Raw genomic sequence first — 72,089 nt, 5'->3', positions numbered from 1 at the left:
GTTCTTTAATATTTGCCACTCTCAACCACTCAAGGTATGGAACTGTACCTATCTTGGATAGAGAATTTAGATTTTAGGGGTTGTCTTACCCAGCTAGCAGTGAGCACAATTCAGTATTTAGTGGCTTTTCCTCAACCGGGTACCTAGTTTGGGGACGAAGGACACCACCACTGCACCATGTTGGGTGTGTAAAAGGCCGCTTAATTGGAAATAGGTGCACTTACAAACCGTAATAACCCTTGGTCTAGCGCCTCACAAAACTAAAACCTCTCAATACATCGAGTGAACCTATCCCCTTCCCCTCCCCTACCCTACCTTCCCCCCACCTTTCCCTTAACCATATGGCCTCTCATTACCCTTCACATTGTAAAGCTTCTTTTGTGAAACCAATTATCACGTTAATAATCTCCTGCTGCTCCCTACCCCTTGACGTGTAACTCCCCAAAACCCCTAATGGCCATCTGTACCTGACTGAGTTGTCCTGCTGTCGTCCAGTCCTTTTCTCAATAGATAATGTCTTGTCATCTCTGCCATCCCTCCCTGTTCTCCTAGTTGAGTGAACTGTCTCAGTTCCCGCCCCCACAAAAGGGGGGGAGAAGAGGGGAACCATCTCTCTCCCCCTTTTTCTGCCCCCGCGGACGTAACTTCAATTGTCATACTTACCTCTCGCCCAACAGGGCTTTCAAGAATTCTTTCAGTTGGAGCAGGTACAATTCCATGCCCATGAAGGACAGGTGTACTCAGTCGCCCCTAAAGAATTCCCGGTCCTCATATCTAAGGTCTATGTGCTCCAAAAACATAATCCTGTGTAAACCGCAAAAAACCTTCATCTCCTTATTAATTTTCCGTCACGCCTTCTCGATGGTCCCCGGTTTGCGTGCCCCTCTCCATGATCTACACGGCACAAAAGCTGCCCCTACTAAGTGGCAACCATACAATTGCCGAAGAATGTCCATCAAATCCACCTTCATGTCTTTTAGCACATCTAAACTCGTCCGCCTAACCAAATCGTTCTCACCTAAATGTATCAACAGTACGTCAGGGCAGGGCCCCCGTCCTCTTTGCCTCTGCAAAGTCCTCAACAGCTCATCCCAATGCATGACCCCTTTCCCGAACCAGAGCACTTTATATCTTTCCCTGTCCAATACCAGGTTATCGCCAATTGCAGTCTATCTCGCTTGCTTGTATGCCCACTTGACAAAGGAGTGTCCGACGACCCATATGGAGCAGAACTGCGTCTCAGGGCTGGGCACCGATCCTGCAGCAGGAGAAAAACATGTCAATATCTTATTCCACGGCTCCTAAACCCCCTCTCCTGACTTCCACCTCCCCAAATGCATTATCCTCTTGACCCCCTAACCCTGCGAACTTACCTCTGTTGCCATGCCATACGAAATGAATGAGTACCGAAATGAGCCGGGTTCTGTCCCACTGACCCGAGACCTGCTCGGAGCACCGCCAAGAACTGATGTAACGATACCCTTGATCAACCACTATGCTGAAAAACTGCCTCCTCGGGCCCTGAACCTTCCCCTTGCAGAGCCCAGCCCAAACATACAGGGAAGGTGTCCTCTACCTGATATGTCTTCATAACTACTTGTACCCCCAAACCTTTTTGATCTGTCTTGGAACTACTAATCCTCAATATCACTGCCCCGTCCCTGAACTGTAGGTCACCCCACTTCATTCCTGCTCTCGTCCCTGACCCCAATAATTCCGATACCCTGAAAGCCCCGAAGAACATCCACGACATCTACACCTTGAAAAGGCGGCATCCGCTGCGTCATAGCAAACGCTTCCCATGGCATGCATAAGCTCCTTCAGCAACGACACAAGCTGTCTCAATAAGACTCTCTTCCCTTCTTCCTTCACTCACCCCTATAGCAAACCGCTGGCCCAGCTCCCCGGCTAACGGTGCGTAACCCCAGAAATATTTTCCCCAAAAGGCAATGCCCGCCAATTTGCCCGCGATGGTGCTACAAGACTGCTTCTTCTGCACCAACGCCATAATGAAACACACGATGTCCTCTACCCTCCCTCGTGCATCAGGACGCCAACGAGCACCTGAATGTGCAAACTCCCATCAAGCCCGAACATACGTTTTATGTGTAGATGGGGTCAGGGAATTCATCATCAAGTGGAGCATCCTTTTTCTCCCACCATGCACAGGGTGACAGGCATCCGCGTCCTGGATAATGGCTCTCCCGCAATTAGCCCATGGAATCTCTCCCACTGCGAACGAGACAACGCATCCACAATGTCATTGTCCGCCCCGGGCACATGCCTGGCCCTAAATAAAATGTCACGCGCAAACATTGAAGCACAAACACTTGCAGCAACTTCAGCACCTGCTTGTCCTGCGCCGACTGTCTATTGATCACCTGAACCACCGCTAAGTTGTCAACCCTAAAGAGGATTTTTTTTGTGTTCCAACCGATGTGCCGAAATAAACACTGCAACCACTATGGGGAACAACTCCAAAAACGCAATACTCCTGCCCCCCCGGTCCACGATGCCAGCCAAGTTTCAGCACAATATATGCCTTGCCCCTATATTCCAAACCCTGACCCATCAGCTGCGTCCGAGAAGATCTGCACGTCACATTCATATACCTGCCATGACCATATGGGAATCCCATTAAATTGTTCCAGAAACATGCACCACATCTGCAAGTCCTCACGGACTCCAACTCTCAGCCGTATATGATGGTGTGGCAAACCCCGTCCCACCAGCACGAGTCCTAACCATCGGCAGAAGGTGTGTCCCACCCGAACTACCCTACAAACAAAATTGAGATGTCCAAGAAGCACCTGAACATCCCACACTATGACTTTAGGTCTCTGCACCATGTCTGTAATCTTGTCAATCATAGTCCTCTTTTTGTCCTGTGGCAGTCGTGCCACCATCCTTACTGTGTCTAGCTCAATACCCAAAAAAGTCAAAGACGTGGAGGGCCCTACCATCTTTTCAGGGGTCAGGGGCACACCCAGGTCCCCCACGATACACTGAAACCGCCGCAGGATTACCGCACAATGGTCAGATCCAGCCGGCGCCACAAAGATAAAGTCATCCAAGTAATGCGTCACCGTTTTGTGTCCCGTCTGACAGGTAAAGTTCCACTGCAAAATAGTGCTGAATTGCTCAAATAGAGAGCAAGAAATGGAGCAGTCCATGGGCAAAGCCTTGTCCACATACCATATTCCTTGGAATTGGATACTCAGTAACTCAAAGTCATCAGGGGACACCGGAAGGAGGCAAAATGCCGACTTTATGTCCGTCTTTGCCATCAGCGCTCCTGCCCTGAACGCGTCAACCATGCCAAATGCGATGTCCACAGACGCATATGACACCTTGGTCAATGCTTCTGGTATAAAGTCATTAACCGATGATCCAGCCGGCCATGACAGATGGTGGATAAGGCGAAACTCCCCCGGTTCTTTTTTTGGTACAGCCCCAATGGGGGACATGATGAGGTTATCCAAAGGCCAGTCTGTAAAGGGGCCCTCCATCCTGCCCTCCGCCACTTCCTTATCAAGCTTCTGTTGTACTACTGTCTCCCGTCCTCTCACAGATTTCAAGTTGTGAGCCCACCGACGTACCCGCGGGCCCCGGTACTCAAGCCAGAAATCCTCAGAGAACCCCTGCAGTAAGGTCCGCACTGCCATCCTGTCGATGTACTTGTAAAGCCAGAAATGCAACTTATCCAGCCTAACAGGAGTATGAGCCTTTTCCCAAAGAACTCTGCCCAGTCCTATATTTTGTGACACCCTGGTTCCCTGAATTATTTCCACTGGAAGCCTGAGTCTGTCAAGGTCCTGCGCTACCCTGTAGTTGCTGATGCATAGCAGTGTATAACTGTCTGTCTCCCCGCACAGCGGGAGCACTCATGCCGGAACTTGCAATATTCTCAGGTGCACAAACCCTTGTTGTAATCCCAGCATGCTCCTGACTTAACTGTCCCTGTCCCACCTGCCCCGGCGGAACCCTTTGTGTTTGCTCCCGCCCTACCCGCGGTGGGGCAGTCTCGAATAGGCCGATACGTAATCGAGAGCCCACTGGCTGTGAATACAGTTTTGCCAAATTTAGCAGGGCCCATGGGGTGCTGCCATAAATTAGCATCGATTTCACCCCATAGGACCGATTCGTCCGCTTCGAATCGTGCCCGTAACTCTTCATCGTATTGAACCCAGGCATACCCACCGTAGTTCAACTGCGCTTTCCTTATTACATCCATGTATTTTAGGAGCGTCACCACCCTCTCTGGGAAGCGCTCACAATATACACTGGCGTAAATCGAAAAGCCCGCTGTCCAGTTTTCAATAGTAACAGGCACCTTAGGCCTCTTGGCCAACTCATACTCCTCCTCTTTAGAGCCCTCTTTTGACCGCACCTCTCTATGCAACAATTTCAGCATTTCACATATTCACCTTTCCATATCTTTTCTTTGGTGCTCAACATCACGTGTGACCCCAGTGGTTTTGCCATACCCATGTAGGGAAGTTTTTTACCTTTTTCCCCTTGCAGCGCACCTGTTTCCGCCTTCTTCTCCTCCTGCTCGCGTGTCCCCATGCCCTGCACCCCCCTATCCGGTTGATCCCTACATCCGTCACATATACCCCTTTGTGCAGGCACTCGGTCACCGCATCCTTCGCTTCCACAGCCACTGACACTGCTGAGTGTGCCCTCTTACCTGGCGTCAAGGACCAGGGCCACTCCTGAGCCACTCGCCTTGGAACTCCGCCAGACATCCTTTCCGTCTGTAATGACTTAAAGACATCATTAGAATCCCCCCCTTGATGCCCCACCACTCCTCCTCTGCCCCAACCTGAAGCTCCCCTTCCTCCATGCTATCCTCCTCATAGTCCATAGTCAAGCCATAGTCAAGCCATCTGGTGCTCCATACCCCCAGACAGGGCGCTCCCCCTATCCCTGTCCTGCGCGTCCCATATCATACCTCTGGGGTGCTCTGTCCTCCAACCCCTTGAGGGCCCAGCTCCTTCCATTCTCACCAGGGTAGGTCACCTCTCCCGGTTTGCCTCCACAGGGGCGCAACACCCACTCCACTGCGCAAACCCTGCAGCCAAACCCTGGCCTCACCCTCCTCCTACTCTGAGTCCGTCCTCGCTGCCATCCAGCTGGCCGCACGGGGTTCCCTCCTTCTCTTCTTCCCGGGGTACACGAGCCACCTGTGCCCGTCCTGAGTCTCGCTGTCCCGACATCACACTCTGCCACGACATGGCCGGAGCACTGATTAGACTGCACCTGTTCTCCCCAGCCCTCGCTGGTCCCTTCTCTCCCCACACCCCCCTTCCCTCTCCTCCCGTCGCAATCTCTTACCTGCCAGCCTGACCTTACTCCTTTTTCATAGGTCCTGCATGGGGGGCGAACCTTCAAAGTTATCCCATCCTCCTCCACCCCGCCCCCCTGCATCCCCCTCATCGCTCCAATCCCACAGAAAATGTGGATGAGGGTCTGTCCCTTCCAAAGTGGCATCTGCCTCCGTGGAGCTAACCCAGAGCCCTTCATCCTGTTCCTCCTCCCAAAAAAGCCCCCCCGCCCTCCCATTCCTTCTTGGAATAGCGCAGGCCCAGCTGCTTGGGCCGCTCTGTCGCTTTTCTCCTCGCCGCTGCTGCTTTTAAACCGGTGACCCCGGGGCTTTCCTGTCTTTTGAGCTCCGACTCCCAAGAGGGGCGGAGTCCCTGGATGCCCCCTTCCCTCTACTCCCTCCCTCCCTGTCAGCGTGTTGCTGGAAGGCCCTGGGCCTTCCACTTTGGCCCAGAGGCCCGCCCCACGCGATGTCCTCCTCACCCACCCCGCCTTTCCCGGGAGCGACGAGATGCCAGGCCCGAGCCGTTCCCTTTGGCGCTGGGGCCCACCCTCAGGACAATCTCCGGCGCTTTCTGCACATGGCGGGAAGGGATTCCCCTTCCCCGCCCCCCACCCAGGCCCATTTCACCACAACCCCTCTCCCAGCGCCGCACACTCACCGCCAGCTCATTCGAGGACACGCGGCGTGGGGGAGAACAGGCCAATACGGCCGCTGCTACTCCGCTCGCCGCTCTCCCCGTTGGACGCGGCGCATGAAGCGCCTCCTCCCTCACCATGTCCTTCGCCTCGGCCGACATGGTGCCCAAATCAACCTGCTATGCAGTCTTTGGTAAGTGAATTCAGCCGGACACTGTTTATTACTTATGCCTAACTCCACCCACTCTACTTAACTAACTCCCCTGCAACCACTACCAACCCTCCAACCCGGTTTTTTAGAACTACACGACGCTGCCAAAAGCCGACAAACTTTACACGACCCGACCGGTCACCGTGTGCTTCCAAAATGGTGACTGGTACCTAAAATGGATGGGTTAAATACCCGACTACATAGCCCAAAGAGCGCCCAAGCGACACCCGTGGGCTGCACCACTTCCCCAAACTCCCCAGGGGGGAGACCTCAAGGCTCGGCTATCCCCCCTCGGACCTCTTTGTCTCACTTCCTTGTTGCTTTTGTGATGGAGTCTTTATTCAAGCCACAAAGCACTTCATGCTTTTTTGTACACTGTTTCATCTACTATTCTATTTGACATTAATTTAAATACACATGAAAAGGGTTGCCTTATTTGCAATGCCTTAATTCTCCCTTATTTTGTTTTTGGTATTGAATTTTATCTCCTCTTGTTTAAAATTGAGAAGGAAATATGCCACGTGATCCTGCTTTTTAATTGGCTCACACTTGGATGTAACGCTTGTTTCTTAATATTGGTACCTTTCAACCGTTATGTCATAAATTGTCTATTTATAATGAAGTATTTTGTATTTTAAACATTCTCCCTCAATGTCACCAGATTTAATGTTCCGTTAATTAATTGACATATTGATCTTGGTATGTTAAAGCAAGAATGATGTTTGTTTTTCTTTTTATGTGCTTCTATGGTCATATTGTGACCGAATAAAGATTTACCTGACATGAATAGGGTTTGTGAGAACACAAAGATAACAGTAAGAGGCAACCTTATTTCATAACTTCTTCTCTTGCAAAAAAATGACTATTTGTTGCTCTGTACAAACACAACTACAATATTTTTTTAATTAACTCAAAAAAGCCTTGGGGCAAAACATAGAGAAGAAAATGATGGAAGAACAAAGCAGAGTATAATCTTAACTGGCAGAACACAATTTAGGCTGAAGCCAAAGTGTTCAGGGAGCACTTGAACAACTGGGATGCTAGTGAAGGATGGGACAAGCTGGAATTTCTAACAAGAAAACATCTTCATGTACAGTGGTTCCTGTTTGGACAAAATATTGATAAAAAATATTGGGCCAGATGTACCAAAACGGCAATTTGCGACTTGCAAATTGCGAGTCCCTGCGACTCGCAATTTGCAAGTCGCAAATTGCTATGCAGTACGGTGTCTCAGACACCGACTGCGACTCGCAATGGGGTCGCAATGACCCACCTCATGAATATTCATGAGGTGGGTCGCAAATTGCGGCCCCATTGCGGGTATAGGCACTCGCTAACATGGAGGCCTGCTGACGTCAGCAGACCTCCATGTTCGCGACCTGCTTTTAAATAACGCAGTTTTTTTTTTTTTAAGTGTAGCCCGTTTTCCTGACAGGAAAACGAACTGCACTTCAAAAAAAAAAAAAACCTTTTGTTTCGGTTTTTTTTCAGGGCAGGGAGTGGTCCCTTGGACCACTCCCTGCCCTGAAAAAATATTTTGGGGTCCAGTCACAAACTGGAAGGGGTCCCATGGGGACCCCTTCCAATTTGCGAGTGGGTTACCATCCACTTGAAGTGGATGGTAACTGCGATGCCATTTGCGACCCCGTACGCGGTCGCAAATTGTATTGCATCCCACAGCGACTCGCAAATAGGAAGGGCACACCCCTTCCTATTTGCGAGTCGGAAATGCATATTGCGAGTCGGTAACGACTCGCAATATGCATTTCTGCATTGGCAAACGCGTTTAGCGAGTCGCAAATGGCAAATTTTGCCGTTTGCGACTCGCTAAACGTTTGCTACATCTGGCCCATTGTGTGGACAAAATATTGTGGGAAGGGTATTGATGGCAAAAATATCTAGAAGGTAAGTTTCTATGGGTAAGAAGAATTTTACTATGTATAACTCCACTGATATGTACCTTGATCATTTGTATACTTTCAAGGCAAATTTATGTGGGGTTAGGAATAGTAAATCTATACTTACGTATTTGCACTTACTTTCTCCATATTTTGGTCTTCAGTCTTTTTCATACAATATTGTGTCTACACAATATTTTTAGCTTCAACATTCTTACAGATGACCACAGAGATTAATGGGATGCTAAAAAAGCTTTGAATAATATTGAGTGATCACATTTATTAATCTTTTGCTTTTCAGTAATAAAGCCCTATTTTGTGAATGTATAGATGAAAAGCAAAAGGGAATGTACAGTGGACTAAAAATAAAAACATGGCTACCTGGCTACCTTCTCACCATCTATGTTCGATTAAAGTGAATCCACCAAATTAGCAGAAGGAATCAGCAAATTTTGTGAGTGATTCTTCATCAGGGCAAGAGAGGCCCGTGCCTCTGCTGACCTCAAGGGGTGGTGACTACTGCCACACTAAACATTACTCCCTCAATGCTGCTTGTTTTGGATCCAGTCTGGTAGAGCATTTGTGGAACTCAATGAAACGTTTGGCTCAGTTTTAAGGTATCAGATCAACTGGAATAAGTTAAGCATAAAACAGATATCAAAAGGCGCGTTTGAAAAGGACTAAGGGCCAGATGTAGCAAACAGTTTGCAAGTCGCAAACCTGAGTTTGCTATGCAGAAATGCATTTTGCGAGTCGCAACCGACTCGCAAAATGCATTTCAGAGTCGCAAATAGTGTTCCCTTCCTATTTGCGAGTCGCAGTGGTATGCAACTCCATTTGCGACCGCGTACGCGGTCGCAAATGGAGTCGCAGTTACCATCCACTTGAAGTGGATGGTAACCCACTCGCAAACTGGAAGGGGTCCCCATTGGACCCCTTCCCCTTTGTGACTGGACCCCAAATTATTCCAAGGGACCACTACCTGCCCTGAAAAAATCCGAAACAAAAGGTTTAGTTTTTTTTCCTTTAAGGAAAACTGGCTACACTTGAAAAAAAAAAAACTGCTTTATTTAAAAGCAGTCACGGACATGGAGGTCTGCTGACTACAGCAGGCCTCCATACCCGTGAGTGCCCATAGTCACTATGGGGCCACAATTTGCGATCCACCTCATTAATATTAATGAGGTGGGTCTTTGCGACTCCATAGCGACTCGCAGACGGTGTCTGAGACACCGTTCTGCATTACAAATTGCGAGTTGCAATTTGCGAGTCGCTCGGACTCGCAAATTGCAAGTCGCAATTTGCAAAGTTGCTACATCTGGCCCTAAATCGCAAAACAACTTCCCCCTACACTTCACTTGTTTCCCTCATTACTAGCCTCGGGATTCTCTCACTTCTCACGGGTTATGACGGCACTCGGACACTGGGTGTCTCTCAGCTCATATTTTACTGCAGAACCTCGGTGCATGGTCATTTATAGGGTAATTTCACTATTATCTTTTCTTGCATAGATTAGAGTCATGTAAACACCGAACTCTCTTCTAGTGATCCAATCAAGTTCTGACCCCTATCAATCCAGTTTCCGGGCTTCTCTTACAACTGATTCCGTCCTGTCTTCTATTCCAAAGACAAATAAATGATTCAGGATACGAGCAGAAAGGCAGGCCTGATCTTATTGCTCCTTCCACGTTTTTGACATGGGTTTTCATTCTGTTTTACTGGAGTGTCTTGCCTTGCTTGGCATTTGTAATTTGGTCTTAAATTGTTTTACTCGGTATTTTGCTGACACTTCTTAGTGTCCTTTTTGTAATTTTTAATAGATATCCCGAGAAGTTCCACGTGGATCTGCCCTTCGCCCTACATTTTTCACTATTTATGTGTCACTATTGTTTTCTTTCTCTGGTCCAAGGGCACGGGGTCAGCCTGTTCGCGTATATGGATGACGCTCAACTAATTCGGCGGCTGGATGGTAACTCCAAATGTACAGTTTTCAGGGTTCCATGCATGCAGTCTGGAAAAATGAAAATTCCTTCGTCTTAATGCAGAAAAAAACCAGATACTCATATTTTGCAAACTTTCTATCTGAAATTCGACTTTGTGGCACAGACATTGAAACTGCTCTGTTACCCTCACATCAAGCAAACAAATGATTCTTAATACTTATAATTTTAAGGATATTTCCCCCTCTACCACCTCTTACTCCTGTAAATTGTGGTCCATTCTCTTGGTATGTCTTAATTGAACTGTTGTAATATAAACCCCAAGGATAGATCTTAAATAGATTCCAGTATTTCCAAAACGTTGCTTAGTTGGCACTAGGCCTTAATAATTATCCTCACATCGCCTCTCGTCTTGTGTCCCTGCAACAGCTTCGCGGCCGCAAACGATGCCTAGTTGAAACACTCTGAATTTGCCATAGTCATTTGTTGCCCTTTGCCATCATGTATGACCAATATTTTTCCTACATATAAGCCTACCTGTACTTTACATTTTAATAAGGTCCAACTTCTGCCAGTCCCTGTAATTGGAGCAGTTGCTATTGACTAAAAAGGGGTGTTATTCACTAAGATAGAAGGCCTCGCTCCTTTACACATATGATAGGACAAAGACGAGAGTATTTTACTGATACATTACAATCAGCCCTCCCCTGTAGGCATAATGGTGCAGTCTATTTTAGGGGGGGAGACTTAATCAAGTCTAAATATAAAACAGTTTTTGAATTTAGGTTAACAGAAATGTGTTTATAATATTGAAGGACATTGTTTACATACTAATGCTTCGTGAATGTGATTTTCACCGAATTACTTGCAACAGACAGAGAATGTACTCCTCGGATACACCCCACCGGAGCCTCACCTTTTACAATTACCAAAAGGTGTGGCAGCTTTTGAGGTGGGGCTGAGGTCAACGGGCTAAGGTTTTTACAGCTGGTCGATGCAAAGTTCTAGTGAAGCACTTGGCGGACAGGTTATGTCACTGTGTCCCTCACAGCGTCGCAGTGATATTAATGATCACAAATAATGGGAGCTGTCACCGCTCTGCTTATTTCAGCCTAAAGGGCAGACTGCGCTGAAGGCCTTTTCGATACAGCGGTCTCGTGCTTGACACTGAACACCAGTGAGAGTCTCCACTGTACGGGGGTCTCTAGCTCTGCATGGTTCAGCCATAGGAGAAAAACGTTATTTCGAGCCTTCCCCATATAAGTGTGTCTAGCTGTTCCTACTGCGCCCTGAGGGATAAACTGGAACGTGAGCCTAGCCAATACAGTAGTCTCCAGTTTATATATTGTGCAGGCGTCGCTATTCTGAACGGTACGGACCCTAGGGTAATCCTTGTGAAATGCAGTGCCAGTCTCTCTGCATATTACAGCATGAAGGGACAAGAAGCCGTGCGAGCCTTCCCCTAGCAGGAGTCCTAAGCTATGCACAGTACAGGATCAAACTGGGGGTCTCCAGCCCTATAAAGCATAGTGTCCAGTCACCTCTGGTCTTCTCTTCTGTACTACGCAACTCATGCAAATGCAGCATTAGCCTCACCTGGAGGGTTCTGCTGTGCGTAAAGCATGATGCGGGGTCACCTTGGGCTTGCTGCTCTGCTTACTGCAGCCTGCAGTGTGAGTAATCCACATGCTTGGGTCTTCTGCTCTGCAAAGTACCACTTTCAAGAGCAGTGACAACTGGTGGTACCTCAAGAGCATATTTCTAGGGGACCTAACCGAAGCACCACTCACAAAGTTAACAGTTTTAAGAATATTGGCAGGTGGTGTGGTATGGACAAAGGCGACCTGACAGCCCAAGCTAAAGAGGCTCCCAAGGAACATAATTATCATATCAACGTGTCGGTATTAAAGCAGATGCATTCTGCCTTGAAAGCCTTTCTTCCAGCTATAAAATGCCATGGCCCCTCCTCTTCAAGTTAATTGAAAAATAAGAAGAGAAAATGACCACTGTGCTTTCAAAGAAGCCAAGGTGATTTAGCAATAGCTGCTAGTGAGCACCATCACCATCGCCATTGCCAATCCAGGGCTTCGGAACGCCAAACCTGAACAAGATAGGCAGATTATTTGAGAACAGTGTGAGTGAGAGTGAAAGAAAAAGTATGCAGAAAAAAATCTTAGAAAGACTAGATATTTCCTGAATTTTCAAATCTTCGTTCCTAAAGGGATGCCATTTTCATGGAGTAGAGTAGGACATTTCCCTACGCATTTCCTCCAGTCCCACCAATGCAGAAATGGATCTCTGATTTGAAACAACACAAGACAAATTGATTCTCTTCACGTCAGACTGGTTTTCGTAATGGTCTACATCGATCTTCTGGGATTATCTACCCAACCACATGATAGACCTGCTCCATAAAGATGGAAGGTTTACATATGCATGTCCGTGTTTATTGTCAGATCTTTCTTCGACATCCCATGCTTGTGTGCAGTTGCCAGGTCATCACATCACATTTAGAGCACACCTCCGATTCTCACACACATCACCCAATCAAACATGAAACTCAAAACAGAGACCCAGGAACCACAGGCAAAGAAGAGTGCTTTGTGATGTTATCAAGGGTAGGAAGTGCTATGCATAGGTCTACAATACTCAACTTCCTCTCACTTGCTTTCTCCCTACTCCATGAGAGCGCATCTACAAGTTCTCATTCATCAGCCTCTACCAGGCTTTACATTAGGCCTTTACACAGTCATACTGTAGTGTCAATATTATTTTTCGGTCTCTGGCACTGTATAATGTAACCTAAAGGCTCAAAAGTCAGTGCCAGAGTCACTCTTGCACACATTTGCATGGCAACAGTTTTCTGTGTTCAAGTTCCAGTCCCACCCTTTCATTTGCCCATGGCAGAGGGCCACATTCTAAATTAATCCCCATGTCACACTCAGTACAAGACATACTGTAGTGCCAGTCTTAGCAGGTTGGTCTTCCATATAGGTAATAAAGTGATTGTGATCAGGGATTATAATTTATTGGTAGCCTCTTCCATGAGTTTCTGACCCATACTTTACACCCTTATACTCCAGTAGGCATACTCCGGTATCATCTCTCCTGGGAGTGCTTTGCCTTTTATTCATTGTAACATTCATGGATGCATCTAGTGGCATTCTCAACAAGGCATCTCCTACCCATGCTTTATTGTGCTTTATGGTAATTTGGACTGAGCGATAAACTCAGCTCCGTCGGCGGCGTTCTGGCCAAATTACCCTGACCGCTGTGTGGCAGAGTTCTTTCTTCAACGAGGCTCATCAATGGTAAGTTGGTCAGCGTGGGCTAGAATTGGCATCCCCTAGTGCGATTGTTGGGGCTCGGAAGGCACCCAGAAAGATTTTCCCAATGTGGGCAGTCGCAGGAAGTACTGACCATTTGCACTGAGAAAGCTTCTGCGTAGAAAATCTACTCGAGTGGCATTAAAATCAAATTAAGCAGCTGTGCCCTTTTGCGCACTATGCGGTGCCAATCATGCTGATTTCTCAGCATGGAACAAGCTCTTGGTGCTAAAAATCAGTGTGACATACCAATTCTTGTCTGCTCGCAGAACTCTGTGAAATCTCACTGAATTTTAATGGAACTCCAAGGAATTCTGCAGAGTAAATCTCCATGAGTTCTGCCCACCCCTAATGGTGAAACCCTTTTAAAGGTGCACCTTGCCCTTTCGTCCTATAGACTGACTAGTCCTAACTAGTACTGTCCCTATTGATGATATTCAAAAAGTGCACTTCACCACCAGGTCAGCTAACAGTGTACTGGGGCGACGTCTTGGATACAACGGCTCGTGAGCATTTGTGAGCTCACAGCCTCTGAAAGAACCCTTGGATGGCTTAAGCCTAAGTGCCATGACCAAACCAGATCACCATGGAGCTGTGAAAAGCTCTCCAGGAACACTTCTGTCTTGATTTACCCCCACACTACTGAAAGAATATTCAATGCTAATGATGAACAAGTTTCAATTTAAACCATATCAGTAATACATTTATTAGCAAATATTCTCTACAGAGTTGCAGACAAACACATATGAATGCTTAATAACCTTTATAAAGGCACCCAACTCATCTAGAGCCAACCTGTAGAAGAAGGTTTTCCCAGTCCTCAAGTATTTGTGTTTATGGAATGTACTGAACACTAAGGTCATGGTTTGTCCGAGGTCCAGAAGGAAGAAGACGAGGATATTGGTAAACTCATATCAATTTAAAGTAAAAAACTATGTCAGGCAGAATTAATATGTAACAATGGAAGACCATAATGCAGCACCAGGTCCTTAGAGTTCTGGTGGGGCAGTAAGAGATGCACCAGAGCTACCCAGTTGATCAGGTATTGCCTTCAAGAACCCATTCTATACAGAGATGGCAAATGCAAACCCATTTCCATAAAAGCTCCTCAAAGACATGCATACATTTATCCATGTACCTCTTAGAGGTCACTAGTGGAGGACACATGATTTACAAATGTAATTACTAAGAAAATGTAGTGGTGGAGGCATAGACGTCATATTAGGGGTCGCCAGGGGTCGCAGGTGTGACTCTCAGCTTGCCCTTTGCGACCCCTGGCTTCAGAGGTTGCAAAATCAGTGCCAGGAACAAAGGTGCAGCTCATCCTTATAGACGTTGTGTGGGGCTCCACTTTCATGTTTTCAAAGAGTTTTTTTACTTTACTTTATCAATGAAAAATAATATATTATTCACTATTAGTGCAATAAAAAAGTAGTACAGTTATCTGGAATATAACCCTCCTTGGTAGGTGAGGTAAGTAAAAACACATTTAAATGTATGTTGTGTGCATGTATGCGAGTGAGACTGTGCTCATGTAAAACACAGTGTGAAAGAATGTGTGTGTATGTGTAACTCATTTCGAGATTGAAAGTAAAGATGAAATGGTGTGTGATGTCACTTCTGCTACCCCTGTCATTTTGGTGAATTGACGTTTGTGGATATTGACTGCTTCATTTCCACCACAATCTCACTGAACTAGAAAACATAATTATATGCTTTAGAACTTGGGAATGACCATCATAGGCAAAGATTGCTGGATGAACCTTTGTCATTCCCATAGTGGGAATGCAAATGATGGAGAAATGTAGCCAAAGCAATCCAGCATTATTTCTTTGTTTATTTATGTAGCTTTATTTATTAACTTATTTATTTATGTTATATATATTTCTTCTTTAAGTATCTATATTTTCTTGTGTACCACATGCTGCCTTGAGGCTTCTACAGGGTACTTGTCCATTTAACAGACACAGTGAAGTTGCTGGGATCACTTTTTGACATGAAAATGTGTCTGATTGGTTGGTACTTAGATCATAAGACAGAGCAATATTTGTCTTCTTATAAGATGTGCAGCAATGTGAGGAGTTTCTTCTAGAAGGCATGCAGGTTTGAAGGGTTTCAAGTTAGGACAGAAAGGAGTCGAAACAAGGGACAATCTTGCCTGAAGTTTTTACCACAGTGTTTTCCCTCCTTCATCCTGGCCTGATGATTTTCCATCTTAAGTTAACCACGGGATGTCATTATGAAGGTGAACACATTTTTGATGAAATTCGGTGCTTGTGTCCTAATAAGCCTTGTGGGGGAAAAACAAATGTAACCCTTTAATTGATAGTCAGTGAAGTAAGTTCTGGAAAGGAGGAGATAAATATTTTATTTTCTTAATTAGTCCTGATGCTCAGTTCTTGACTCTCCGATGACAAATCTCTATACATTTGAAGAACTGCATTGAGTGCAATTTTCATGAAGATGACTGCTCAGTTTTTTAAGCAGGTATCTGCATTCACTTTTCTAGGCAAGGACAAACAAATAAGTATCCAGGGCTCAATCACAAAATACACATAGGGCCTGATTTAGATCCTGGCGGAGGGGGTTGCTCCATCACAAATGTGTCACATAATACACATAGGGCTTGATTTGGATCCTGTCGGAGGGGGTTACTCCATCACAAATGTGACAGACATTCTTGCACACTGAAAATCTGATTGACGATTAGGGATAAGATTTGAGTCTTCGTTCCAGCCTAGAAGATGGTGATTGAAATGTTCACTTTGTTCCAGACAGGACATCTTGGATGTCCAGATAGTCCCTGCCCATTTTCTGCTCCTGAGGTCCCTGTATATAATTCTGTTGGTATCAAATGTCTAAAACTTAAGAAATATGTACATTTCAAGCCACCACTGAATTTGAGGGTCAGTCCAAATGGATGGCTGGCCCTGGCAGTCAGTGCTTAATTTGCGCTGGTGGTTGCAGGTGGAACTCAATAGCACTCGTTTGTGGGTACCAGCACTTGCTTTCCCTCAAAATAATTTGACTCAGAGCAAGAAAGAGCAGCATAAAAAATAGAAGAAAAAGAGGAAGGAAACAAACATTGGAAAATGGAGGAAGCAGGGATGAAAAGGAACATGCAAGATTGAGTTGAAAGGTGAGAGGTGTAGGGTAATGACTCTGTTCGAAGGGATTGTGCACAGCCTAGTTTTGGAGAGAGGCATTTAGCAGTCTGCTGTCTTTTTGGGGAACTTACAGTGATGATATGTTCCATTGCATTAAAGTCAATTTTTAGAATAAAGACAACGTGATCCAGAGAGGTCATGTGATACAAAGGAAGAGAGAGACTTCTAATAACGATTTATATATGTACTGACAAAGACTGTAACATTATTTGTCTGATGTCATGAAGATTTCTGCTCACTGGTTCCCACGTCTGTCCCTGATGGTCCGGCCTTATAGGAAAAACTGGAACATTTTGAGGAAACTATGAAAAGAATTCAGGACTGGCAGGTTTTAATTGAAATTAGAGACTGCTGTGGTACCCTTTTCATGCGTCACAAAAATAGTAGTGCTGAGTTTGCTGTTTTTCATTTGGGATCCAAAGACTCCAAAGGACATTACGGCATACATGGCCCTCAAACTCCCAACCTCAACAACAAGACAAAAGCAGACAAACATTCAGGCAGAAAACAGACAGTAATAGTCAGCAGTGAGGCAGCAACCAGTTAGCAATCAGCCAGAAATGAGGCATCTATCAGACAGTAATCAAGCAACAATTGTCACATAATATGTAACAACCATCTGGTAATCTGGCAGCAGTCAGCCAACAGTCTGGCACCACCAGCCAGTAATCAGTCAACAACCTGCTAGCAATTTGGCAGCAACCACACAGTGATCAGACAGCAATCAGGTAACAATCAGCTAGCAGTTAGTCAACAAAAATCCAACAATCAATCAACAACTAGCTATCAGTTAGTCAACAACTGGCTCGCAATCAGGCAACAACCAGCTAGCAGTGAGTCATCAACCAGCCAACAATCAGGCCTACTTCTCCTGATTAGGGGAGGCTACAGGGATCAGGGTCAGACTGGGAACCTAAAGCAGCCCTGGCAATTTTGTCAGACCAGCCCGCTGGGGGGGAACTTGGGGGCTTCAAGTATTGAAGCACTGTTGCTTTTGTTACTGGAGGCCAATATTGCATCATGTAGCAAAACTGGCCCCCAATAATAAAACCAGCCCCCAGAATTGCAAACCTGGCCCCCACTCTTTCATCCTCCCGGGGAAGTGCCCTGTGCCCGTCACAGCCAGTATGGCCCTGACAGGATAGGATACCAATCCTTTTGGGTTACGTAACCTTGAAGAGGTGGGAGGGCAAAATAGATTATGCCTACTCCTGCATCTGCTGAGTCAGAGGTGCAGAGATGTTCAGGACACAACATCTTCATCTGATGGAAGTTAGTATAAAGGATTGGCCATAAACCTCTTCAGGTGAAGGAAGGATCAGGGAACATAATCCTGTGAGATTTTTATAATTTGCCTTAGCATTACTGTGGAAGCCGTTGCCATTTTCTTCCTAACGTAACCCTGATCTGCTGTGCCTGGAGTGTAATTCCAAAGTCTCATGTTTGACATTTAAGCAAGAAATTCTTATATAGCTTGCCCAGCTTTGACAGTTTCTATATTTATAACGGTTTGAAAGTGGAATGTGTACTCTCTCATATCAAATTTCTACACCTGCAAAGCCTCCTATGTTTCAGTTTCGTTATGTCATCTCAGTTGGAGCCCTGTTTATGAAACTGTATACATTTGTCTTCTGTAATATTTATTTGAGCTTTTAAGATCACTGAATGATGAGTAAACTTCTTGTGACCTATTTCTATGATTCATAGATTATTTTTTCTGTTGCTAATAAACATTTTGAAACTTCTAGTAGGCGTGTGATAAAGTTCTTTGATATTCTTTTAAATGCAAGAAGGGAGACTCAGACCTCTGCAAGTTAATGATTTAACCGCATGGAAAATTCACAGAAACTATTGTAGATGAGCCAGCTGAAGAGGAAAGAATACGTGTCAAAAGAAACTTCGGGGGGACAACCCATTGACCACTGTGCTACAAAGAACTGGCTTGGGAAGGGAGAGTGCAAACATTCTATATCGTGAAGGTGGAGTCTACAGAACAAAAGGTACATATTTATGAGTGGTGTGAGTCGTACTTGCACCCTCAATGTGGAACATGAGTGGCACAAACCACTAAGTCATATTTTTGAAGCCACCCAAAACCACTTTGCGTGGCTTTGAATGGCTTCAAAAATTTGGAGTAGGGCAAGCCAGGCCTTAGTCTGTGCAAGGGAGGCACTCCATGGGAGTTGCATTGGTGTGCCTACGCAATTCCAATGGTTTCGACACATTTCCAGATCTACCAAACCTGGGAAACCTGGGTATGTGCCAAAAAGATAGGATTTCCCAGGAGAGGTATAACAAGGAGAAATATCTTTATTTCTCCTTGTTTGTCCTCTTTTTATGTGTGCTGCATTCTTCAGCACACATAGGGCCTCATTACGACTTTGGCTGTCTTTTCGGAAGACCGCCATGTTGGTGGTCATCTGACCGCCATATTAAGAGTCACACACTGAAGACCACCACTAAACAGCCACAAAGCCGACACTGCCAGGATACAGGTGGGCGGGCAAGAGGCAGTTCCACCACCAACATCGCCAGCCCCACAATTTACCACCCACCAGATTACGAGCCACAGATCAGCACAGGGGTACTATCGTGGCGGGAAGCCATTGGCGGTGTGAACTGCCGTACACTAAAGCTCACCTCAGAGAGAATACAACAGCACATTGGCTAGTTGTAAAACCCCACACCTGACACATATACACACAGTGGACACACCTATCAACTGAAATATATAACACACCCCCCACACAACCCACAATCGTTTGCTACCTAAATGACAATCGCATACACTGAAAGCAGGCAAAAATCGAAAGACACCACTTTTACACTTTAGGCACATATACACATCTCACTCAGCACACACCATACAAATGCACAAACAACACAATACACACATAACAAATACACACAATTACCACAACTGACCCTCACATACAACTAAACACCCCCACCCCACAAAGCACCCTGCATTGCACCTTTGCTTACACAACACCCCCCACACACAACGCAACCACCACCATGTCCTGACAACAGAACCCATGCTTCATAGACGATGAGTTGAGGGTCATGATTGATTAAATTGTCAGAGTAGAGCCACAACGGTTTGGAGCATAGGTCCACCAAACATCTATTGCCAGGAAATTGGAGCTATGGCAGAGAATTGTAAACAGGGTCAACTCATTAGGCAAACATCCACGCACAAGGGAGGACATCAGAAAGAGGTGGAAGGATCTATGGGGGAAGGTGCGTTCCATGACATCACACCACTATATTACCGTGCAGAAGACTGGTGGTGTGCCCCACCCTCTTCCCCCAGAGTTCACATTGTGAGAAGAGAAGCTCTTGGACATCCTGAACTTAGAGGATTGGAATACCTAAAGGACTGGACTCTGGTAAGTAACTATCACTCCCCTGGCACACATTTGTCCTGTCCAGCATGTTTCCACACTACCCAAACACTCCCCAATTCACTCTGTCTGCCACCAGACCTCCCACCTAATCACATAATGCCCCTCTCCTGCATGCCACCCCACCACCCCACCCCAAATGCCCACACAGTCCCTGGCACATGCACAGTAAGCAATGGCATTAACAATCACTACGATTCCCCAATGCACTAGCCCATCTACATCAAAACCTGCTATGTCCAAACCACAGCACATCTCTTGCAAGTATGACTATTGCACTAGCTACACCAGCTGGATGCTTCGACTGAGGACCACTACGTGGAAATGACATCAATGCAGCTGCACTACACAACGTCAAACAAGGCCAAACACAGCCACAGCACTGTCACCAAAGCTAATGGCCATGTATCCAGATCTACAACCCTGAAATGGACTGAGCAATGGCTAGAAAGTAAGAAGGTAAACCCCATGCACCAAATGCACAGTCAGGACAAGTTACCATGCATACACACATACCCTCCTCCCACTTGGACACCATGCTGCAATGTACAGCCATCCTCACTCACATTTAGCAAGCCTGATTTACCACGAGCAAACAGGGCACACCTGTGAAACATCACACAGGACTTGAATGCACTCAACCACCCTCCCACCTAAAATTACCTAGCCTGATTGACACCAATCCTCAATGGAGCATGGTACACATGTCACAATCCACTATCCACAAACAATGTTTGCAGTGCTGCATCTGTCATTTCCATTGCTGGGAATCACGTCAAGCCACTGTATGCATCAGACAAAGAGATAACCAATCACACATCCACCATGTAACTCTCTCCCACTTCATCCACAGGTACCCCTACCACTGCTACCATGGAGAGAATGCTAGAGACAACCAGCCCTCCTCAGGGTGAAGGCACCAGTGAAAACAAAGCCTCTAGATGTCTGGAGATTGACAACTTACCTGGCCCATCTGGGACACCTGGTCAGTCCACCACTCCATGCCTTACCTTGCACACATCAAACCCAGCCCCCCGCCACCCTGTGGCATCAACAGCACAGCCAACCCTTCATCCCCAAACCTGTGTCTAAAGGACAGTTCAATCAATAGTGTGCCCCACAATACAGGGACCTGAGTCGATCCCTCACACCCAAGCAAATCATCTCCCAAGTCCTGGGAGCATACCAACAATCCCAGGACAGGATGGGCCAGTTCATTACCATGTTGGGGGAAAACCAAAGGCTGCAGAGGGAATACCACCAGGAGGTCATGCAACAGTGGTGGGCCCACAATGCCATCATGGCCTCCATTGCAAGGGTGCTCAGGGACCTCAACACCACCCTTTGTCTATCCAGACATCCGGCTGGAGCAGATGCAAAGACCAAACCCACTGCCAGGAAGTGAAACTCTCCTAATTGTTTCCCCTTGTGTGTCACTGAGACACCCTGTTGACAGTTCAATGACATGACTTAATTTCCCATGCCACTTGGACACTGGACCTGTGCTACCTACAGCTGTGCAACCTACTCTGATGATTACAACTACCATTACCCCACTCATCACCTGTTTGTCACTGTATGCAACATCGTTGTTTGTTCATATTGCTCCTGTATGCCCAATAAACACAATTGATCACAACAACATCATATGTGTCTTTATGTGAACTTGTACAAATGTTATATCAGCAAAACTGATGTGGGTATGCCCCCCTAAATCAACCGGCAGTGTAATGGACAGCAGAGGGAAGCATTCTCTGCAGGACACACAGTACAACAGATATGTCCCAGGGAAGATGTAAAATCACTCATCCAACCTGCAAAGTGACCATGACACAGAGTTACATCAGGATAGAAGGCATGGTTCCACACAAAGCACATATTCAGTACATAGTTGTTAAGACCTGTGTAGATTGCCTCCGAAGTAGGGCAAAACATATGATATTTCTACATCCCCAGACACAGTAAATACATGGTAATTCACTGCAAATGCAATCTGTTGTGCTAAACACTATTCTGCATACAGTTACCAATGGCTAATGAGCATGAATGCCTCAAGCCATAGGTAGCAGGGGCATTGTTATAAATAGCAAAGTCAGTAGGTCTAATAACATGAGGACCGGAGAATGCAGAACACATAGTTCAACACAAGTCTGTCCATAGGAGATGTGAATCTAGCTACCTGCAGCGAGTACACATGTAAGATAATATAGATGTAAACTCTACACCTTACATTCAAGCACTCAACTCCCCCAACATAGGGACAGGAATGCATTACAACACCACTGATGAAACTAAACAGGAGGACCATTGTCACCAATCAATGTGAATACACATCACTTGCAAATACACAGTCAGCATACCTGTATGTCACTGAAGGTACAGATTGATAAGCTCAGCCCCGGAGCCAGCTGCACCATCCTCCCCTGCCTTTTCATCACTTTCCATGTCTGCATCATCAGCCCCTGGTCTAGCTGCCTCCTCATCATCAGCTGTCAATAGTATCTGACATCTCAGGGCAAGATTTTGGAGCATGCAGCAGGCTACTATGAGCTCTCACACCTTTTGGGGAGTGTAGAGGAGGGCACCTCCAGAGATGTCCAGGCACCTGAACCTGGCTTTCAGAAGACCAAATGTCCTCTCGATTACATGCCTCGTCCTGCCGTGGGCCCCATTCAAATGGATTTCCCCTTCCGTGGCAGGGTACTTAAATAGTGTCAACAGCCAGGGAAAGTTAGGATATCCAGAGTCACCTGTGTGCATAAAGGAAGGACCTGTTACAATACAGGTACAGCCACAGGGAAGATTGTGTTGACAGGTGCCATAGCAGAGACACACATACAAACGTATGCATACCAATGAGCCAAGCTCTCTCTTTGTGTAGTTGTGCCATCATGTGTGGGACATTGCTGTTCCTCAGAATGGAGGAGCCATGCACAGATCCTGGCAACTTGGCTGTCCCTGTGCAATGTACTGGTTTGCCAGACACACCAACCGAACATTGATCGAGTGGTAGTTCTTCCTGTACACCTGTTCATTGGCACTGGGAGGGACCAAGGCCATATGGGTGCCATCTATGGCCCCTATCACATGAGGGATGTGTCCCACATCATAGAAGTCTGCCTTCATGTAGGCCAAATCTCCACGATGGGGTAACCTGATATAGCTGCCCAGCTATTTCAATAAAGAACACAGTACACTCTTCAACACAAGACTGAGCATGGGCTGTCACATCCCTCCTATCAAACCCACTGTATTCTAAAAGGACCCAGTGGCAAGAAAGTGCAGCACTGACAGGACTTGTACTGTGGGAGGGATGGCATAGGGATTGCCAATGGTAGGCAATAGATCAGGCTCCAACTGGGCACATAGATCCATGATGGTCTGACAATTCAGATGATAAGTCTGGATGATATGCCTGTCCTCCATGGTTGCAAGATCAACTAGTGGTTGGTACACTGGTGCATGTCTCAATCTCCTCATGGCAGGGAATCTAGGATAGAGAGTCGAAAATGTACTAAGTGATAAGTACTTCAGACATGTAAGCAGAACATGTCATCATCGCACGCACCTAACACTGTACACATGAGTTGCACTGCTGACACATACCATTATGGGCAAGCTGAAGCATCACAGTGGCATGCATGTCACAGGTATTGGCTAAACTATGATGGCACAACATAGGCCTACTCCGCAGTTTGCATATAAATGTGTATGACACACTTATTTACGGTCTGCAAAGCGATATATGTTCACAAAATGCTGCACAGGACAGTTGGAAGGGACCTAAGTCTGCAGGCGTATGTCGTCATGGCAGTAGGCGGTCACAACCGCTGTGCATCTTCTCATTAAATGCCGTTGCTGCTTATTGGGGATTGGGGCCAATGGCGATCACCACCAGCAGTGACGGTCCTATATGCGGCAGCCATAATCGCCATTTTCTGCCGCCTTGCTCACTTGACGCCTGACACTCTTTCAAGCAAGACCTCCACAACTTGAGCTGCTGTGTCCTGTCTCTGGGAGCCATCATGCCATGTCCTGCATATGAAAGGGCCCCAGCTTTCCCCCCAGAAGAGCTGGTCAAGTCTTGTGGATGGGGTCCTACCCCTGTAGGAACAGCTGTATGGAGCACCAGAGGAACAGGTGAGCCCAATGCCATAGTCATGTGTGATAGAGGTGTGTGTGATTGTGTAAGGAGTAAGTGTACTAGGGAGGAAATACATGCATGTAAGAGGCATGGAGTTGAGGCATATGAGCCAAGAGGATGTACATGTGTGGGCACTTGGTGAGTCAGATGTGTATTGTCCACTGCTGTTGGTATGGGGTACATGTACCTGACTTTCTCCTTCTGTCTGTGTCACCCATGCAGGTGAACGCCCCTCAGAAGACAGAGATCTGGCATGTCATCGCCAAGCAAGTGCAGACCCCAGGAGTCTACAGCCAGTGGAGCACCCACTATAGTAAGCGATGGGAGGACCTGAGACGCTGGGCCTGGAAGACCATGGAGACCCAGCTGGGGATGTCCTCCAAATGAGGAAGGGGTGCCTGTCAGACCCTGACCCCCTTATGGCCTGCATTTTGGCGGTGGCCTACCCCGAGGTGGATGGGCACTTGAGGGCAGAACAGCAGCCACAAGGGAGTGAGTACTGACTGAGTCCTGCCACTTGGCTGGCCTTAATAGGGATAATGTGCTTCACTTTAGCAAAGTGACATTGTTGTAATGACATCCTGTGTATCCTCCATTGGAAATGGGTATTATGCACCCTGGCTGAGTATAGATAATAGATGTGTTAGCATGCTTTACTGTCTGTGAATGTATGTCTCTCATTACTAAACATCTCCATGTTTGGAATGTGGAGATGGTCAAATGACATAGCCACATGTGTGAGACTATCCTGCCTATGCAATGCATGTGAGTATTAGTATCACCCTAAGCATTGACTATGACCAGCTCCATCCATCTGCATTTGTGGCTCTGAGGTGTCAGTCCACTCCCATCTGTGTAGCACAATTGTATATGCTACTGCGTGACTCTAGGTTAATCACATGGACTGCATACATCATGTATTGGTCATTTATTGACTGACTTTGAGGCTGCCATTACAGTTCCACTACAGATATGGCCTTCATGGGACTAGATCATTGATTTGATAGCTGTATTGTCATATATAGGTGATCTGCTGACTGTAGGCTATGTGAAGTTAGGCTAAATGGGATACTATTATGTACAACTGATTAGGTCTGGTTGTAGACATTGTGCATTCCTAGGTGCAATACTTGCAGGTTGTTACCGTTAAACCAATGGAATGGTACTAAAGGTGGTAAGTGCCTTGACAGGTCTCATGTATGTCACCTTGGTATGTGTATGGGATGTATGACAATGGCCTAGCTACATTGCAAAGTAAATGCCTTTATCACATCCTAATGGTACATTGGGGGCACATCTGATGGGCTGTAAGTGGCAGATTAGGAGAGGTTGGCCTGTTGCATTTCACATTGCATGTAGTTGTGAATCTAATATTGCATTTAATCTCCCCTGGCTGGCTCATGTATTAGTGGGATGTGTAAGTGGTGTACAGGAAGTGGTGTTGGCCAATTTGTGCCTAATACATCATGACATTTACAGTCTGAGATGTGTGTTGTCTGGCCGCTGTGACAGGTCTTGTCATTTCTGGAAAGGTGTTTGAGGATGGAGTAGTCATGTTGCGCAGTCTGACAGTTGTGGCTGCATGTGTGGTTGCATTGTAAGTGGACCATGATGTAATATGTGTGGTCCTGATGTACATTTGGTGTGACAGCGCACTCAATGATTGAGGATGGATGTGTCCTATGTGAAATATAGGACTTTGTAGATGCACTTACCAGTATGATTAGTTGTGATATAATTGTGATTGTTGTCTGCTGATATGGCTCTATGATTGGGTCAGACTATTTAAATACCTATACCACAGACTCTTATTATACACATCAGATGTCAACTGTTTGGGTGTCTGACTTGTAATGTCCAAATCAGTGTTGATTTCCATATTGGCATCACTGTTTAGAGTGTTTGGTGTGGCATGTAATGTGACAGGCAGATACTGTGTGGTATGTGAGTGGAGTTGTCTTAAATGTTATTAGTATGTTACAGAGGGCATGGTCTGATCATGTTTTGTCACTGTAGTGGCCATAAGTGATTTGTTCAGTCAGCTGCACATCCAATGGATGATAGGGGCATGGAGAGGTATGATGTGTATTCAGGCAAACAATTCATACTGCTTCCAGGGCATGTTGCGCCAGCAGAAATAGCTTTTGTAGTCATCATGTGGTTGACTCCAGTTGTGCTGTCCAACTTTGATATTGATGTAGGTGTGAAGGTTGGTTAATGGGGTGGGTAGTAGGGACATGTTGTAACATGATGTAGGTAATGTATATTGGCACCTCCGTTGGCCTAGCCAGGAGAAGTATTGTCACAGATGTGCTTGTTAAACAGTGTGTCTGAGAGCTATATGGTAACCCATTTTCGCCCATCTCCCTCTGTCTCTCCCTCCCTCTCTCTCTATTTTTGTGCATCAGCATCGTTAGGCGAAGGAGAAGGGGCACAGGTGAGTGGGAAAGCAGCAGCCCTCGGGACCTAGGAAGCTGGACCCAGCGAGAACGAGGGAACCAGTGGGAGGGAAGGTGAGGAGAGTGCCATGGGGGAGATCAGATCTACCACCTCTTCTTCTGAATCCTCCCCAGTGGATACTCCCTGACGGTGGCGGACCCTTCTGGGACCACCCCAGCACCATACTTGTCCGCCAACCCCCTTACTAGCATCACCCTCCCTGTAGCTCCCCACCTAATTGCTCATGCCCGCTCACCCAGGAGGGTGGGCATCTCCTTCTCTGCAGGCACCTCTGCCCCTGCCCCAGTCAGCCCTGCTGGCCTCAGTGAGGAACCCATCTCTGTGGGTCAGTCCACCATTGTGAATGCCATCCAGGGACTGGCAGCTCAAGTCCAACAGAGCAATGTGTTCCTATGAGGCATTCACGATGCCCTGGCCGGCCTCTAGAGATCCTTTCAGGCTCTGGCCTACTCACTGTCTGCAGCCAGTCTTCCTCTGTGTATCATTCCCCCTCCACCTACCGCTTCCCAATCCCAAATCCCTCTCCCTGAACACATCCAAAGCACACATACACACAGGCATTGATCCACCTTAATAGACAACGGTACCACTGACAAGCACAAGCGCCACAAGACCCACCACCGGCATGGACACAAACAACACCCACCTGCAGACACAACAACATCCGCTACCTACACAGACTCCCCAACCACCCCCTCCCTCACAGACACTACACCTGACACACCTGCAGCCACCACACCATCATTCACGGATCCAACCACAAGCCTGTCTTACCTACAGTCACCACAATAACAGACCTGCAGACATTCATCCCTGTCACCACATCCACACCCACCACATCCAACGACACACCCACATGCAGGATATCTACCATGCCACAGATACCACCCCAACAGACAGTCACCCATCCAGCTCGGCATCTCCCTGCACCTCTTCCCCCCTCCCAAGACACCCAAATGCCCCCACTCACCCACCCAACAGACACCCATCACCCACAAGCATTCCACGCACGACCTTGCACCCAAGACACCCAAACTGACACATCTTTCAATCACTCCCTCTCCCTCCACTACCAACGCTTTTGCCATGATTGCCCTTGTGTGTCAAAAAAACATTTCCTCGCAGAGTTTTCCTTGTTCCCTACTTCTCTCCCACCTAGTGATACCCCCAAGCATTCTTCTTCCCTCCCCAAGTCCAGCCCTTCTACCTCCAGGTCCTCCCATGTCCCCCCTGTAAGTGCCCAGGCCCCTCCCCCTGCCAAGAAATCTACCCCTCCCAAGGCCAAACCCATTAGGCCCTCTCCCAAACCCAAGCCAAAACCCCACTCCACCCTGCAAATCCCTAAGGTGCCTCCCTGCCCCTTGATGCCCTTAGCATGTGGAGGTCATTTTGCAGTCAGGAGTCAAATTGGGGCACTGTAAGGTGCCATTTGTGCCTTTGACATTTTGGACTGGCCATTGTCTTTTTATTTCTACATAGTTTATTTTTTTATGTTCTATTTATCAATACATCTGGACTAACATGTTGTTGGATTCGATGTTTACATACTTGTCCTGCCTTTCTTTCTACATGGCAGTTTGGTGTTTGTGGGCATTGGTTTGTGCATGTGTGATGTGTGTGTTGGTTGTGCCAACTGTTGTGCCTCGGCTGCATGTGTGGGTGTGGCCCTGCTATTTGTCCGGCTTTTATTTTTGTGTAATGTGTGTAAGATATGATTTTGTTTGTTACATGCATATATGTAGCAAAATTGTGTATTGTGTTTGTAGAGATGTGTAATGGTGGTGTTGTGTGCCCTTGTGTGGTTATAGTGTGTGTGTGTGTGTGTGTGCGTGTGTGTGTGATGATTGCTATATCATATGTGTTGTGTGTGGTGCTGGCATGTTGTGACGTATGCTTCATTGTATGGCAGTGTGATTGTGTTGATTGGTTGTCTGGTGTTGTTGTTAGTATGTGTTGTCATGTGGAGGTATGCTGTGATATTGCTTGGCGAAGCGTCTGTATAGTTGCGGTTGTTTTGTCATTGTGTGTGTCAGTGCTGTTGTGGATGGTTGGGTTAGACAATACCGGTGCTGTATCTGTGGGTTGGTGTGTGTATAGCATGTGCGTGATGGCCGTGGTGTGTGTAGTATGAGTGTGTGTATATGTAGTATGGGTGTGTGTTTGTGTATATCGGTGTGTGTGTATGTGTGTACAGGTGTGTGGTTATATGTGTGTCACCGTCACCAGCTGTCACAGGTGTGTATTTTGTGTGTGTGTGTAGAGTGGGTTTTCTCTCCAGTGTGAGGTAGGTGTGTTTACTCACAGTTGTTGTCTTCGTTGCCATCTCTGGCTCTGGAGTCGTTGCGCGGACAGGAGCAGTGGAAGGACTTCCAGTTCATGTTCCATGGCGGCTCTAGTCAGGTATGTGTTCCAGAAGGTGAGTGTCTCCTTTTATAGAGTTGGCTTCCGCCAGGGTTTTCATGGTGGTGTGACTGCAGCAGAAACCTTGGTGGTGTGCAGCCTCATAACAATTCCGGCAGGAACGTGGTCCCCACTGGTCTAAAGGTGCCTACCGCCGTACGTGGCTGCATGTCCTCACTGGCGGTACTGGCGTTGTTTGACTGTGTCCTGTTGGGATGTCCGCCATGGTCATAATTTGGCAGTCTTCACCACCGGCCCATTGGCGGTACGACCACCGCTGCCAGCATTGCGGTCCTGAGACCACCAAACTCATAATGACCCCTATAGTATTTGAAGGTGGAATATTAGTGCATGCAGGTAGATACCTACAGCTAGTAATAAGGCCAGAATAACATATCAGGTCCAATCAAGGTGTCAATAAATGAATCCTTGCTCCGCCCTTGGCAGCTTGGCTGTGAGCAGCCTTAATTAGGAGACAGGTGTGTAAAGCATTAAAAAACACCAATACATTAAATAAGTAAATCACAACACACAATAAAAACCCCACACCAATTTATAATAATAGCTTATATTTTTATGATTATAATGACAACACAATGACAAAAATCCAATGTAGGAAACCAGAGATATGAATTTTTAAAGATTAAAAATAAAACTAAAGCTTATGAGCAAATAGTGCTTAAAGAGTTTATAAAAAAGATCATGCTGGATCGGGACAAGTCAAGAGTTCAGGCCGCCTTGATGTAACACTTTTACACTTACTTCCAGAAGTGTTTCCTGATGCAGGAAAGTGGTCCACAACCCCAATCCAAGCTTCCAGAAACTCTGAGCTACTCACTTGGACATTCGTACTACAATTCCCACAATGCAACTGGCCAAATCCTTAAAAGTCTACTGAATGCTGTCCAGCTGGTCTCTTCTGTCAGGAGTAGATGCAGGTGACTCATGGTAGTTTTCTTTTACCTGTTGCTTACAGAGACTCCATTCCTGAATACTTTAGAAGCAAGGCAAACTCCTTTCTGGGCTTAAGATCAAAGTGTACAGCAGGTGCAGTGCTTAAGGATGCAATACTCTCTTGTGCAGTCCATGGGTCCAGCAGACCAGCCCTTTTTCTCCATTTGTTTCTTTTAGGTCTTTGGGGGGCCACAACATCAATCCAAGGCTCCAGAATCTCCAAGTCGGCCTTTGGGATGCTGGGACTACGGTTCCCAGAATACACCTGACCAATTCCTTCAAAGGCCACTGGAGGCTGTCCAAAAGGGTCCTTCTTGATGGAGATGATGCAGGTGGAGCTTTGCTAACCTGTTGCTGTCAGAGAGTCCACACCTTCACTTCTTGAAGCCAGGCAAAGTCCTCAGGGCTGTAGTTCACAGTGTGCAGCAGATGCAGTCAATCAGAGTGTAATCCTTGGGAGTGCAGGCTAGGGTTCCAGCAGGACAGTCCTTCTACTCCTTGTAGTTTCAGGCAGGGATCAGAGCACTATTCTTTCATACCCTAAAATGGAGAAACACTCTCCTGGAGGCTAAGATCTGGCTAAGCCATCCCACTGTTTTGGCTGAATTTCCTTAACATTCCCCCTCCAGCCTCTCTTCTAATCTAATTACTGGGGCTCCCGTGTGGCAGAAAGTGAGGGTGACTCTGTATCCTGTCCTATCATTCCCTCTTTGAAGACCAGTTTGGCTACCCAGCTCCCTTCCTGTCTTTCGCTCTGCAGCTCACCGATCTCTACCCACCAGATGTCCCATTGTCTCAATGCAGGCCACGTCACACTTCATTAAGGCAGCTTGGCTCAGCCTGGCAGAGGCTGGCCAATCAGAGAAGAGCTGCTGGAAGGTTGGATTTTGGCGCATTTGAAAAGCAAGTTCTATAACTTATTTTCTGTGGTAGTTATAATAATTCTAATGGTGGCAAGTTGTTGGATTTATTCTATCACTTGAAGTCCAAGAATGACATTTTTAGCTATTTCCTAGCAATAGTTATACTTTAATAAAGTATTCCCATGTTAGCCTATGGAGCTAATGCACTACAATGGGGAAAACGAAAATGACAGTCTTTCCCTCACCAAGGCATATGAAACATTTTCTATAATGTCCCTCCTTATAGCTACAAGGCACCCTACACCTGGGGCACCTAGGTGAGACCTTTGGGGTGACATATGTAAAAATAAGGTAGTTTAAGTCTTTGAAAGTACCTTTCATTCCAAAGTCAAATGTTCATATGCATTTAATTCAAAAGCGGCCTGCAAAGCAGGGCTGGCCTTTAAAGTGACAGCAGGTCCACAGCAGTCCGCACTTAAGCACATTTAATCTGCTGGGCCTCTAACCCTACATGCCCTACCCTATACTAGGGACTTAATGGTAGGTTGTCATGCCAATTATAACCATATACCTTTAAAAGAGAGCACTGGCCCTGGGTCCAGTTAGCAGTGTCCAGGGTACCCTCAAAGTCAGAAAACCTCCACTAGTCAAAATGGGGGCAAAAAGAGGGGTGAAACTGAAAACATTCCGGTTTCTCACACATAGAACGAGGAAAAAGCCTCTCAGGATTGTTTTATGCAGGAAGGTGTCCATTCCTGCATGAAAACAATCCTGAATCCAATGCAGGCACCCTTGTACCATGGTGTATGGGTGCCTACGCTGGTGCCAGGCTGCAAAAAATGTGACAGCATAGAAGGACAGGAATGTGTCATATTAGATAAATACAACACATTCCTGCCCTTTCTCTGTCATGCAGAGAAGTGGAGAAAAGTGACTTGCGCCACTACCCTGTACCACAACACCCATAAATAGAGGCCCAAGTTTTCTTCTTTTGAGATGAGTTGTTTTGCCCAAATAATGTAATTAGACTAAAGCACTGGCAAGGAAGCTCGCAAAAGGAAAACTGATGCCTGCACTCTAGTATGTCTTAGCAGACACCTTTTGATGGAGAGGAATTCTGCAGGAGGCAGGAAACATACTCCTGTAAGCGTGGCACTACTGCAGAAAAAGGCAGTGAAGATATTTGACAGATAAGTAAAGAAGGTGCATATCCTGATGGATAATTTCTGTGATCTGTAGATGTCAGGGGTCAAAATCTTTTGCTAGTACATACTTGAATGTGAGGGCTGAAGCAGGGAATTAGCTATCTTTAGTGGATTAGGTGCAGTGGCACCAGAGGCCCCATTTATGAGTGTCTTTTACTATCTAACTTCGGGGTGGAAGGGACCATTTTGCTAATTGAACTTGGACCCATACCGCCCCCTGCTACCCAACTGCTCAGTTCCCAGAAGTTCTAAGCTCCCAATTTCCAATTACAGACATGAATGGCTCAGCCAGTCCAGGTTTTATTTCCCATTCTCGTTCATGTAGTTTTGAAAAATTCAAGGATGCACTTTAAAAACCTGCACTAGTAGAGCAGTTCACTCATGGTACTGGATGAATTAAGAGCTGTGGACATTACAGGTGTATGATTGGCCTGGATCTAGCTCTAGGAACAGCCTGTGGGAAAAAAAATTAAGTTTTCAGTCCTGGTGGCCCTGAGCTAGTCACGTTTGTTTGGGATATTAACTTGAAGTATATGTGTTAGACCTGACAGCCTTAGGGTGGTCACCCCTAACTTTTTGCCTGCCTCCCTCGACTTTTTGGGCACTGTTTTTGCTGGTTTTTAGACTCTGCGCACTTTACTACTTCTAACAAGTGCTTAAGTGCATATGCTCTCTCCCTTTAAACATGGTAACCTTGGATCACACCAAATTGGACTATTTGATTTACTTACAAGTCCCTAGTAGAGTGCACTATATGTGCCCAGGGCCTGTAGATTAAATGCTACTAGTGGGCCTGCAGCACTGGTTGTGCCACCCACTTACGTAGCCCCTCAACCGTCGTCTCAGGCCTGCCATTGCAAGGCCTGTGTGTGCATTTTCACTGTCACTTCGACTTGGCATTTAAAAGTACTTGCCAAGCCTAAAACTCCCCTTTTTCTACATGTAAGTCACCCTTAAGGTGTGCCCTAGGTAACCCCTAGAGCAGGGTGCTGTGTGGGTAAAAGGCAGGACATGTACCCGTGTAGTTTACATGTCCTGGTAGCGTAAAACTCCTAAATAAGCTTTTACACTACTGTGAGGCCTGCTCCCTTCATATGCTAGCATTGGGGCTGCCCTCATACATTATTGAAGTGGTAGCTGCTGATCTGACAGGAGTAGGAAGGTCATATTTAATATGGCCAGAATGGTAATACAAAATCCTGCTGACTGGTGAAGTTGGATTTGATATTACTATTTTAGAAATGCCACTTTTAGAAAGTGAGCATTTCTCTGCACTTAAATGTTTCTGTGCCTTACAATCCAGGTCTGGCTGGGTTTAGTTGACAGATCCTTGTGCATTCACTCAGACACACCCCAAACACAGGGTACTCAGCCTCACTTGCATACATCTGCATTTTGAATGGGTCTTCCTGGGCTGGGAGGGTGGAGGGCCTGCTCTCACACAAAGGACTGCCACACCCCCTACTGGGACCCTGGCAGACAGTATTGAACTGAAAGGGGACCTGGTGCACTTCTAAGCCACACTTTGAAGTCTCCCCCACTTCAAAGGCACATTTAGGTATAAAAATAGGGCCTCTGCCCTAACAACTCAGACACTTCCTGGAGAAGAAACCTGAACCAGAACCTGCACCCTGACAAGAAGAACTGCCTGGCTGCCTAAAGGACTCACCTGACTGCTTTCTACAGAGGACTGCTGCCTTGCTGTTGCCCTGCTGTCTTGCTGCTCTCTTGCTTTGCTGCAGAAGTGCTCTCCAAGGGCTTGGATAGAGCTTGCCTCCTGTTCCCTGAAGTCTCAGGACCAAAAAGACTTCTCTCTTGCAGCTGGACTCCTTGTGCAGCGAAAATTCGACACACTGCTTGCTAAAAACGACGCACAGGCTGTTCTGCGGTGAAAAATTCACTGCACACCTCACCGGGACTACGCGGCTCGACTTCGCAAGGAAAAGATCGACGCGGTGTCTGCGGTGCGACCGGAACTTCAACGCACGGCCCACCGGATCGACGCACAGCCGACCTGGGTCGACGCCACCCGACTTCCATAGGGGAAATCGACACAGCGCCTGCCGTGAGGGAGAAATTTCCCTGCATCGTCCAGCGGAACGAAGCAGAGCTGGTCAACAAGCCCAGGATTCCACACACAGACCCAGGGGCGTCTGAAAACCCCGCAACCCAAAGAGGAGACCCGTCCGCGCGCCAAAAAACAACACAACGTCTTCCCCGCGTGGAAAATAACAAACCAAGTCCGTGGGCGAAGGGCCGAAACCGACGCACACTCCCCGTTTTCCACACTTCTCCTCCTCTGCGGCCCTTTAGCAGAGATTTTTCACTCAAACCAGGTACTTTGTGCTTGAAAGAGACTTTGGGGGTCATTCTGACCCTGGCGGTCGGTGATAAAGCAGCGCCCAACCCGCCAACAGGCCGGCGGTCAAAAAAATGCAATTCTGACCCTGGCGGGAACCGCCAACACAGCCCGCCGCATTAACACTCTGACCGCCACGGCGGAACAAACAAACAGCGCGGCGGTCACCGCCAACAGCCAGGCGGCAGACAATGTACCGCCCACCAAATCACGACCCACCAATCCGCCACCTTTTCCGGGGCGGGAGCACCGCCGATAAAAACACGGCGGAAACAGACATTTCCAATGGAAAACGCTCACCTCGAGACACTCCACGCGGAATCCGGACAGCATGGAACCCGAATTGAACATCATACCTGCTCTCGTCTACCTGCTCATCTACCACGAGTACGAACTCCGGCGCAGACGTCAACGGTGAGTACTGCACCTACGACACACGGGAGGGGGGAGGAAGAAAGGTTACGGGCATACACATATGCGACCCCCCCAATATGTACACACCAATGCAGAGCAGGAAGTCACAGTGACACCACACAAAGATCCTTTAAAAATACAATGACACAACCAAATTTGGAATACATTTTCATTTACAAAAAAAGCACCTGGAAATAATTGAGCAACCGTGAAAAATATTTACAAAAACCAAAAAGATATACACATCAGTGTATCACTGAAGTAACAAGTCCTGCACATCCTACAAATCTAACATGTACGTGGGCCAAGGTTCTGCGAAACAAGGGCAAAGCCCACACACGAGACCTGAGTCCTTTGGAGAGAACACTGCAGGGGCATCTGATGTCAAAACTACAGGCACCTCAGGGGGAAGGGAAGGGGGGGCCACCACAGCCACATGAGTCCACGACGCCAGATCCACGAGGAGCCACCATGCCCACTGTACCATCCTGAGGAGTGCAAAGCCACAGTCTCTCAATGTCTCTACAATGGGTGGGTTGCCCACTGTACCATCCTGGGGAGTGCAAAGCCACAGTCTCTCAATGTCTCTACAGTGGGTGGGTTGCCCACTGTACCATCCTGGGGAGTGCAAAGCCACAGTCTCTCAGGTGGATTACAGAGTCCACTGGTCAAGGAGGAGGCATGGTGGGCACAGTGAACCATAAACAGTGCCTGAGACGGCGGGACCCAGCGGAGTGGTGCCTGACAGGAAGGGCCCAGCGGAGCGGTGCTTGAGACGGTGGGGCCCAGCGGAGCGGTGCTTGACAGGAAGGGCCCAGCGGAGCGGTGCTTGACAGGAAGGGCCCAGCGGAGCGGTGCTTGAGACGGCGGGGCCCAGCGGAGCGGTGCTTGACAGGAAGGGCCCAGCGGAGCGGTGCTTGAGACGGCGGGGCCCAGCGGAGCGGTGCTTGAGACGGCGGGGCCCAGCGGAGCGGTGCTTGACAGGAAGGGCCCAGCGGAGCGGTGCTTGAGACGGCGGGGCCCAGCGGAGCGGTGCTTGACAGGAAGGGCCCAGCGGAGCGGTGCTTGAGACGGCGGGGCCCAGCGGACCGGTGCTTGAGACGGCGGGGCCCTCTTCAGCGGTACCTGTCTTCACGGCGGGGCCCTCTTCAGCGGTGCTCTTCTGCACGGCGGGGCCCTCTTCAGCGGTGCTCTTCTGCACGGCGGGGCCCTCTTCAGCGGTGCTCTTCTGCACGGCGGGGCCCTCTTCAGCGGTACCTTTCTTCACGGCGGGGCCCTCTTCAGCGGTACCTGTCTTCACGGCGGGGCCCTCTTCAGCGGTGCTTTTCTGCACGGCGGGGCCCTCTTCAGCGGTGCTCTTCTGCACGGCGGGGCCCTCTTCAGCGGTGCTCTTCTGCACAGCGGGGCCCTCTTCAGCGGTACCTGTCTTCACGGCGGGGCCCTGTTCAGCGGTACCTGTCTTCACGGCGGGGCCCTCTTCAGCGGTACCTGTCTTCACGGCGGGGCCCTCTTCAGCGGTGCTCTTCTGCACGGCGGGGCCCTCTTCAGCGGTGCTCTTCTGCACGGCGGGGCCCTCTTCAGCGGTGCTCTTCTGCACGGCGGGGCCCTCTTCAGCGGTGCTCTTCTGCACGGCGGGGCCCTCTTCAGCGGTACCTGTCTTCACGGCGGGGCCCTCTTCAGCGGTACCTGTCTTCACGGCGGGGCCCTCTTCAGCGGTACCTGTCTTCACGGCGGGGCCCTCTTCAGCGGTGCTCTTCTGCACGGCGGGGCCCTCTTCAGCGGTACCTGTCTTCACGGCGGGGCCCTGTTCAGCGGTGCTCTTGCAGTATGTCAAGGGAGTCATACCTGGCCTGGACACCCTGCTCACTCGCCCTCCGACCGTGCTGTGTCAGGCCCCTTCGGGGAGTGAGTCCTGGGCCCTTTGGTGTCGTCCCTTGCAGCCGGGATGGGGCTTGTGGGGCCCTCCTGCTCCGCGCTCCTGGTGGTTGTCCTCTCCGCCCTGCTGTCCTTCCGCTCCTTAGATGGGGCTCTCGGGCCCTTGCCTCCCCTGGCTGCTGTGGCCGGTGAAGTGGCTGGAGTCACCTCCTTGGGGGCAGCCGTCTCTGTCCGCTCACGGCGGCCCTTCAATTTCCGTGTCCTCTTGCCTGGGGGGGGGCTGGCTGTCCCCTTGCTGCTCACCGAAGTGTTACTGCCGCCAAAGGGTGGACTCCACATGCCATGCACCACTTGCACTGTAGTAGTTGGGCTGGTGGTGGATGAGGTGGCCTTGGGACTTTTCCCAGTTGGAGGGGGTGGGTCGGGGGAGGGAAAGAGGTCAAAACTGGAGAGGTAATTTTTCTTGGGACCAACGTAAGGGGTAGGAGTAGTGGTGAGAGAAGTGGAGGAAGAGGATGTGGTTGTATGAGAGCCAGGTGTGCTGTCCTTGGGTGCAGGTGACTGGGACGTAGGCTGTGGTGAGGTGGTTGGCTGTTGTTTGGGTGTCTGCCTGCGTTTATGTGTCTTGGAAGAGGGGGTGACAGACACAGTGGGAGAGGACACAGGGGACGTGTAAATGCCAGTGGGGGTGGTGACTGCAGGTGTGCGGACTGTAGTGGAGGGTTTGCTGGTGGTGGAAGAACTGGCTGATGTTGGGGTGCATGCAGGTGTGAGTGTAGACGTCACAGGGAGGGAGGAGGGAGACGAGGAGGACGGGGACACAGAGGTGGTAGTGACTGTTGATATGTCTGCATCTGTGTGTTGCTTGGGTGAATGCTTGTGTTTTCTGTGGTGCTTATGTTTGGATGAGCTGGCCTTGGGTGTTGAGGTGTGTGCAGGCTGGTCTGATGGTGTGGATGGGATAGGTTGAGGTACAGGAGACAGAGAAAGGGTGGAGGCAGATAGAAGAGGGAGACTGGAGACAGGGACAATGGCTGCCGTCAGTGCTGAGGCCAGAGCAGTGAACGCTCGTTGATGGGCAGCCTGACCCGAATGAATGCCCTCCAGGTAGGCATTGCTCCGATGCACCTCCCTTTCCACCCCCTGGATGGCATTCAGAAGGGTAGTCTGCCCAACAATGAGCGTCCTCACCAGGTCAATGAGCTCCGCACTGAGGGCAGCAGGGGTAACAGAGGCAGGGGCTGAGGTGCCTGGGGCGAAGGAGACGCCCGCCTTCCTGGCCGAGCGGCCACGGAGCGAAGACTGAGGGCCTGCTGGGAGGGCGGTGCTGGTGCGCTGGGTGGCGGCTGTACCTGTTGTTGCGGGGGGCACAGATGGTGCCGCCCCCGCTAGGGAGCTCCCAAACGAGGACGTGTCCGTGTCGCTGGTGTCTCCACCGGCCCCCATTGTGGTGCTCCCCTCGCCCTCCGGATCACTGGTGCCCTCGGTGTCTGTGTCAGTGCCCACCGGGGCCTGGTGACCTGCAGCTCCCTCCTGCTCCGACGCCAAATCTCCTCCGCCTGATGATGCTAAAACACAAGAAGACAAAGATTTAGGGTGTGGGGAGAAATTAAACTAAGTTGAGTGCATGCCATAGCAATACCCTTTGCGGAGAGGACAGACACAGGTGCCTCATGCACTAAGTCGCGAACTTGGGGTACACTACTCAGTACTTCTGACTAGGCAAACAGGTCTAGGGACAACACACGCGCACATGGGTGATGCTGGAGCATGGGTAGCTGCACTTCGCACCCTACAGAGGTGGGGGGCGGGGTTGCACAGGGCCATGCCTAAGGGAGCGGACTACACTACAGAGAGCGCCCGGGCCTAATGTCACCCACAGCCCTCCTCCCCCACCCAGATGCCTCCAATGCGCATACAGATAGGAGAATGTGCGGATACTCACCCCCTTGTGTCTGCTGTGCTGTCCTCAAGCGCCCATCCAAATTAGGGTAGGCCACCGCCAGGATCCGGGACATCAGGGGGGTCATGGTGCGACTGGCACCCCTCCTAGGTCGGGAGGCCATCCCCAGCAGTGTTTCTGCGGTCTTCCTCGTTCCGCGGCGGATGTCCTCCCACCTCTTGCGGCAGTGGGTGCCCCGTCTGTTGTGGACCCCCAAGTTCCGGACTTCCTCGGCGATGGCACGCCAAATATCGATTTTCTGGTGGGCGCTCACCTGTTTGACATGTACAGGGTGGGAAAGAGAAACCGTCACATATCTGCATGTTTGGAGTACATGCCCCCCCCTCCCCAACCTTGTCATGGTTCCCATTCTCTCATCTGTCGTGCGTTGCACTTCCTATTCCCTCCACACCCCACCAACTTACATCCCCCCCCTCCACACAGGCATAACCCATTCAATGTGCACTGAGTGTACTCACCTGTTGGTCTGGAGGACCGTAGAGTTGCGCATACTGGGGGAGGACCCCGTCCACGATCTTCTCCAACTCTTCTGAACTGAAGGCGGGGCCCTTTCACCAGTAGCAGCAGCCATTGTCACTTCCAGACCGAGTTCACAGCAGCACTTGCAGTATAGGTCCTCTCCTGTGGATGATCAGGTCTCGAATGACTGAGCTGATAGAAAATGGCGGTCACACCCGCGGCGGTGCGTACCGCGGCGGTGCGTCCCGCGACCGCCGGCGCACATCGTCATTGGCTCCTGAAACCCATAGGCTTCAATGTTAACCAATGCGTCTTCGCACAGCGGTCTTCGACCGCCTACCGTCACGGTGTGCCCTGCCAGCGCAGTGACCTCACATCCCATTGTCCCACTTCACAGGTCAGGCATCGGCCATTTCAAGGGCCCACATGGCTTAATTTCTAATGCGTCACACAGGCCTAGGCCTTGCAATGGCACACATACAAACATATCAAACCATAAATTTACCTGTACTGTGCAAGCTGTGTTGTACGTACCTGTGAGTGGATTGACTCTGTACTCCATATTCTCCTTCATAGGCACCGTCCGCTGGGACTAGCGATGAGAAGGAGGAATCCTCGCGTGTACCGGCCGCTGGTGGACCTGTCGACAATGGAAGAACGCCATATAATACTACGATACCGACTTGACCGTGCCTCCATCCATGAACTGTGTGCCCAGCTGGAGCCAGCCCTGATGTCCCCCATCCGCCAACCCACAGGAATTCCCCCTCTGGTGCAGGTTCTGTCAGTCCTCCATTTCTTTGCAACTGGCTCATTCCAGACAACAGTGGCCATGTCATCTGGGATGTCTCAGCCTATGTTTTCCAAGATCTTATCCAGAGTGTTGTCTGCCCTGATGAAACTCAAGCGGAGCTACATCATTTTCCCAGAGGAGGGTGATTTGCCTACAGTGAAAGCTGATTTCTATGCCCTTGGACACATCCCCAACATCATTGGTGCAATTGATGGGACCCATGTGGCTTTAGTCCGCCCAAATGACGATGAACAGGTGTACAGGAACAGGAAGAATTACCATTCAATGAATATCCAGGTGGTCTGTTTGGCTGACCAGTACATCTCCCATGTAAATGCCAAGTTCCCAGGGTCAGTGCATGACGCGTATGTTATGCGAAATAGCAGCATTCCCTATGTGATGGACCAGCTACAGAGACAGCGTGTGTGGCTAATAGGTGACTCTGGTTACCCCAACCTGCCGTGGCTATTGACCCCAGTGAGGAATCCCAGGACCAGGGCAGAGGAACGGTACAATGAGGCCCATGGGCGTACTAGGAGGGTGATTGAGCGAACCTTTGGGCTCCTGAAGGCCAGGTTTAGGTGCCTGCATATGACAGGTGGATCCCTAATGTACTCACCAAAGAAGGTGTGCCATATCATCGTGGCGTGCTGTATGCTCCACAACCTGGCTTTGCGACGCCAGGTGCCTTTCCTGCAGGAGGATGGTCCAGATGGTGGTGTTGTAGAAGCCGTGGAGCCTGTGGAGAATGAAGAAGAGGAAGACTCTGAGGACGACACAGACAATAGGGACAGAGTGATACAACAGTATTTCCAGTAACACCCAGGTAAGAATCACCCACGCCATTTCACAATTGCTAATAGCCTCCTGCATCTGTACTTTCTGTAGTTCCCCACAGATGTTTTTCATTAATTTTTGCCTTTCCCTTCCCTTCTCAGTGCTGTCTGACTCAGTACCTGACTTCTGCTTGGTTCGCTCATGAAATACAGCATATTGACATTGGTATGTTGTCATGACTAATTGACAGAACAGAAATTGAACAGTAATATGTAATACATTTGTTAATAATACAGCATGACTCAAAACAGATTTGTGTGCAAAATGTGATTTATTTACAGTGCTAGATATCGGTACATGTGATTCTAAGGGTGATGGGTGGGGGTGGAGGAATATCCATGGCAGAGTCCAGTTCTCAGTCTCACAGGTGCATTGTTCTTTTGCCTGTGGAAGGATGGAGCATAGGCAGTTCATGGTTGGACAGGGTGGCAATGTGGGACAGTGGGAAGACTTGAGGGGGTATGTCCTGCTGGCGGTGGTCTTGACATCCTACTCTGTCTTTTTTTTTGGTCTCAGGCTCCTCTTACGGGGTGGTTGTTCTCCAGCAGGAGGTGGGGTTCTGGGGGGCTGTCGAGGTGTTGGGACCTCCTGTCCACTAGCGCCGGCGGAGGTGGTAGGCTGTTCCTGGTCCGGCCTAGTGACAGGGGCCCTGTGTGGTGCACCATGGTCCCGCAACGCGTCCTCTATCCTGTGGAGGGCCAGGACGATGGTCCCCATTGCGGTCCCGATGATTCTCAGCTCCTCCCTGAACCCCATGTAGCGTTCTTCCTGCTGTGCCTGGATCTCAGTGAACCTGGCCAGTACCGTCGCCATCGTTTCTTAGGAGTGGTGGTATGCCCCCATGATGGTGGTGAGGGCCTCTTGGAGAGTGGGTTCCCTGGGCCTCTCCTCCCCCCCCTGTCGCACAGCAGCCCTCCGAGCTGCCCGGTTTCCCCCGGCCTCTGTCCCCTGGACGGTGTGCCCGCTACCACTGCCCCCAGGTCCCTGTTGTTGTTGGGGTGTTGGGTTAGCCTGGGTGCCCTGTAGTGGCGGACACACCGCTGATTGAGCTGTCCTAGAGACAGAGGCATGGGCCCGCTGGGTGGGAGCTGTGCTGGTGTTGGCAGAGGGGGTCGGGTCTGGTGTGGCCTGTGGCTGCCTGAGGGGAACCAACTGCCCAGAGGTCCCCGATGGTCCGGGCTGGTCATCAGGTTCACTGTCGACAGAGCTGCTATCCTCAGTGTGGGCCTGTTCCGGTGGTGGGATGGACACTTCTGGACCCTCCTGGCTGGTGTGTTGTCGTTCGGGTCCTGCATGGGGTAAGAGAGTTTGGTTATTGTTTCTGTGTGTGCAATAGCGTGCGTGTTATGGGTGCCCTTGTCCCCCAGTGCAGGCATTCCCTTGAGGGAGGTGTTGTGAGGGTAGTTAGGGGGGGGGGGTTAGTGCAGTGGTCATGCTTAGGTGATGGGTGCCCATGATTTGTGTTGGCATGCAGGAGTTGGTGTTGGGATGGGTTGGTTGTGCTGGTGAGACATTGTCAGGGAGGATGTGTGCTGGGGGGTTGGGGATGAGGGTGGGGGTGTGGGTTGGCATGCTGGTGGGGTGGGGGGGATCTAGTAGTTGAGATTGGACTTACCAGAGTCCATTCCTCCGGCTACTCCTGCGAGGCCCTGAGGATGCAGGATGTTCAAGACGTCTTGCTCCCACGATGTGAATTCGGGAGGGGTGGGTGGGGGTCCGCCGCCAGTCTTCTGGACCGCGATGTTGTGCCTGGAGACCATCGATCGGACCTTCCCCCGTAGGTCGTTCCATCTTTTGCGTATGTCCTCCCTATTCCTGGGATGCTGTCCCACCGCGTTGACCCTGTCCACGATCCGCTGCCATAGCTCCGCCTTCCTAGCTATACTGGTGTGCTGCACCTGCGAGCCGAAGAGCTGGGGTTCCACTCTTAGGATTTCCTCCACCATGACCCGGAGTTCTTGGTCCGAAAAGCTTGGGTGCCTTTGGGGTGCCATGGGGTGGTGTGGGTGTGGTGTGGGGTGGTGTATGTGATGATAAGTATGTTGGTGAGTGGTGCTTTGTGCTACTATGTGGTGTGTGTGATGGTGTAGTGTGCCTCAGTGTGTCTTGCTTTGGATTGTCTGCTGTGTCTCTCTCTCCTTCTCTCAGTAATTATGGTCGCAGGGGTTTGTGGGTGATGTGGGTGTGTGTTTTATAGTTGGTTGATTGTGTGGGAGTGGTGTGTGTATGTGTATCAGGTGTGTGTATTTCAAATTGTCCAATGTGGCTGTTTTTTGGTGCTGTGTGTGTATTCTGACCGCGGCGGTGTGTACCGCCAATGGAATACCGCGTTTGAATGACCGCCGTGTGGATTCGTGGGTCGTAATGGCATGGGCGTATTTCTGTTGGCGTGACGGTGGAGGTTTGGTCATCTCCAGTTTATCGCTGCCCGCTGATGTGGCGGCCTGCAGTGGAAGACGGAATTTTGGAGGTTTGGCCGTTGTGGGTCAGAATGACCGTGGCGGTTGACCGCGGCCGCGGCGGTGTTATGGCGGTCTTCTGACCGGCGGTAAGGGCCTTTTACCGCCGAGGTCAGAATGACCCCCTTTGTTTGCTTTTAAAAGACTTAAGACACTTTAAATCACTTTCCAGTGATATCTTTACATTTTCTTATTGCATCTTTTATCGTTTTGACCTGCAAATATCCAGATAAATATTATATATTTTCCTAAACACTGTGTGGTGTATTTTTTTGGTGCTATATTGTGTTATTGTATGATTTATTGCACAAATACTTTACACATTGCCTTCTAAATTAAGCTACCAGAGGGTGGGCACAGGATAATTTGGATTGTGTGTGACTTACCCTGACAAGAGTGAAGGTCCTTGCTTGGACAGGGGGTAACCTGACTGCCAACCAAAGACCCCATTTCTAACAATATGAATTTGTTGAACCAACTTATTTAACGTGCAGGTTTACTATACTTTCAATAATTCTTATGCCTGTGTTAGCAATAATTTGTAACTAGTCACCTGGTATTTCCATTTGGGCGACTGTGAGAGCAGACATAAGACATAAGCTTGTGCACCAAGATAAACTATTAAAGCCCTATGTGATGTGAGAGTGGGGTGAGTTGAGGTAGAGGAGGTGCAGATAGGGACTCGTGGGTGCTACAGGCCTCAGTCAACCTCAGTCAACCATAGTCCCTATAGCCGGACTGGTGTTTCCATAATGCTACGTCAGCAAGCAAAAGGCTTTAAAGTGGCCTCTCTATAAGTGTACCAGGAGCACTCCAGCAGACAAAGTGCTATTTTGTCCCAAGCACTGAAAATACTCAAATCATCCTGCCTCTTGGGGGGCTGTCTGGCAAATAGCCCCATAACAGGCATCATCACTGCCAATGTATTAAACTGGGCATTCCTATCTCTGAAATTGGTGCGCTGAAATTGAAGAGTAAATTGCTGTTTCAAATTTGCTTGACATTGTCTAATCACTGAGTATATCTTCTAAATGGATACAAGAAACCCTGCAGTTCGGGCACTACTGAAATCGATAGCTTACACCGAACGTCCTCTAAAGTTCCACATTTTGCAAATTCGGCAGCATGATCCTATTCGATGTTCTCTGTTGCATTCTAGAATGAACATAAAATGTCTCATCTCACTGAACTCTTTGAAGACCGAGATTTTTCGATTCACTTTGACATTCCGAGATTTTCGTTGGGCGGGCAACACTGTTCATTGGCTCGTTAAAGATTGGGGTTCTAGGTAATTGGCCGGACAGGAAGCCCAAAGCAGCAGTGGAATATTTGGTCGGATCAGGCCCCTTGGGGTAGATAGTGAGAAAGCCTGACCACTAAAATGGGGCTTGCAGAGTTTCCCCCCCCCCCCAGAAAAATTGGGGAAAAATGGCAAAAACACTGCATGTTACAACTTTACAACACATTTTCATTATGTATTCAATTGTATTAGTTTTGAAAACATAGTAAATGGTGACCTTACAGTGCACCAGAATACAGCAATCTTTATTGATACTCTGAAATGATTCACTCACAATAACCCTCTAACAGTGCCTCTCTTCTCTCCATAGCCCCTCTCTCAGATGTATTTCATTTGTTTTATTGCACCCACCTTACCGGCAATGGCTGTTGGAGCATTTTACATCACATACAGAGGCAAACGTGTAAATCATTGCATAGAAAATATCACATAAGACAAAGGGGACTATAAGGTGTGGGATTCACATGTCATCCATACTGGTAGGCATTTTTTGAAGGGTACTTGGTCTAGGGAAGCATAAACTAAGGATTCAGAATGTAACACATTAGTTAGTGTTGCCTTTATTAATAACAATTTATATCTACCGATAAACAAACACATTGTAGCAGAATTGGGATAATCAAAGACTGGGAAAAACATAACTTTCTAACCTGTACCATGCAGATTGCATGCAGCTCTGAAATGAAAGTTCATAGCTCTCTGTGTTAGGTTAGGATTGTCATTGATACACTGCATAGTGACAAAATGATCTCTGTAAAACAACAGTATCCTTGTGAGCATTGCACATAAAATCCTGTTCACTTATCTGCATAATATACATTCTTTACAGAAGGCATAATAACCCTCCCACTACTTTAGATGAGTCAAAACTGCCAGTAGAGAAAAACACAGATCTCTCTCCTGTAGGTACATTAATCACCAGAGTTATCTTGGCAATATAATAGTTGCCTAAAAACTGTTAGTTGTACAAGGAACTTTGCAGTGCTTTTAAAACCGGCCTCCCAGTAATAAAAGGGGCCCCCATCTGTCCAGCCTCCCAGGAAAACGCTCAATGCTTGACTGCCAGTCTGATCTTGTAATTGGCCCTCTGGGACAGACCCTAATAGGAGGTCTTGACATGGTTGTTTTCAATTCCCCAATTTGTGTATCACAGGAGCAACTTGTCTAGTCCTGTATGCCACTCTACAGAGAGATGCTGGCACCCCCCACCTGTGGTATAACAGGAAATGAAGGGGGGCTGCCTACAGAATGTGCTAAAGGGTATTTGAGTCATCCACCATAACTGGGCAGAAGCTAACAAGTCTCCAAAAAACAGAACATGAGAAATTGAGTTATTGGTTGAGCCGTGTGTGAGCCATTCTCAAGCAAGAGTCCCAATTTCTTTCAGGGTGAACCACAAATAGTCACTAAATTAACATGTGCTTAATCCTCTTGGTACAAAAAAGTCAGGCTTAAGTTAGAGGTAATGTGTAAAGTATTTATACAGCACGCAGATTGTCATAAAGTGAAAACACAACACAAGGAAAATCCTGCACCAATTATAAAGATAGAGTACATTTTATACAATTATTTGACACCAAAACAACAATAATCAAATCAGTAGATTCATTAGCAATTTTATAGATTTCAGGTAAGTATAGTTCCTGAAATCAGAAAGACCCATGTGCGGTTATCTGTCGTGCAAGAGTGCGTGAAAGTCACAAGTTCAGTTTGGATGGTGGTTGCTGTAGATTGAAGATCAGACTGGGCTTCGAAGACGATTGTCTCTGTAGAGTCGACAGTTGTTGCTGGAGCTTTGCATTGGCAGTCACCAGGGACTGTCGATGCTGTAGTGTGAAGTGGAGATCTTGCATTGCCAGAAGTCAGTGGCGGTCACTGTAGCATGAGGAATCGGTTGCACCAGAACCTTGCATTGGTGGGCAGGGTGGAGTGCACTATCTTGGTGTGAACTGGCCCACTTGTGGTCACAAAGTGCATAAAATGTCAGGATTTCTTCCTTTCTTTAGGGAGAAGCTCAACTAATGTCACACCAATACCCAGAACCGGGGGGCCACCTCTTGGAGATCAGAAACTCACTGCAGCAGAGACCAGCAGGGCTCAGACTGGTCTAGTTGAGGGCCAGGCAGCAAGTAAGGGAGCCCTCAAGAACTTAGCAGGTTAGCTGTACAGATGCAGGGATGCCTCTGGAGCTTGCTATGTCCATGTAGCTCAGAACATAAGATCAGTCATCTGACCCATGGAGTCATTTCAGCCTGGGAAGAAGGGCGCAGGTCCATTATTACTTCCCAGCAAGCAGGGGAGGCGTCAAGCAGCAGAGCAGCAGGGCATCCTTCTTTTGAAGTATTCAGGGGTCCAGGAGTATACTGAAGAGTTGGATCGTAGGGTTCAATATTTATACCTGGCATCCACTTTGAAGTGAGAGAAGCTTCTGAAGGTTCCCCTGCAGAGGTGTGTGAAATTTCATGGCTCCAGCCTTGCCACAGGCACAAAAGGCTACTGTGAAGTTCTTTGTGTGTGAGCAGGGCCCAGTATATTGATGAGTAAGTGGGCCAGTGCACAGCTCCGCCCCCCACTCCCGTTCTGCCAGTGATGGCTCATTTATGGACACATAGGTGGTCATTCTGACCTCGGCGGTAAAAGGCGCCTACCGCCGGTCAGAAATCCTCCATAATCCCGCCGCGGTCGCGGAAACCCGCCACGGTCATTCTGACCCGCAGAAGGCAAACCTCCGAAAATCCGACCGCCACAACAGACCGCCAGACCAGCGGTCGGCGGAAAGGTGGAGGTGACCAAACCTCCACCGCCACGCCAACAGAAATACGCCCATCCCATTACGACCCACAAATCCACGCGGCGGTCATTCAAACGCGGTATTCCATTGGCGGGACACACCGGCGCGGTCAGAATACACACAAACGAACAAAACTCAGCCACATTGGACGATTTGAATCCCACACACCTGATACACATACACACACCACTCCCACACACACAATACAATATAAAACACACACCCACATCACCCACAAACCCCTACGCTAAAAAATTCGTCAAGAAGGCAAGAGCGAGACACCAGCATCCAAAAAATAACAGCCACAGCCACTCAACACCATCACCCACACACTATCCACACACAAAACAACACACACCACCACACTCAACTCACTTAAATACACATACTCCACCCCACACATCATACACACCACCCCATGGCACCCCAAAGACAACCCCGCTTCACAGACGAAGAACTCAGGGTCATGGTGGAGGAAATCGTTCGGGTAGAGCCCCAGCTGTTCGGCACACAGATACAATACACCAGCATTGCCCGGAGGACGGAGCTATGGCAGAGGATTGTCGACAGGGTGAACGCAGTGGGACAGCACCCCAGAAATCGGGAAGACATCAGGAAGCGATGGAACGACCTACGGGGGAAGGTGCGTTCCATGGTATCCAGGCACAACATCGCCGTGCAGAAGACTGGCGGAGGACCCCCACCTCAACCCCCACAATTCACATCATGGGAGGAGGAAGTCTTGAACATCCTGCATCCTGACGGCCTCGCAGGAGTCGGCGGAGGAATGGATACTGGTAAGTTGAAGCTTCAATACTGCTTCCCCCCCACCTGCATGCCAAATCAGACCCCAACCCTCACCCCCATCCTCGAACCCCACCCTCACCCCCACCCCCATCCTCACCCCCACCCTCACCCCCACCCCCATCCTCACCCCCACCCTCACCCCCACCACCATCCTCACCCCCACCACCATCCTCACCCCCACCCCCAGCACACCTATTCCCCGCCAATGTCTCACCATCACAACCCACACATCCCAAAACCTAGGCCTGCATGCGTCCACTAAGCATGGACACCCATCACCAAAGCATGCCCAATGCATATACACATCCCCCCCACAAGCCACCCTCACCAAAGCCCCCACACACGAATGCCAGCACTTGGGGACACGAGAACCCACAGATACACCCATATGCGACACATTGAAACTATAACCATACCTCTATACCCCTGCAGGACCCGACCGTCAACACACCGCGGCGGAGGGGCCAGAATTCTCCACACCCCCCACCCAAGAGGCCGTCAGCGATGACAGCAGCTCTGTCGACCTGGACACCGATGACCAGCCCGGACCATCGGGGACCTCTGGACAGTCGGTTCCCCTCACACAGGCCCAGGCCACTACAGACCCAAACCCCTCTGGGAACAGCAGCACAGCTCCCACCCAGCGGGCCCATGCCTCTGTCTCCAGGGCGCGTCAATCTGCGGTGTGTCTACCACTACAGGGCACCCAGGATAACCCACCACCCCAACAACAACAGGGACCTGGGGGCAGTGGTAGTGGGCACACCGGCCAGGGGGCAGAGGCCCAGGGAAACAGGGCAACTCGGAGGGCAGCTGTGCGACAGGGGGGGGAGGAGAGGCCCAGGGAACCCACTCTCCACGAGGTCCTCACCACCATCATGGGAGCATACAACCGCTCCCAGGAGACGATGGCGACGGTACTGGCCCGGTTCCAGGAGATCCAGGTGCTGCAGGAGGAACACTATCGGGGGTACAGGGAGGACATCAGAGCCATCAACACCACCCTGGTTACCATGGTAGGGCTGCTGCAGGACCTCGTCAACAACAGGGCGGACACTGAACAACACCCAAGGGCCCCTGCCACTAGCCTGGACCAAGAACAGCCAACCACCTCCGCCGGCGCTAGTGGACAGGAGGCCCCCGCACAGCAGCAGCCCACCAGACCCCCACCTCCTGCAGGAGAAGAACCACCCCGCAAGAGGGCCCTGAGATCTCGCAAGAAGACAGAGTAGGATGTCAAGACCCCCGCCAGCAATGGATACCACCTGATGTCATCCCACTGTCCCACATTGTCACCCTGTCCATCCTTGAACTGCCCATGCTCCATCTCTCCACAGGCCTCTGGACAATGCACCTGTGTGACTGTTACTCTGGACTCTGCCATGGACATTCCTTCACCATAGCCCCCACCCACTTGAAACCACCCATCCCATTTTGAGCACTTAAATAAACACCTATTTTGCACCAAAATATCAGGAGTCTGGCTGTGATTTCAATAGATTGTAATTGACATGACAGTGCAAATATGTCCTTGTACATGGTGAAGTCAACAAACAGCTGCCACAAAGCTGTAGTCCATGGGGAAACGAAGCACAGGACTCGTAGTGGGGACCCCAGATCTGAAATAGGGAGGGAAAAGCCAAAACTCAGTCATCATACACTGGGGCAAATAGACAGGCAGCAGAGATGCTGGAGAGTAGTTAGCATTTACTAAATTATCTTTGAAATGTTACCTGTGTCCTATTGGAAGTACTGTTCAATGATTCTGTCCCTGTTGTCTGTTTCAGCCCCGTCGTCTTCCTCCTCGTCACTCTCCTCAGGTTCCACCGCTGCCACAACACCACCGTCTCGACCATCCTCCTGCAGGAAAGGCACCTGGAGGCGCAAAGCCAGGTTGTGAAGCATGCAGCAGGCCACGATGATGTGACACACCTTCTTAGGTGAGTACATTAGGGATCCACCTGTCATATGCAGGCAGCGAAACCTGGCCTTTAGGAGGCCAAAGGTGCGTTCGATCACCCTCCTAGTACGCCCATGGGCCTCATTGTACCGTTCCTCTGCCCTGGTCCGGGGATTCCTTACTGGGGTCAGTAGCCACGACAGGTTGGGGTACCCAGAGTCCCCCACTAGCCATACACGGTGTCTCTGTAGCTGTTCCATCACGTAAGGGATGCTGCTATTCCTGAGGATGTAGGCGTCATGCACTGACCCTGGGAATTTGGCATTTACATGCGAGATGTACTGGTCAGCCAAACACACCACCTGGATGTTCATTGAATGGTAATTTTTTCTGTTCCTGTACACCTGCTCCCTGTCTCTTGGGGGAACCAAAGCCACATGGATCCCATCAATGGCACCAATTACGTTGGGAATATGTCCAAGGGCGTAGAAATCACCCTTCACTGTAGCCAATTCGCCCACCTCAGGGAAAATGATGTAGTTCCTCACGGATTTCATCAGGGCAGACAACACTCTGGATAACACCTTCGAAAACATGGGCTGAGACATCCCGGAAGCAATTCCCACGGTTGTCTGAAATGACCCACTTGCCAAGAAATGGAGTACTGACATGACCTGCACCAGAGGGGGAATCCCTGTGGGTTGGCAGATGGGGGACATCAGGTCGGGCTCCAGCTGGGCACACAGTTCATGGATAGTGGCACGATTAAGACGGTAGGTCAGGATAATGTGGCGTTCTTCCATTGTCGACAGGTCCACCAGCGGTCGGTACACGGGAGGATTCATCCGTCTCCTCGCCCAACCCAGCGGACGGTGCCTAGGAAGGACAACATGGAGCACACAGTCAAGCAACCCACAGGTACGTACTCACAGCTAGCACAGTATACGATTCTCTATGCAGTGAATGGCGTGTCTGAGTGGCTATGCAAGGCCTAGGCCTGTGTGACGCAGTTGAAATTGAGCCATGTGGGCCCTGGAAATGGCGGCTGCCTGACCTGTGAAGTGTGACAATGGGATGTGAGGTCAATGCGCTGGCGTGGCACACCGCGGCGGGCGGCGGGCGGCGGGCGAAGACCGCGGCGCGAAGCCGCATTGGTTAACATTGAAGCCTATGGGTTTCAGGAGCCAATGGCGAAGGGCGCCGGCGGTGGCGGGACGCACCGCCGCGGTACGCACCGCCGCGGACGTGACCGCCATTTTCTATTTACTTATCCACTTGCGACTTGAACTTTCACAGGAGAGGACCTATACTGCAAGTGTTGCTGTGACCTCGGTCTGGAAGGGACAATGGCTGCTGCGCCTGGGGAAAGGGCCCCTGCCTTCACTGGAGAGGAGTTCGAGAAACTTGTGGATGGGGTCCTCCCCCAGTATGCGCTACTCTACGGTCCTCCAGACCAACAAGTGAGTTTAATTCAATATGGATTTGGGGCCACTGGCTGGCTTGGGGGCCTGGCGGGGGGCCTGGCGGGGATGGGGGGCATGTTGGGCCTGGCGGGGGGCATGGCGGGGGGCCTGGCGGGGATGGGGGGCATGTTGGGCCTGGCGGGGGGCCTGGCGGGGATGGGGGGCATGTTGGGCATGGCGGGGGGCATGGCGGGGGGCCTGGCGGGGATGGGGGGCATGTTGGGCCTGGCGGGGGGCATGGCGGGGGCCTGGCGGGGATGGGGGGCATGTTGGGCCTGGCGGGGGGCATGGCGGGGATGGGGGGCATGTTGGGCATGGCTGGGGGCATGGCGGGGGTCCTGGCGGGGATGGGGGGCATGTTGGGCCTGGCGGGGGGCCTGGCGGGGATGGGGGGCATGTTGGGCATGGCGGGGGGCATGGCGGGGGGCCTGGCGGGGATGGGGGGCATGTTGGGCCTGGCGGGGGCATGGCGGGGGGCCTGGCGGGGATGGGGGGCATGTTGGGCCTGGCGGGGGGCCTGGCGGGGATGGGGGGCATGTTGGGCATGGCGGGGGGCATGGCGGGGGGCCTGGCGGGGATGGGGGGCATGTTGGGCCTGGCGGGGGGCATGGCGGGGGGCCTGGCGGGGATGGGGGGCATGTTGGGCCTGGCGGGGGGCCTGGCGGGGATGGGGGGCATGTTGGGCATGGCGGGGGGCATGGCGGGGGGCCTGGCGGGGATGGGGGGCATGTTGGGCCTGGCGGGGGGCCTGGCGGGGATGGGGGGCATGTTGGGCCTGGCGGGGGGCCTGGCGGGGATGGGGGGCATGTTGGGGATGGGGGGCATGTTGGGCCTGGCGGGGGGCCTGGCGGGGATGGGGGGCATGTTGGGCATGGCGGGGGCATGGCGGGGGGCCTGGCGGGGATGGGGGGCATGTTGGGCATGGCGGGGGGCATGGCGGGGGGCCTGGCGGGGATGGGGGGCGTTGGGCCACTGGAAAGGAAAATGCTGAGAAACTTGAACGTGGTATTTCTCCCTCCCTGTACGTGTCACATAGGTCCGCGCCCATGAGAAGATCGGGATTTGGCGTGCCATCGCCAAGGAAGTCCGGGCCCTGGGGGTCCACCATCGACGGGGCACCCACTGCCGCAAGAGGTGGGAGGACATCCGCCGCGGGACCAAGAAGACCGCCGAGTCTCTGCTGGGGATGGCCTCCCAACGTAGGCGGGGTGCCTGCCGTCAACTGAGCCCCCTGATGTTCCGGATCCTGGCGGTGGCCTACCCTGAATTGGATGGGCGCGTGAGGGCAGCACAGCAGACACAAGGGGGTGAGTACAAGCATTATCTACTCTGTTGTCGCGCAGTGGAGGTGTCTGGGTGGGGGAGGAGGGCTGGGGGTCCCCCTAGGCCAGGGCGATATCTGTAGGCTGGGCACCCCCGTAAGCCCCTGTGTCCCCAGCCACCACCCTCAGTAGTTTGTCAGTACAGCCATCCCTGGGCCGTGTCATCCATGGGTGCAGTTGTCAACTCTAGGCGTGTAGGGCATGTTCCACGGAATGCGTAGCGGACCCCAAGTGCGCAACTTAGTGCAGGGGGCATCTGTGTCTGTCATGTCCGCTAACTGTACCGGAGATCCATGTACTCAATATCCCTTTATTTCTCTCTCCCCCCCCCCTTTTTGTTTGTCTTTCTGTGCTTGTGTGCATCAGCATCATCAGGCGGAGGAGAAGTGGCATCGGGGCAGGAGGGAGCTGCATCTCACATGGCCCAGGAGGGCCATGCCACAGAGTCAGACTGGACCAGTGAGACGGAGTGCGAGGGGAGCTCCACGACGGGGACGACTGGACCCTGCAGCGACACGGACACGTCCTCGGAAGGGGGCTCCCTTGCGGGGGTGGCACCATCCGTGCCCCCCGCCATTACAGGTACAGCCGCCACCCAGCGCACCATCTCCGCCCTCCCAGCAGCCCCTCAGCGTTCGCCCCGTGCCCGCTCTGCCAGGAAGCCGGGCATCTCCTTCGCCCCAGGCACCTCAGGCCCTCCCCCTGTTACCCCCGCTGCCCTCAGTGAGGAGGTCATTGACCTCCTCCGAACGCTCATTGTTGGGCAGACTACCCTTTTGAATGCCATCCAGGGGGTGGAGAGGGAGGTTCATCGCAGCAATGCGTACCTGGAGGGCATTCATTCGGGTCAGGCTGCCCATCAGCGATCGTTCCAGGCTCTGGCCTCAGCACTGACGGCAGCCATTGTCCCTGTCTCCTGCCTGCCTCTACTAACTCCCTCCTCCCAGTCTCCTGTTCCTCTGCCTGTCCCACCCACACCATCAGACCAGCCTGCACACACCTCAACACACAAGAGAAGCTCATTCAAACATAAGCACCACAGATCACGCAGACATTCACACACGCAACATTCCGATGCAGACATGCCAACAGTCACTACCACCTCTGTAACCCCCACCTCCTCGTCTCCCTCCTCCCTCCCTGTGACGTCTACACTCACACCTCCATTCACCTCACCATCAGCCAGTGTTTCCATCACCAGCACACCCTCCACTCCAGTCCGCACACGTGCAGTCACCACCCCCACTGCCATTTACACGTCCCCTGTGTCCTCTCCCACTGTGTCTGTCACCCCCTCTTCCACACCACACAAACGCAGCCACCCACCCACCCAACAGCCATCCACCTCACGACAGCCTATCCCTCCTGCACCTGCACCCAAAGACAGCAAACGTGACTCACCTACAACCACATCCTCTCCCTCCACTCCCATTCCCACTGTACCTACCACTCTCCATTGTCCCAAGAAGCTCTTCCTCGCCACTACTAACTTCTTTCCTGACCCTGAGCCCCCCCTCCTTCTCGTCGGGGTAAGAAGAGCACCTCAGCCACCACCAGCCCTGCAGCCCCCTTGACAAGGGTGCAGGGGTATTGGAGCCCGCCAGCCCGCATGTCTGGATCTTCGCCCAGCAGCAAGGGGACAGCCAGCCCACCCCCTGGGAAGAGGAGCAGAAGGCGGAAGGGTCGCCGCAGGAGCCCGCCTTCTACATCCCCCCCGGACACCACCCAGAGACAGTCACCAGCCACAGCTCCAAAGGGAGGAAAGGGCCACAGGCCCACGACTAAGGAGGGCAAGGGCAGCAAGTCGGAGAGGTCAGGCAGCAGGCCTGCTGCCCAGGAGGAGCCCACAACCCCCATAGCCGCTGCCCCGGGAGGAACCGGCACAGCTGCCCCGGGAGAGCCCACCACCCCCATAGCCGCTGCCCAGGGAGGACCCATCCCAGCTGGCCAGGAGGGCCCCACCACCCACAGCCCAGGTGGGCAGTGAAGGAGCACCATCCCCGCTGCCCAGGAGGGCACCACCAGGCAATTAGCAGTTGGACATAGACCGGCCGCCGTCTCAAGAACCGCTGAACTGGGCCCCGCCGTCTCACGCACCGCTGAACTGGGCCCCGCCGTCTCACGCACCGCTGAACTGGGCCCTTCAGGGCAAGAACCGCTGAACTGGGCCCCGCCGTCTCAAGCACCGCTCCGCTGGGCCCCGCCGTCTCACGCACCGCTCCGCTGGGCCCCGCCGTCTCAAGAACCGCTGAACTGGGCCCTTCAAGGCAAGAGCGCTGAACTGGGCCCCGCCGTCTCAAGAACCGCTGAACTGGGCCCCGCCGTCTCACGCACCGCTCCGCTGGGCCCCGCCGTCTCAAGAACCGCTGAACTGGGCCCTTCAAGGCAAGGAGCGCTGAACTGGGCCCCGCCGTCTCAAGAACCGCTGAACTGGGCCCCGCCATCTCAAGAACCGCTGAACTGGGCCCTTCAGGGCAAGAACCGCTGAACTGGGCCCGCCGTCTCAAGCACGGCTCCGCTGGGCCCCGCCGTCTCACGCACCGCTCCGCTGGGCCCCGCCGTCTCAAGAACCGCTGAACTGGGCCCTTCAGGGCACGAACCGCTGAACTGGGCCCCGCCGTCTCAAGCACCGCTCCGCTGGGCCCCGCCGTCTCACGCACCGCTCCGCTGGGCCCCGCCGTCTCAAGAACCGCTGAACTGGGCCCTTCAAGGCAAGGAGCGCTGAACTGGGCCCCGCCGTCTCAAGAACCGCTGAACTGGGCCCCGCCGTCTCAAGCACCGCTCCGCTGGGCCCCGCCGTCTCAAGAACCGCTGAACTGGGCCCTTCAAGGCAAGGAGCGCTGAACTGGGCCCCGCCGTCTCAAGAACCGCTGAACTGGGCCCGCCGTATCAAGCACCGCTCCGCTGGGCCCCGCCGTCTCAAGAACCGCTGAACTGGGCCCTTCAAGGCAAGGAGCGCTGAACTGGGCCCCGCCGTCTCAAGAACCGGTGAACTGGGCCCCGCCGTCTCAAGAACCGCTGAACTGGGCCCTTCAGGGCAAGAACCGCTGAACTGGGCCCCGCCGTCTCAAGAACCGCTGAACTGGGCCCTTCAAGGCAAGGAGCGCTGAACTGGGCCCCGCCGTCTCAAGAACCGCTGAACTGGGCCCTTCAGGGCAAGGACCGCTGAACTGGGCCCTACAAGGCAAGGAGCGCTGAACTGGGCCCTTCAAGGCAAGGAGCGCTGAACTGGGCCCCGCCGTCTCAAGAACCGCTGAACTGGGCCCTTCAGGGCAAGAACCGCCGGCCCTTTGGCAGACGTGGCAGGGCAGGATCTATCTCGGGCAGGGCTGCAGGATGTCCTCTGGCCAACTTGCCTCCTCCAGTGGCAGTGGGGTCTGTTATGGACTGTATGGACTGTGGCTTTGCTCTCCCCAGGATGGCCCAGTGGGCAGGCCACCCACTGTATGGACTGTATGGACTGTGGCTTTGCTCTCCCCAGGATGGCCCAGTGGGCAGGCCACCCACTGTATGGACTGTATGGACTGTGGCTTTGCTCTCCCCAGGATGGCCCAGTGGGCAGGCCACCCACTGTATGGACTGTATGGACTGTGGCTTTGCTCTCCCCAGGATGGCCCAGTGGGCAGGCCACCCACTGTATGGACTGTATGGACTGTGGCTTTGCTCTCCCCAGGATGGCCCAGTGGGCAGGCCACCCACTGTATGGACTGTATGGACTGTGGCTTTGCTCTCCCCAGGATGGCCCAGTGGGCAGGCCACAGACTGTATGACTGTATGGACTGTGGCTTTGCTCTCCCCAGGATGGCCCAGTGGGCAGGCCACCCACTGTATGGACTGTTTGGACTGTGGCTTTGCTCTCCCCAGGATGGGCCAGTGGGCAGGCCACCCACTGTATGGACTGTTTGGACTGTGGCTTTGCTCTCCCCAGGATGGGCCAGTGGTCATGGAGTCCCCTCGTGGATCTGGCGTCGTGTACTCAAGTGGCTGAGGTGCCCCCCCTTCCCTTCCCCCTGAGGTGCCTGTCCTATTTTCTTTCTGATGCCCCTGCAGTGTTCTCTCCGTGGAGTTCTTGTCGTGGGACTGGGCCTTGCCCCTTTGCACAGGACCCCTGTGATCCACGGACAGTGGTTGGACTACATTTAGTAGCTGTATATATTTTGTACATAGTTTATTTATTTATTGGGATTACTGGTGTACATATTTCAATATATCTGCCCGTTTATGATCTCTTCTTTTGGTCTTTGCATTATTTCGGAGGGGGGTGGTTTGTGGGTTGTGACAGTGATCTGTGGGAATGCATTGATGTGTGTGTTGTAGTGGGTGTGGGTGGGTGGGTGTGTGCCGGTAATCTTTTCCCTCCCCTGTGTCGTAGGTGCAGTACTCACCGATGTCTTCCGCGCCACCGGGCGTGCTCCTGGTATATGAGCAGGAATAGGAGTGCGGGGATGACCTGCAACTCTGGCTCCATACTGCCGGAATCTCGCGTGGAGTGCGTAGAGGTGAGCGTTTTCCCGTTCGTAGTCTGTTTCCGCCGTGTTCTTATCGGCGGTGCTCCCGCCCCGGAAAAGGTGGCAGATTGGTGGGTCGTAATAGGGTGGGCGGTACTTTGTCTGCTGCCGGGCTGTTGGCGGGAACCGCCGCGCTGTTTGTTTGTACCGCTGTGGCGGTCGGAGTGTTAAGTTGGCGGGCTGTGTTGGCGGTTCCCGCCAGGGTCAGAATTGCATATTTTAGACCGCCGGCCTGTTGGCGGCTTGGCCGCCGCTTTATCACCGACCGCCAGGGTCAGAATGAGGGCCATAGTCCCACCATTGTGTGGTTGTCTTGGAAGAATATACAAAGGCAAACTGCCACTCATACCTAGTCATGTGGCCCAGGAACAGGCAGCAGACACCATATGGCTAGATGAGGTAAATACCAAATTTCTAAAAGTGGCCTTTTCGGGATTGTGTCTTAAAATCCAACTTTACCATTAAAGAGGGTTTTAAATTATAACTAGGGCTCCCAGTTTTCAATATTTACAGATAAATACAGACAGAAAACGATCTATCTTCCTGTCTGTATTTAATTTAAAAAATGGATAAATACAGAAAATAGATTGGTTTTATTTTGGATGATTCTCACCACTGTCAGTCATGAGTGCTAGCTCAATAGCTGTGCAGATTGATGAAGCTAAACTAACTGCAGCAGGACAGTGGCTTAAGCTGTTGTACAATGCAAATGGTTTCAAATGACTATATTAAACTGTTAATGTTTAACACCCACTGGACATAAAAGCAAGGGTGATCATTTCCTGGTTAAATAAATGTGGTAATATACCCAATGCGGCTTAATTTTTTAAACTAAGTGCAATATAAATATGGATAAATGCAGGTGAAATTAGCAAAAATACGGATAAATACAGATGGAAATGTCAGCTAGGAACACCAGTTACAATTTCTGAGATACCAAACATGAAAATGCTGCCTGCCCCCAATCAAAAGTTGTACCTTTTTAAATGGAATATATAGGGTATAAATAGTCCATTGCCATACATCATAAGAATATTGCACATCACCAACTATATAGTGGAATGAGGCTGAAGGTTGAGTACCTTAATAAGGTTAAAAAAAAACTCCAAGGTGACTTCCAACATCCTTTTCATATACAACAGTGACTACTTTATTCCTTATTATACATTGGCATATGATCATCTTTTCCTCTAATCATTTACATCATTGGAGTGTAGATCTTTTATTTAAAAGAGAGCTTGTTAGCAAACATGAATAATAGAAATGGAATCTCTAGTACAAAACTAAACACATCAAAAATTCAGTTAGGTACTTGTTGCCAAAATATATTAGTAGTTAATTTACAAGTTAGTTTTATTTACAAATGGTGCAATAGAACCATGCAAAACAATTACACATTTTCTATAATTACCCAAGGAGTGCACAAATAAACAGATTGCTATAAATGTGTCCTTTGTTCCTGTCAATGTACAAGTAGAAAAACAGAGCAGACAAAAGAAATGCAACATTTTTTAATTCTTTAAACAGCTGCTTTAATTATCGTCTGTGACTTGACCTGCCTTTCCCCTCAAGTGCTGGCTCTGACAGCAGGCACTATGATATCAGCTCTAAACTGTAATAAGTAATTACAGTTAAGTTTTGACACCTTTTCTTGATATTCGGTGACTGGACGTGCTGCAAGTCGATGATTATAGAAAACTTAGAGATTGTGTTTCTAAAAGGATTGTAGCAGCCCATGTATTGTATTGTATTTAACACCATTGGCTCCTCACACTTATTTAATTTGTGAATTTATGTTTTGCGCATTTAATGGATTTAATAATAGTTTAACTGAATGTTTTGTGGTATACGTACACCATAGAATTGAGATACTTCATATACTGGAAATTTGCCATGGATCTATAACTCATGAGTCTTTGTTGGCCGCCCCTGTAATACACCAACATTATCAATTAACATGAAACATAGGTGGTAATTCCTAGTTCCGCCCGCCAAGCGGGAACCGCCAGAAGACCGTACCGCGGTCAAAAGACCGCAGCGGTCATTCTGGCTTTCCCGCTGGGCGGGCGGGCGACCGCCAAAAGGCCACCCGCCCGCCCAGCGGGAAACCCACAGGAACGATGAAGCCGGCTCCGAATGGAGCCGGCGGAGTTGCTTTTGTGCGACGGGTGCAGTTGCACCCGTCGCGATTTCCAGTGTCTGCTATGCAGACACTGGAAATCAATGTGGGGCCCTGTTAGGGGGCCCCTGCAGTGCCCATGCCATTGGCATGGTCACTGCAGGGGCCCCCAGGGGTCCCACGACACCCGTTCCCGCCAGCCTGGTTCTGGCGGTCGAAACCGCCAGAACCAGGCTGGCGGGAAGGGGGTCAGAATCCCCATGGCGGCGCTGCCTGCAGCGCCGCCATGGGGGATTCTGCAGGCCAGGGGAAAACCGGCGGGAAACCGCCGTTTTCCCTTTTCTGACCGCAGCTTTACCGCCGCGGTCAGAATGGGCCTGGATGCACCGCCAGCCTGTTGGCGGTGCATCCGCGGTCCCCTACCCTGGCGGTCTCGGACCGCCAGGGTAGGAATGACCCCCATAATGTCTTACTGAAACACTGCTTCACAATTAGGATGAGCTTAAAAAGGTCGATGAGACAAGGCAGGATGGAAAATTATAGTATTGATTACATGGTTTAATTCGCAATACATACAAGCAGGTGTACTGATCACTTCATGAACTTTGCCACAAACAACCTCCATAAGTACCAGCATTTTATATGATTTTAGCTGTGCAAGCTAGCTTCGAGAAATTCTTGCTTTAGGTACCAAGGTGCAATACATCTAATTTTGGACTTAAGAACACCCAGTAAGCGGAGACAGCACGAGTGGAAAAACATAGCTGCTACATGTTACTGCTGTGGGTTGCTATAATGAAGCAGTATGCATTTCATTTTACAAGAAGAAAATCCCTCTTTGAAAAAATTAACCATTGTGTCAACCCATTTACACATCTCCTAGACCACTCTTCTGAGAAGTGCAGCAAACTAACTCTTAATTCAAGGAGAAAATAGACAAGATCAGGAAGAACATTGTTGATACTGAAACATCATCAAGCACACCAGAAATGATAGGAGGATTCTTGCAATATGTTTAGCCATTGTAAATTACTCCAGACAGTGCTCCAGTCCATCATACTTTTGGCCACCATGCCATCTCAGATTAGACTCAGCCATTTGCAAATCAGTCTTAGTACTGCTATAATGGGAAAAGTCTATCCCAAACTGTCAAGCCAAGTCCACTCTGAACCATAGCACAAGCAGCCCAAGATCGATTTCAACCTGATTGGGGCTCTTTAGTAAGGTGTAGCTTGGCTCCAGTGGCACAATGAGCACAGGACTAGCGTCTGGGCATACCTTTGCCACTTATGGCAGTACATTAAACATGCAAAGGGTGATAGGAGGAATGCTTTCACAACCGTGGGAGCAGAATTCCAATATTTACCTGCACTCAAAATATACATCCTGCAGCTCAGCTCCAGAACCCTTGATCTTGTAATAGGAGGCACCATCTTTTTTAACATCAGGGCCCAAAAATATGAGAGTAATTAAATACATGACTAGATTCACTCAATAACTGAGTTCTAGAGCGACCTTCGACCCTGCTTTAAGCAGGTAGTTCGCTTCCCATGCTCCTCGCTGCTGCCAGCCGCCTGCTTTTACCGTTTGGTATTTTCCCTTATTTCTCCATAGCCGGTATTTCCTGGGTTCACCGTAGCCGCTTCGTCCCCCGCCCCCCTCCCTCCGCGTATTCCTGTCTTCCCGCCCTTGCTCCTCTACTGGACCGCCCCCGCCCTGCCATTGGTTACCGCCACCCTCCTCCCAGCTGACACACCCTCCCTCCTCCCCTCTTATGCCGGCCGCAGCGCGGCAAGGACAGCAACCTTCGACCCTGCTTTAAGCAGGTAGGTCGCTTCCCTCGCTCCTCGCTGCTGCCAGACGCCTGCTTTTCCTGTTTGGTATTTTCCCTCATTTCTCCATAGCTGGTATTTCCTGGGTTCTCCGTAGCCGCTTCGTCCCTGCGGCCCGCCCCCCTCCCTCCACGTATTCCTGTCTTCCCGCCCTTGCTCCTCTACTGCTCCGCCCCCGCCCTGCCATTGGTTACCGCCACCCTCCTCCCAGCTGACACACCCTCCCTCCTCTTATGCCGGCCACAGCACGGCAAGGACAGCGACCTTCGACCCTGCTTTAAGCAGGTAGGTTGCTTCCCTCGCTCCTTGCTGCTGCCAGCCGCCTGCTTTTCCCGTTTGGTATTTTCCCTCATTTCTCCAAAGCTGATATTTCCTGGGTTCTCCATAGCCGCTTCGCCCCCCCGTCCCAGCCCCCCTCCCTCCACGTATTCCTGTCTTCCCGTCGTTGCTCCTCTACTGTCCCACCCCCCGCCCTGCCATTGGTTACCTCCACCCTCCTCCCAGCTGACACACCCTCCCTCCTCTCCTCTTATGCTGGCTGCAGCGCAGCAAGGACAGCGACCTTCGACCCTGCTTTAAGCAGGTAGGTGGCTTCCCTCGCTCCTCTCTGCTGCCAGCCGCCTGCGTTTGCCGTTTGGTATTTTCCCTCATTTCTCCATAGCCGGTATTTCCTGGGTTCTCCGTAGCCGCTTCGTCCCTGCGGCCCCACCCCTCCCCTCCACGTATTCCTGTCTTCCCAACCTTGCTCCTCCACAGGCCCACCCCCCCGCCCTGCCATTGGTTACCGCCACCCTCCTCCCAGCTGAGACACCCTCCCTCCTCCCCTCGCGCAGAAGGCAAGGCCGTCTGCGCCCGCCCGCGCCAAGACAGCGCCTAGAGCCAGACCCCCTGACCAACACGCCCCGCACTACCTTTCAACAGTACACCGCTGACGAACTCGACGCCCTAAACCCAGGTCGTTCCTCCACCTGCTGCCAGGTCACGCCAACGCGCACCAGGGGACTGTTCTCTTGCAGTGCCTGCAACTTCACCTGCAAGCCAACCCCCGAACACCACACCAAAACAGACTGCCACCTTAAATGCATCCTGCTGAACACCCGCTCCGTCCACAAACACGCAATTGAACTATGGGACCTACTGACCACTCACTCGCCAGACATCGCATTCCTCACCGATACATGGATGAACCCTGCCTCGGAACCAGACACAGCAATAGCTACACTGGATAACTACAAAATCACCAGAAGAGACCGCAACAACAAACCAGGAGGAGGAATTGCCATAGTCCATAAAAACACCATAAGAATCTCCACCAACTCCGATGACTTTATAAAGTCCGCCGAGCACCTCCACTTCAAAATCTACGTAAACGCCAACTACACACTCAGAGGAACACTGATCTACAGACCCCCCGGCCCGAGACCACAGTTCTGTGACAATATCACCGACACCATCAGCTCCCAAGCCCTCACCTCAACAGACTACATCCTCCTAGGCGACCTGAACTTCCACCTGGAAAATAACAACGATACCAACACCACCAACCTCATCGACAACCTCGCCAACCTCGGACTCAAGCAACTTGTCTCCTCACCGACCCACTCTGCAGGCCACACTCTCGATCCTATCTTCACAACCAGCAAACACGTGGCCTTCAGCAACACTACCGAACTCTACTGGACAGACCACTGATGCACCCACTTTTCCTACCAAAAACAAGTCACTCACCACCACCGCACACAGCCACCCCGACGCAACTGGAGCAGAATATTCTCGGACCAACTGATCTCCACTCTCGCCCAGACCCCCCGCTGGGACCTCAGACCCCAACACAGCCGCCACCAACCTACACCACTGGTTAGAAGACTGCGCCAACACCCTTGCACCACTCTAAAAACACCCTAACACCCCGCACAGAATCAAGGAAAGCTGGTTCACCCCAGATTTACAGGAATCCAAACGACGGTGCCGCAGAATGGAAAAAAACTGGTGCCGTGACCCCACCGCCTCCAATCGCTGCACCTTCAAGGAGGCCCTACGCAGACATCACCAATTGATATGCACCGCCAAAAGGACCCACTTCAAAAAATGCATCAACACCAACACCCACAACACCAAAGAACTCTTCAGCATCATCCAAGATCTAACCACCCCGAAGGCATGCTCCAACGATCCCCCGCCATCACAGGAGCTCTGCAACTCACTCGCATCCCACTTCCGTCGAAAGATTGAAAAAATCCACAACAGCTTCAACTCCAAATCCCACCAGCTAACTACGAACACCCCTGAACCCCACGCTCCAAGAAACACCCACCTCCTCCACACCTGGACCCCGGTCAACACAGAAGACACCACGAACACCATGGCCACCATCCACACTGGATCTCCATCTGACCCCTGTCCACACCACATCTTCAACAAAGCCAACACCATCATCGCCCCCCATCTCTGCCACACCATCAACAGCTCCTTTGAATCGGCCACCTTCCCAGAGAGATGGAAGCACGCAGAAATCAACGCCCTGCTAAAGAAACCTAAGCAGACCCTGACGATCCCAAGAACTACTGACCGATCTGCCTCCTCCCATACCCAGCCAAGGTCATCGCAAAAAAACGTGAATAATCAACTATCCATGTTCCTGGAAGACAACAAGGCACTTGACGCCTCCCAATACGGATTCCGCAAAAACCACAGCACCGAGACCGCACTCATTGCTGCAACAGACGACATCAGGACCATGCTAGACAAAGGAGAAACAGCAGCACTCATTCTCCTGGACCACTCCGCAGCCTTCGACACGGTATGCCATCACACTCTCCGCACACGTCTCCACAACGCTGGAATCCGCGACAAAGCCCTGGACTGGATTTCGTCATTTCTCATGGACAGGACCCAAAGAGTTCGCCTCCTGCTGTTCCTATCAGAAGCCTCCAATATCACCTGTGGCGTCCCTCAAGGATCTTCACTCAGCCCCACACTTTTCAACGTTTACATGGCCCCCCTCAGCGACATCGCACGAACACACCACATCAACATAGTCTCCTACGCTGACGACACTCAGCTCATCATCTCCCTCACGAATGATCCCACCACTGCAAAGGACAACCTCCACAACGGACTCCACGCCATAGCCAGCTGGATGGAAGCTAGCCACCTAAGTCTAAACACAGACAAGACAGAATTACTCATCTTCGGCACCAACCCCTCAGCCTGGAACGACTCCTGGTGGCCCACCTCCCTAGGATCCGCACCCTCACTCACCACCCACGCACGCCAACTGGGCGTCATCTTAGATTCGATACTCAGCATGACTCATCAGATCAATGCCATCTCCTCTTCCTGCTACTACACCCTCCGCCTGCTCCGCAAAATCTTCAAGTGGATTCCCATCGAAACCAGGAAGACCGTCACCCACGCCTTGGTCAGTAGCCAATTGGATTACGGAAACGCCCTATATGCAGGAATAACAAACAAACTCCAGACAAAACTGCAAAGAATCCAGAATGCATCCGCATGCCTCATTCTGGACATTCCACGCTGCAACCACATCTCCCCTCATCTCAGAGACCTACATTGGCTACCAGTATCGAAGAGGATCACTTTCAAAATCCTCATCCATGCACACAAGACCCTCCACAACACAGGTCCGACCTACCTCAACAACAGATTCACCATTCACACCCCGACCCGCAACCTTCGCTCCGCTAACCACGCCCTCGCCTCCGTTCCACGCATCCGCCGCACGACCACCGGAGGAAGATCCTTCTCCTACCTCGCCGCAAAGACCTGGAACTCCCCACCACTCCACCTCCACCTGACTGATGACCTTCTATCTTTCAGGAAACACCTTAAGACCTGGCTTTTCGACCAGTAGCTCCCCCCCCACCCCAGCGCCTTGAGACTTTCCGGGTGATTAGTGCGCTTTACAAATCCCTGATTGATTGATAGAAGTTTTTTTATTTCAAAATCTCAAGATAGGCAATACAGAGAATAAGACTGCATTGCTTTGAAGGTTTAGATATACATAGTCTGAAATTATTTTTATACCAAGTCCCAATAATACTAACACCCAGTCAATCACAGTAGCACTGACACATTCATGCTTGTCAGTTTTCACCCTCCTGTGATGGCTAATAAGAGGGTGACCAATCTTCCCACTTCCTTCAGACCTGTATATGAGCCTGTAGAATTAGATAGCTCAATAATGGTTTCTCTCTCTTTCACCATGCAAGGATGATGCCTACTATACCATGAAGAATTAGAGTGCAAATAACATTGATTGGCCTCCTCAAGATATGACAGTTTTATAACAGATAATATGCCAGTACATGTGAACATCAGTTGCCTCATTATCCTTGTCAATATCTGAGAGGTTCAATGCAAATGACGAATTGTAAAAATATGATTCCTTTTTAACACAGTGTGTCTCAAACATTTGTACAGAAAATCATTGGACATATGCAATGCATTTGCTACATCTTCCATCTGGAAGTATCCTTTTCGGATGTTATATGCTGGAAAGATATTCTCTTCTTCTGTGTCTTAGAACCTCCTATACCATTTTGACACCTCTTTCTAAATTCGGTCTCCTGTATTAACATTTTCCTCACATGGGTTTACACCATCAGAGATAGGCTGATTAGTAATTGTCCTATTGTACACAATGGCCAGATAATATTAAATCCTTGAGTGACTTTACTAGACACCTATTTTCATAAAATATCTCTATCGTTTATCAGGATCTCCAGTGTCCCAACATCATTTTCTCTTGAAGGCTTTCTAATCATGAACATATTTAGATAAAGCCTTTTGTTTGTTAAGGTCAAAGCACCTCTCCCTGCCAATCAATTTCCCCTAAAATCCCATCCTCGACTAACAAGCTTTTGATTTGTTAACTTGCATTGCTGAGTGTTAACCCTGAAAATCCATTAGTACTCACCCTCATTTCCTTGCTACCACACATAACTTCTTCCACGCTTGTCTCTGGGCTCTAGAGCTCATAGAAAGCTGTCCACTATAGCCTTTATTTCCTAAGGTGCTCATTCTTGATGAAATGCAGTGAAATATTCTTTTGACAGAAAATGTAATTTTGTAGGCACTGACATTCTGGTCTGATTTATCCTGCAAATTAGTGTTGGTGGGAACTTGATATTGGTTTATTTTGCATAGCGAAAGAATGCAGAGGCCCTCTTGGCGCTAATATTTACTGCATTGAGCTACAGAGCAAATCAAGCTTGTAAGCAGAATTACTACCAAGAAGGCCTGTAGCCAGTCACAACAAACAGGAGAAAGGTCAGGTTTATCAGAGGGCTAACAGCTATTCACATTGGGCAGGAGAATAACCAGGTTTTAAGATGTTTTCTAAAACTGAATAGGTCTGACCGGCCTCTAGGATGTTCATGTAGGTTATTACAAATTTGTGCTTTGGCGTATATAAAACTCCTACTTCCCAATCTTTCTTCTGATTTTACAGATATTGATTGTCCTGGAGTGAGTCGAGCACAAAGTTCTTCTGGGGCTATAACAAGCAAGATTATTTTAACAAGTATGCTGGACCATTCCTATACAGTCTTATATGCCAAACATAATGCCTTGAACCTAACACTTTTCTTCATAGAGATCCAATGCCTTAGACACTGGCTGAAACTTAGGAATAATCTTTCAAGGTCGAAGACAATGGAGTTTTACAGAGAGCGCTGATGAATGTCTAGATATAGGGCATTACGATAGTCGAGCCTTGACAGACTTAAGGCAGTGACCACTGATTTTTTAATTTCCTATGGGATTAAAGGGAGAATCTTCCTTATCATACTCAACAGGAAAATTCAGGAGGAAATTAGTTTGTTAATCTGTGCATTGAAGGACATTCAGGGGTCAAAGATTATTCCCAGATTCCTAATGGACGTTACTGGATTGGCAAGAGAGCCAAGCTTCTGAGGCCCCCAGAACTGATGCGAAAAAAACAGAGTCCTTGTCAAAGAGGAGAACATCGGTTTTAGCTCAGTTCAGCATAAAGCTATTACTGTTCATCCATTCTTCGATGGCTGTCATACATCTATTAAAACAGTGTGCAGTGTAATCAATATCATTTGAAATGGACACAACAATGGGTGTGTCATCTCTGCATATGCCACTGGGATGAAACCAAAAGAATGGATCAATCTTGTTGACAATTTTCAAGGGTCAGGGATCAGATGGAGCCCGTGATTTAGTTTGGCCTATGAGTTCAGCTGCTCTTTACTCCGTAAGAGGGGGAAACTTGCAGAACGTTTTTTTTATTGAGAAATGTACTCGTTGGACCCAAGGCCGAAAATGAGGGTCCACCAATAGTGTTTAATTTCCCATGGATTTACCCCACTTTATTTGTAAAGAATTCCCTTAGTTTATCACACAAAAGTTGACAGGGAACCATTGTACAATTCGATGATAGACTGGAAAGGATCTGAACTGTTTTAAAAAGTTCTCTTGTGGAGTCCTTTGCTAAATGAATTTTCTCTGAGAATTATTTGGTTTTCTGAATGACAATCAGATTTTTGCCGTCTTGAATACATTTGTTGTATTTGACCTTTTTTTCACTCCGTGTTTTCTACCACACTTTCTCCTGCCTTCTACATGTTTGTTTTAGTTCCTCGAGCTGAGAAGAGAACCAGGGAGCAGAGGTTCTTCTTCAGTGGTTATTAATAATTTTCACAAGGACAAACTTGATACGAGTGACTCTTACCACTCAGAATATGTCTCTGCTCTTAAATTAGAGTGTTTCAGAAATAAGGGACAAGATCTGCCTAAAATGTCTGGCAAATCTGCTTTATTAATTCTATTCCAAGCTTGAAATTTCTTAATTTGCACATAGTTTGTAGTAACATTGGTGGGAGGGACATATTCTAGGCTAGGGTTTACAGCTTTGTGATCTGACCATGTAATAGGTAGGATATCATCAACTTTTAGGTCTCAGTTGTTGGAAAAGATGCCGTCCAGGATATGGTCTTCTACATGGGTAGTGGAATTCACACGCTGGGAGAGACTATAACCACTTAAAATATCCTTGAGTAGCTCCGAGTCTTTGTTTTTTTTCTTTTCTGGATGGAAGTTAAAATCACCTAAAATGGTAACATTAGAATATCGCATACATTATTTTATAATATCTCCTAAGCCTTCTAGGTAGCTCACTTGGGGACCAGGTGGCCTAGGGATCAGTAGCCTATTGCAAATAGGTTTCTTGGATAGCTTACAGCTAAACAGCATTGCTTCACTATATGTGACTTTGACAGGTTCTCATTAACTTTAAGGTTATCACGATAGACCACTTCATTTACCTACTTGATCTATCTTAGTTAGAGCAAATCCAACTGGTAACGCGTCAGTCAGGTCTGGATCTGAAGTTTCATTGGCCCAAGTCTTGGTTAGGAACTCTATATCAAGAATATGAGTTTCTAGATAGTTAAAAAACTCAATCGTATGCGTGATAAGAGAGCGTGTGTTTATCAGTGTGCATTTAAGTCTGATGCCACCCTCAACAAGAGGCGGAGAAACTATCAGTCTTGCCTCCAGCGAAGGTTTGCTCTAACTTGCAGGCCATCTTACAATGAGTGAAATGTATATTGTCAAGATCATGACTAGAATTAAAAACTTTGCAAGGCAGGAGCTTACCCATGTTGAGCTGTAGCAGCGTCTCCCTGGATTACTTTTAGGGTGTAGTTTGTTTGACCAAGGGTCCTGGTGCATGGTGCTGTCTTGGCTCGGGTGGATGCAGATGGGCTTGCCTTTGGCATGCCATCGATGCGCCAGTGGTGCGTCTGTGTTCCCACGCTTATTATATACTGAGCCTGGAACGAAGATTAGACTGCCTACAAAATGGCATCTTTCACAACCAGAACTGTCTCTCAACATGGTCTAGGAGGGGTGAGAGCAAAACATGCAAGATTTATTTGTGCTGCCTAGCAAGGACTGTGCAAATTAGGGATTCAGTTAAAAAGTATTAAAAGACAAGTAAAAGCATCAAACCGCTTCATAAAATCTCCTGCTTCTTCCCCAGTCAGTGTCTGGAACAAAGACTAGACTACCAAACAAAATTACATCCTTCGCAACCAGTTCTGGCTCAAAACACAGCCCTGGAAGTGTGAGTGCAAAATATGCAAGGTGTACTCGTGTCACCCAGTCAGCACCGTGCAAATTAGGTATTCAGTTAAAAATTATTAAAAGACAAGTAAATACATCAAACCTCTTCATAAAATCTTCTGCTTGTTAACCAGTCAGTGAGATAGACAGTGCAGCCGCTTTCCCGGGCTCCTTAAATGCTGACCCTGGAACAAAGTTTAGACGACCAACTAAAATGGCATCCTTCGCAACCAGTCCCAGCTCAAAACGTGGCCCATGAAGTGCAAGTGCAAAATATGCGAGGTTCACTTGTGGTGTCTATCAAGCACTGTGCAAATTAGGTATTCAGTTAGAAATTATTAAAAGACAAGTAAAAGCATCAACCCGCTTCGAAAAATCTCCCTCTTGTTCCCCAATCAGTGCAATAGATTCACTGTCCCAAGGTTATTTTAGCATACCTTATAGTCCTAGAACAGAAATCACGCATCAGATTTCCCAGCTAATGGGACATCATTATACATAGGTATATCAACTTTTAAAGTTTAATGTGAAGGAAGCAATCCATACCATCGTCGCAGTCTTTATCTCATTACTCATGCATCTTGACATGTTCCAAATGACAAAAAACCCTCTCTAGGCATGCTTTTCCTTCTTCTGATCGTTGCTAGAACAACACCAAATCATCAGCATAAAATGCCAACTATCTTCCAAAGGTACTCAAGCCTATTGTCTAGCAGCAAGAATTTCTATATACAGTTACAAAAAAGAAGAGTAAAAAGAGGACTGCCTTAATGATAATGATCTTTCGGATGAAATAATTATTTGCCAACAATCAAGTTTTATGGTTCTTGTAACCCTACAGTATAGCATTCGCCATTCTCTTCTCATTCCCAAACTGGTTCGTAACCATTTTTTTAAATGCCCAGGTGTCATTGTCTAACAACTTAGCAGCACCCACCATGTTAAACTGTATGGGATCATTTTTCTGCAGCAGCCAGATCAATATTAGCGGTCCAGGACTGGAACAATTCACACATGCATCCTCTTTTGATTTCTGATCCAGATGTACTAAATTTGAAAACATAGCCGTAAGTCTAATGTGTTCAAGTCACCGTGCATTCGTAAAGTAGATATATAAAGGTTTCAGAGAGGCCTAGGCATTTTATTTATGGATCAAGCAACAGTTGCCCAAGGACCATAACCCGGGATACTCCCCTCAGAAATACAATTCATTAAAGATGTCAGATCTAAAACTAAATGATCATCTAAATCTTCTGATTGGAGGCCATCCATCACAGCTGCTTTGTTGCCTTTTAGTGTTTTTATAGCTGTCCTAACTTTCCCCTAGAAATACTATTTTTTAACTCTGTCATCTCAGAACTTAGAATTGTTGGTAACGTTTGGTTTTGGTATTGCGGACCCAGTCAAAGCCCTTGCCAAAACTGAGATTCTGTGCTAGCGAACATAATAGAACAGAGCTCTAGACAAAGAATCCAGAGGAAAAACAGAGAAAGAAGCGAAAGAGAGTAAGTCCGGACTGGAGGTTCTCGAGGTTTTTTTGTTTCAAGGGAATGACCCACTCTTCTGGATGTTATAGTATGAAGCGCATATGACCTACTGGAAAACAGAAGGAATACAGTATGGATAATATACCAGCTGGACCACGATAACAAATAACAGCTAAAAGAAGGCTTACCGGTTTCAGCAGCAGATGGTGCTATGATGAGTTGGTAGCAAACCTAGAATCTGGTACAGGGACCATGACACCGCAGAACACACACACATAAGACTCTGGAAGAAATGGGACAAGTGACAGCACAGCAAACAATTCTAGGAGGTGAAGGGATTAAAGGGAAAGGAGGGCACCGCAAACGGAAAAACAAGACGAGGTGAAGACATGCAAAAACTGGTGCAAACTAAAGTGAGAGTTGGAAATTTATCGCAACCATGCAACGCATTGCCAGGCACAGTACTGAGTACCTGCCAAGAATTAATAGGGTTCGACCCCTCACGACCTAAAATGACCCAACCGTGGGAGACACGTTATCTATTTTGGAATGGCCCAACCGCAGGAGACACTTTATCTATTTTGTCCCACAGCTGGGGCAGGGGGCATAGTCCCACCCCAGCCACAGGTGAACTTGTCATCACCTGCGGTGGGACTATGTACCCTAGCATTCAGTGCTAGGGAGGCAGGGCAAGCCAAGCCAACTGCGCTAATCCGTTGATCAGATCACACAGAATCAGAGACAGTGGGAGACATTTCAGCTATTTTGTCCTGCAGCATGGGGGAGGTGTGAAATTGCCTACACCTGTAGCAGGAGTGGGACTATGTCCACCAGCATTTAATGCCCGGGGTTGCACCCAGGCACGTGCCCGTGCAATGACAAGGCAAAGAGTATGCCCATCTGTGTCTGTCTAGGTCTGGGCGAGGTTGGGCTGGGCCACCCCTCTTCGCCCCACCATTTAATTTTTATCTGAATCCCATCCTGAGACATTGGACTCTAAAGGCAAGAACGAATGTGGAAAAGGAAATCTACAGTTTCATCCTCTTATGAGCATCCTCTATCTGCCTCCATTACAAACTTTTTGGCAAACGCTATGGGTGTGTTGAATAGTCAGCTTGAGTGTGTGGAAGAGAAATTTAGGGCCACAAAAAAGCACTCCAGACAAAAATGGCCTCTGTTGCCATGGCTGACCCCACTACTTCAGGACATAGCATGAGTAGGAAAGTTACCAGCACAGAATTTAATCCGTGTGTGCTCAATAGTAAGTCTATGGATGACGTTATTACTATTCCGACTGAAAATGGTGAAAGCTCAAGTCCCCCCCATCACCCAAAAAGAGCTAGAGGT

This window comes from Pleurodeles waltl, chromosome 3_1, assembly GCF_031143425.1.
Source record: "Pleurodeles waltl isolate 20211129_DDA chromosome 3_1, aPleWal1.hap1.20221129, whole genome shotgun sequence".
In the NCBI taxonomy this organism is placed as follows: domain Eukaryota; kingdom Metazoa; phylum Chordata; class Amphibia; order Caudata; family Salamandridae; genus Pleurodeles; species Pleurodeles waltl.
This window is presented reverse-complemented; position numbering follows the sequence as displayed.